This window comes from Hibiscus syriacus, unplaced genomic scaffold, assembly GCF_006381635.1.
Source record: "Hibiscus syriacus cultivar Baekdansim isolate YM2019G1 unplaced genomic scaffold, ASM638163v2 tig00000773_pilon, whole genome shotgun sequence".
Taxonomy (NCBI): domain Eukaryota; kingdom Viridiplantae; phylum Streptophyta; class Magnoliopsida; order Malvales; family Malvaceae; genus Hibiscus; species Hibiscus syriacus.
The window spans coordinates 456,742-528,830 of NW_024061823.1; the positions used below are offsets into that span (position 1 = coordinate 456,742).

General features: G+C 34.3%; 3 protein-coding genes and 1 pseudogene across 4 annotated transcripts; 1 reads left to right on the plus strand and 3 right to left on the minus strand.

Annotated features, from left to right (window-relative positions):
- Positions 1 to 828: 828 nt before the first annotated feature.
- LOC120217998 (ras-related protein RABA1c-like) lies at positions 829 to 18,421 on the minus strand. Of its 2 annotated transcripts, XM_039215019.1 has the most exons (3): positions 18,409 to 18,421; positions 2,355 to 2,620; positions 829 to 1,407 (listed from the first exon to the last, which is right to left on the minus strand). In XM_039215019.1, exons 2-3 carry the CDS (start codon positions 2,573 to 2,575, stop codon positions 972 to 974), a joined length of 657 nt encoding a protein of 218 aa, XP_039070950.1. In that variant the 5' UTR covers positions 2,576 to 2,620; positions 18,409 to 18,421; the 3' UTR covers positions 829 to 971. The 2 variants fall into 2 exon arrangements, with proteins under 2 accessions (XP_039070950.1, XP_039070943.1); XM_039215012.1 differs by lacking the exon at positions 18,409 to 18,421 and having other exon boundaries at positions 2,355 to 2,735.
- Positions 18,422 to 24,080: 5,659 nt separating this feature from the next.
- LOC120218016 lies at positions 24,081 to 25,712 on the plus strand (annotated as a pseudogene).
- Positions 25,713 to 26,715: 1,003 nt separating this feature from the next.
- LOC120218026 (heat stress transcription factor A-4c-like) lies at positions 26,716 to 28,861 on the minus strand. The gene is made up of 3 exons (XM_039215030.1): positions 28,425 to 28,861; positions 28,060 to 28,365; positions 26,716 to 27,950 (listed from the first exon to the last, which is right to left on the minus strand). Exons 2-3 carry the CDS (start codon positions 28,273 to 28,275, stop codon positions 26,955 to 26,957), a joined length of 1,212 nt encoding a protein of 403 aa, XP_039070961.1. The 5' UTR covers positions 28,276 to 28,365; positions 28,425 to 28,861; the 3' UTR covers positions 26,716 to 26,954.
- Positions 28,862 to 37,457: 8,596 nt separating this feature from the next.
- Positions 37,458 to 38,399, minus strand: LOC120217338 (CTD nuclear envelope phosphatase 1-like). The gene has a single exon (XM_039214485.1). The coding sequence runs from the start codon at positions 38,397 to 38,399 to the stop codon at positions 37,458 to 37,460; it is 942 nt and encodes a 313-aa protein (XP_039070416.1).
- Between the last annotated feature and the right edge of the window lie 33,690 nt (positions 38,400 to 72,089).

The following is a 72,089-nucleotide window of genomic DNA, read 5'->3' on the forward strand; positions in this document are numbered from 1 at the left end:
TTTTATCGAGTCTTTTAACTAAAAAAATTCAAATTGGTTATTTGACTTAAAAAATATAAAGTTGGTATTTTTCTTTTAAAAATGACTTATATCACAAATAAGTACTTAAAGTATACTTTATTTTTTGATTAAGTATCTAAAGTATTTTTTGTTAAAATAAATACCTAAAGTTATCTTTTTTTTAGTCAAAAAAAGTACTTAAAGTATTTTATGTCAAAGTATGTATCTAAACTATTCAAACTTTTTCATCTAATTTCTAAAAAAGTTGACATGTGACATTAATTAAAGAATACTTTAGGTACTTGGATGAAAAAATTGAATACTTTATGTATCTATTTTGATCAAAAGATAACTTTAGGTACTTATTTTGATCAAAAAAATACTTTAGGTACTAAAATGAAAATGATGGTATACTTTAGGTACTTATTTGTTACATAAGCCTTTAAAAATTAAATTTAGCCCTCAACTTTTAAGTTTTGTTTAATTAGATCCTAATTTTAAAAATTAAACTCAAATTTAAATATTATACAAATTTAATCCTCTTCCGTTTCCTAATCTCACTGCTCTTTTATTCTCTTTTGAGTCTCATATTGGTGTGTTTTATCAAGAATTTTACCCACATTGCTTCAATCATTTAGTAATAAAATCACCATTAAAATCATTCATTCACTTGGGATCCGCCTGAGAAGGAAAGAAACAACTAAATATAGTATTTGGGCATAATTAGTTCAGAAAACAGATACTCTAAGCACCTATTGAAATGCATAGTGTAAGACCCTGTTCTTCTTCACGTGCCTCTTGTCTTACTAAAAAAATTTGAATGAAAAATTAAATCAATCTCTGCTGATCTACTTTAGGCAACCTTGTAAGAAAATTGTACATAACCAAAGGTTTATGAGGAACTTGATGCAGCTGAATACACACCCTGCCCACATCCTTTATCAGACTTCCGATTGGTGGTCACCATAATCCTAGCTTGAGCAGCAACCTCCCTTCTTCATAGCCGACACATCTTTACCGACATCGATTTTCTCTCCCTTGGAGGGAACGGCTGAAGCATTGCCTTCTTCGCCTGTCTCCATAGCTTTCTTGCTCACTACATGGTAGATCTGTGTAAGAACTTCAGCGAATGCGTTTTCGACATTGGTAGCTTCCAGGGCAGAAGTTTCCATGAAGTAGAGGGATTCTTTCTCGGCAAGGGATTTCCCGTCCTCGGTCGAGACGGCCACAAGGTGACGGAGATCTGATTTATTACCGATGAGCATGACTACAATGTTGGGGTCTGTGTGATCCCGCAATTCTCTTAGCCACCTATCGACGTTTTCGAATGTGGAGTGTCGTGTAACATCATACACGAGAAGTGCACCAACGGCTCCTCGGTAATAGGCACTTGTGATGGCACGATACCTATCAGTGCAAAAGGAGCAGTTCAGATAACAATGATAAGGGCATTGAACAAAGCAATAGTACAATCTTTATCTAATGCAAACTCCAAACAGATGGTACATTTCAGCTAAAAGATTTGCAAAATAGGAGGTTTTCATCATTCTTATGGGCCTAGCCTCACTTCTTCCTTCCCCTTTCTTTCATTCAATCCAAGAATGATAGGATATAGCTTTATATTCCATCTTTCAAATCCAAGAATCACCTTAGAAGACATATGAGAACTTTGTAGCCTTACATCATATTCGATCAGGAAAAAAGAACCATATCGAGGCCATAACACGAACAGCCACTAACAGCTACATCGACGTTAGCTATGTAAGACGACTTTACACAGATCGGAAAGAGCTTAAAATCGAGCAGTAGCATCAATGCTTAATTAGCCGTGGCTTTAAGCATCTCAGCCATAGAAGAAATACATCAGTTACCCCACAATGACTCAAATGGTCCCTAGCTTTAGGGTTTACACCCACAATAGTAATATCCATAAGGAAGCATACATTTTAAGGCAAAGCATGAACATTTGTTACTCATTGTCAAGTCACTTAACTGCAGAAGAACGCACACGGCACATATAACAAAGATCACAAGATGAAGAAACATAAAGATCTACTAAATCTCGCTTTCAAATCTATGTTGGACATGTTTGCAACACAAGTCTATTAGGAAAAGAAAGCAAATCTAAACAACAGATTTGTAAGAAACAATCATAACACCATTTACTCGAATGTTGCTCACAGATCTAGATAAGCAAGACCCCCTTTTTTTCTAATATGCAGGTAAAAAAGGATTTATCAAATCCCATTTTAGATCAAAGCAAGACCTTTGTACGCAAAATCAGAAGAGAACTAAAAATACCAAGATGAAAAACAGGAAAGGAAGACAAGGAAGTGGTGAAAAAAAGGCAAGACCTTTCTTGGCCAGCCGTGTCCCAAATCTGGGCCTTGATAACCTTTCCGTCGACATTCAAGCTACGAGTAGCGAACTCAACGCCAATAGTGGACTTGGACTCGAGGCTAAACTCGTTCCTGGTGAACCTGGAGAGCAGATTCGACTTTCCCACACCTGAATCACCGATCAAAACCACCTTGAAAAGGTAGTCATAGTCATCCTCTGCTCTGTAACCAGCCATCTTTCACTCTCTCACACAACCACAGCTGTTACAGAGCTTTACCCTCTTTATTTGCGTCCAGTAATAAAAGATGGATGGCCTGTTTCTTCACGTATATTAAAGCCTCTTCTTTTAAAGATAAACAAGGTGTGTGTGGGGGAGGGGGGGAATCTAATTTTTCTTTATTTTGGAGATGGAAATGTAAAAGACTGATTGTGTGCTAGATTGAGAGATTTTGTTGTACGGAATCTTAATATACGTTTAAAAAAATATTTTATTGAAAATATTATTATTATTTTAATATTTTTAGTAAAAATTTATTTAAAATATTAATATTTTTTAATATTTTCGGTAAAATATTTAATATTAACATTTTCGATAAAAAAAATAATATTTTAGGTAGCCATTTATCGGATATATTAACAAACCCGATAAAGCGTCCAATAATAATATTTTCGGTAGAAATAATAATGTTTTAGGTAATTTTTTTACCGAAAATGTTAAAAAAATAATAACATTTCCGATAGCGTCTTTCTTTGGTCTTATATTAAGTTGTCGCACGTGATATTTACTGTTAAAAAAATAGGGGTTTATGGGTAATTAAAAGATATTATTTGTTGTGTTTTTGTCCCCTCTTTTGTTTCTTAACAAAAGGTTCCTTCGATTTGAATCATAGTGTTAAATTGCGGTTATGACTATCGTCGTGGTTGTAGCTATCGCGTCGCGGTTAAAGGTGTTGCGAACGTTATAGTGTGATTTTTTTCTTCTAAAAAATAACTATGTTTTATGTTATAGTTACGATTTGCAGTGTCGCAATGACCTTTAAAAACGTTTACGATGTGACTGTTACATTGCGTTGCGGCTGTAAGGTTTGAATGTGTCGAATGAATCACTGCTTACAGTGTCAATGTTCAAAAGTTTCGTGTAACATCCTTGTCCAGTACGACACACAGTCAATCGATTTAAGGTGCTACACGGAACAACCAAAGTGGTTGACCAATTTTTTTATTTATTTAAATATAAAACAATTGTAAAATAAACTAAAGAATAAATAAAATATTTACACTAAGGAGCTCAAAATTAAAATATTTACACTTTACAAAAATGATACAGACTTCTCTACTAAAACTACGACTCAACTTGAAAATAAAGTTTACAAATATACATGCCCTTTCAAAAAATGTTGAGACATACTCTGAATCTGCACTGGTCTGAAATGGTTTTTGGTATATCCACTGCTCCTCACCTGTTGGATCTACTGACCTATCCACGAAAACAATCCGAAGGTTGAGCTAACTAGCTCGGCGACATATTAATAGTTTAAACATACTAAGTGCATATCACTGAAATGCTAGCTATCAAGTCTACCGATTTGATCTGCTTAGTGAATATCCTTGCGATATTCACTCTCTACGCTACTACAAACATCATGGTGAGGCTAAGGGATTATTGCATCTCAGAGCTCATGCACCCCTCTAGCCTACTGAGATATGGTCCCCAAAATTCTGCATCGGACACCATACCCCTGACTAACCCACTTATTGTGAGTGTCAGGCCTTTGCCTTAGTTAGTCGGTTTTAAGTTGCGCCCTACCTTAGGATATATCCGGAGTACGTCTATACTTTCGACTCCACTAGTTTTTCTAAAGGAACTCGGGTGTCTGAATCGTTCCCCGAGCATCAAACAAGGCTAATCTTATTTATCCCTAATTATTTGGTTTCTATGTTTGATTTAAACATCAATTATGTTCTCACTTGTAGTCTTATTTGATTATATAATTAAGTTTAGATAAACTCCCTACAACTCAAACACTCTCCTAAAATGACTTAAAACATTTGATTTCTAAAAACCCATAAAAACTCATTTTTGAAAAACTAAGCCAAACCTTGAAATTAAGAGCTCTAATGGAAGCTTAAAATATGAATAATATATTTCTTACCTTGATTACTTCAATCTAAGCTTAGGTTTTCTAAGAGCTTGATCTTTACTAGGGAGAATGAAGGAATAAGACAATCTAGAGAAGAAGAAAATAAAGAGATATTTTTATAGAATGACTCATGTGAGATACTATAGGAGATGGGGGTTTTAATTTTTAAAAACAAGTTATGGGTAAACTACACTTTCAGTTCTTTTCCTTTATAACTTAAATTAAAAATATAATTTTCCTTGACTTTTAGGCCAACCTTAAGCCCAATACCATCTCTAAATGGTCCAAACTATCTTAGGAGGTCTAATGGGCTCTACTCACGAGATTTGGGTTGGCCGAAACTATGGACCCGGGTTCTGGGGCATTACAACTCTCCCCTATTAATAGGAAATTTCGATAGACATCTACTACTAATTTTAACTTTTAGTGCATCTAACTCTAAGGGTTGGTCACTAAGTCAACTGTGGTTGTTATTGGAATAGAAAATAGAGTAAGGTTACTTTAGTTCTCATCAAATGCACCCTTCTTCTCCTCCGCTTGAGCTCTAATCGCATATTGATGGGCTGTAACTCTAGGCTCCCCACTAACTCCTGACTAAATTACACCTCTACCAACCTGAACCGATGAACTTCCTCCTCTCTGAAATCTTCTGCCCCTCTGGACTGTCAGAGCTGATTGCTGAGTCGAAGCTGGAATTACATTCTGAGCTTCTGGGAAATCTCAGAGAAAATAATCTAAAGACCCACAGCAGTAACAATATTGGGCCAAAACCCTGTAAACTCCTAGGTACTTCTTACCACAACGTGAATAGGTAGGATGAGAAGACACTCTTGACGAATCCTTCAATACTAGCTACTATTGCAATAAACAATGGTCTATTGCACTAACTGATCATACTTCCTCCTCCGCTAGTACTCTACATTGATCGGTTAGACTGACCTATCATGGCTTTCTCATGCTCATGAGATTCTCTCAACCTCTTGGATGGTTGGACTGGTTCTACTGACTCTGTCATTTCTCTGCCCTGACCTGAAGTTGCACCTTATTTTGTTGCTCTCTTTACCATAACTCTCTCTACTACTTTTTCTTAGAGAACTAGCTCGATAAAGGCTTGTGGTGGATTAGAAGCTAGGTGAGTTAAGATATCTAGATGAAGACCCTCTCTGAATTTTCTGCAGTGGTGATACTCAGACGAAACCAACTCTGGGGCATATTTACTCAGCCTAAGGAACTCCACCTCATACTCTAATGTTAATATATTCCCTTGGGTTAACTGAGTAAATCTATCTCTCATTGCATCCATGTGAGTTTCTCCTATGTATTGTTTTTGGAAAAATTCCTCTAAAAACTGGTCTCAGGTGGGTCGTTCGAGCTCTAATGACATCTCCACTGTCTCTTACCAATCAATCGCGTCACCTTTCAGTAGCGAAATAACATACTCCAATATTCCCTCGAGAGTAAGATACAACCAATGAAGGGTTTTAAGGGTTTCTCTTAACCACTGGTCGATTATGATTGGATCATCATCCCTTAACCCAAAGAATCCAGTGGTCTGATACCTTCAAAGCCTTTCTACTAGGGCTTCCTAAGGTGCTACAACTATAGGAACAAGTTGGACTAGCTAGAAAGATGGGGTAGCAGGTATCTGAGGAATACTCAAACAATCCACTCTAAGATAGAGGTTGGATTACTAAACAAGGTAGCCTTACCAACTTCAGCGTCTCCAGGCTATCCATGCTCGGAGTCTGGGACAAACTCATATCTTGAATCACTGACTAAAGAATATCTACTCTCGTCTCTACCCTCTCTACTATGATATGGGACTTTGTCCAATTCTAAAATTAAGAGGAAACAAAGAATTACTATCACTATTGCAGATACATAAGTACGACTTAACTCTTTTAGAGCATGTATAGTTATAAACTCTTTACTAACATTGACTGACTCTGATTGACACTGACCATCAGTAACTCGTGGGTCCTAGGAACGTCAATCCTGATGCTTTGATACCACTAAATATAACCCCCTACACTATTACGACACATATTCGACCGATTTAAGGTGTTACACGGAACCACCAAAGTAGTTGACCAACCTTTTCTTATTTTCTTTAAATATAAAACAACTGTAAAATAAACTGAAGAATAAATAAAATCTTTAAACTAAGGAGCTCCAAATTAAAATATTTACACTTTACAAAAATGATACAGACTGCTCTACTGAAACTACGACTCAACTGGACAATAAAGTTTACAAATATATATGCCCTTTCAAAAAAAATACTGAGACGTTCTCTGAATCTGTACTGGTCTGAGCTGGTTTTTGGTATATCTACTGATCCTCACCTGCTATATCTATTGACCTGTCCACAGAAACAATCCGAAGATTGAGCTAACTAGCTCAGCGACACACTAATAGCTAAAACATACTAAGTGCATATCATTAAAATGCTAGCTATCAAGTCTACTGATATGATATGCTTAGTGAATATCCTTGAGATATTCAATCTCTATGATGTTGTAGACATCATGGGGATTCTGAGGGATTACTGCATCTCAAAGCTCATGCACCACTCTAGTTTACTGAGATATGGCCCCCGAAATTCTACATCATACCCCTTACTAACCCACCCCTTGTGAGTGTCAGGCCTCGACCTTAGTTAGTCAAATTTAAGGGCCTTGCGTCGCACCTAAGGATATATCCAGACTGCATCTATACTTTTGACTCCACTAGCTTTTCTAAAGGAACTCGGGTGTTTGAATCGTTCCCCGAGCATTAAACAAGGCTAGTCTTATTTGTCCCTAATTATTTGGTTTCTACATTTGAATTAAACATCAATTATGTTATCACTTGTAGTATTATTTGATGATATAATGAAGTGTTGGGGTACATAATGTCTAATCCCTCAAAAACTGACCTTTCTATCCAAAATAAACTGAAAATATCGATACTAGCCAAGAGTATCGATACTCCTGCAAAAATTCTGATACTTTATATAAGTACCGATACTTTTAAACATTATGTTATGCCTAGTTTCGGTATTTTCTGAGAATTTTGAAATTATGACCCAAGGTTTTGATACTCTTGAAAGAGTTTCGATACTCTTGGCTAGAAAACACGATTTTACTCATAAACAAAGAACAAGTATCGATACTAACCTTATAGTATCGATACTCTACCAGCATAAGTCATAAAACAAACACAAAAACTCTATTTTTGAATCCCAAAGACCCTAGTGAGGTCCCCAAACATTCTTAAGGTCTTATGTGATATAAAGGATGCATAAATAAGGCTTAGAAACATGTTGAAAACATTAAACATAAAATCTACCATGGAAAGATACTAAACATGCTTTATCTCCACTTTCTAGTAAAAACTCCTTTATAATGATTTTACAATTGCTATGGAAAAGCTAATAGTGTGTTAGTTGGATTATTTGGATTCGAGAACACTTCTAGAATCAACTAGGGATCCACTTTTCCTTTTCCCTTGGCTTGAACTCTCTTTTCAACCTCTTTAACTAATCAAGGTATAAAAATAAATTACTTACTTAACTAGGTGTTGTATAAAGCTTAGATACAATCCCTACAACTCAAAAACGTTTCTAAAATGACTTAAAACACTTGATTTCTAAAAACCTATAAAAACTCATTTTTGAAAAAATAAGCCAAACCTTGAAATTAAGGGATCTAATGGAAACTTAGAAGATGAAGAATATAATTTCTTACCTTGATTATTTCAATCTAGGCTTAGGTTTCCTTAGAGCTTGGTCCTTACTAGGGAGAATGAAGGAAGAAGAATAATCTAGAGAAGAAGAAAATGAAGAGATATTTTTGGAGAATGACTCAAGTGAGATACTATGGGAGATGAGGGTTTTTAACCTTTAAAAACAAGCTATGGGTATACTACACTTTTAGTCCTTTTCCTTTATAACTTAAATTAAAAGCATCACTTTCCTTGAGTTTTGGGCCAACCTTAAGCCGAATACCCTCTCTAAATGGTCCAAACTATCTTATGAGGTCTGATGGGCTCTATTGACGGGTTTCGGGTTGATTGAAACTACTAACCAGGGTTCTGGGGCGTTACATTTAGTAAAGAAAACCCTCTAGTGCTTCAAATACTTCGAAAATGCTTGTGTTTATCAGTTGGCCTATGAGATGAGACATTGGATCTCTTAACTAAGGTCAGAGGATTAAATCTTGACGTTTGTGAATGGAACAAAATGAGTTGGGAAAGTCACGCTCATCTTTACAGTACCCAATCTAGATTTATCCGTAGTTATAAAAAAAAGAGAAACCAAATATCAGATGAGCTAATTTTGATGAAAACCTTAAACTTATTCTCCATGAATGTTTATTCCATGTAATATATACAGATGAACACATGATTTTATATTAGGGGATGAATTTATAATATTTTAAAGAGTAAACTAATAGGAGAGTGAAATATTATAGTAATTTTGTCCTAATTCAAAATAATTTAATAATTTTTTTTTATACTTAAAAATGTTATCGATTTAGTTTTTTTTTTTTTGTGATATTGGAAAACCAAACAAATCCATTACATCAGGACAATAGCCGGATAATTACATTATATTAAAACATGTAAGAGATTATCTCTAAGTGTACAACAAAAAGGAGTTCCATAAGAAAATTTACGTCAACCCGTATCACACAAAATAATAAATAAAGAGCTCTATATAAGATATTGAGAATAATTCTAAACAACAAGAATGCAATATAACGTTTGTGGGAGAAAGGACGAACAATTTGAAAGAAGAACACCGACTAAATTGATGAAATTTTTAAATATGAAAGATTATATTTATTGAATTCATTGAATTGGTACAAAATTAATAGAATGTATAAATTCTAGAGACAAACTCTTATTGTACTAGATCACATTATTATTTCGTCAAATGTTTAACTATTTATTGACTCGTTTGTAATAATATTTTAATTGAACAACTAAATTATAACTTTTAGAAAAAAATAACATATTTGTAACCAAACCAATAATAGAGTGACTTGGAGGGTATTTTATCCACTGAAAAAAAACCCATCAAAAGGCTTCCCCCACCAAAGATTACAGTGCTTCAGGTGAATTTTGGAGTTAATCTCTGTAATTCTGAAGGAGAACCAAATGGAAATCATAAACAGAAACCACTAGTTTTTCATCTGCAACAACAGAATCTTCCCATGTGGGCCATGCCAGAATGATCAATATTATTTGTCTCAAAGCTGCTGTCCAACGGAACTCCACATGTCCGAAATTTAAATCTTAACATTTGCAACCGCTTACACAGTAAATGTTGCTAAACTGTGCTTCTTAGGTTCCATGGTTTACATGGATCTCCATTCTATCATGAACAGTACCCAAAATTAAAAGCATGTTTTTCTGAAGGATCGATCTTGGTTACCACTTACCAACCATGAGAATTGGCAACAAAACAAGATGAGAGGGTCCACAAGAAGAAGGAATATAACCCCGTGAGCCCATACCAAATCGAAATTTGAGAATCAACAAACGATATCGAAAGTAAAAAAAAAAAAGGAAAGAATATACGTTATTAATGACTAATTTTTTTATTAATCTGTGATAAGTACAAGATAGTATATGTTTAAAGAAAACTCTCAATCATTTGACATTAAACGCTCACACCCCTTACATTCCTAATGCTCGAATCAAAGACATCAAGGGGTAACAACAATTCCTTTAGTACTAAGGTCGCTTTGTTCGTGCAATTATTTGGATTATGAAAAAGAAAATTAAAAGTTGCAGTTCACAAAATAAGCTTTCCATTGCACAAATCATTGGTTAACCAAATGCAGGTTTCCTCTAAATTTCAAGCCTTTTAGTTATGCCTCCTCTCCATGATTGCATACTACCATACGTGTCTTTTTCGGTAAGGTTCCCACTATAACACCATTGTCTCCCTCTAACAACATTCATCACCACCCTTATCTTGTTGTTCTCAATGTCAAACTCTGAGTTTGAAGAGTCCACATCTCCATCTTCTGATTCGGCCGCCAAGTCGTGTCCTGTTAAGGTTCAAGTGGTTTCGAAATCGGTATCCGACCGCCTTCTCGACAAGTTCTTCGATGTGTCTGAATTCAACTTTGATTACTCCAAGAGTGGAATTTGGTCTCCCCCTGTCAAAAGAAGTGCCTTTCTAAGCTCCCCTGGAAGGATATTCAATGAACAAGAGATGCTCCAAAGGCTCAAAGTTGTAATGGGCAGACGCCGTGGGAGTAGTAGTAGAAAATTCAATGTCTGTTTCAACGTATGACGACTCTTTCATTCGTTTTCAACAACAAATGGGATTCGATTAAACTCGGATTCGATTCGAGTTCTGTTGAGCTTGTTCTTGTTGTTTTTGCAGGCATTTTGCTGTTCTTGACGCAACCATTGGAACTTTTCATGGGTTACCGTGTAAGTTCATTTTAACAACAAAAGGCCAACAAACAGAGAAAGGAAGTGATTCCTTTATGTAAATGTTATACTAATTTTCTTGGAGAAAAGGAAGCAATTCATCTGGTAATTTTCTTGGGAGTGTTTGTTTTCTAGGAAAATAGCAAAAACAAACCCACCATTGCAATCTGAACAACAGCTTCTGATTGTTGAACCGATGTCCAAAAACACCTAATTCTCGCAGTTGAGTATCATTCTGCAGTTTCTTTTACATTATTTTTATTTGCATGAACTTTAAGATTAATGGAAACAAGATAAAAAAGATGCTCATTTGGAATCACATGCTACTCATATGCTTCAGCAGCTTTTGATAGGTAAGCTATCCCCAACCATTTAAGACAAGAAAAGCTTAGGTGGGGTCCTATTAATTGTAAACATCTGCATGCAATTTACAAAGAGAACATAAAATTTGATAGGACAGCCAAGGAAATATCTTGTTTTTGCTCCCAAAAAGCCAGGCTGGTCCCCTCTTTTGTTTTTGCATTGCAAGAAAACAGACATTTTCATTTCTTTTGCAGAAACAAGATCTGCCCTCTTCAATCCTACATTTGGTAACAAGAAAGGTAAAAAATTGGAAAAGGGGCATCGAGAAAATTCAAAAGGAAAGAGCTTTGAGGGTTTCAAATTGTGTACTTTTACTGTTCTCCTTCAAGCAGTGAACTTTCACCAAGTCCCATGCAGCTATGGAAGTACCTGTCAAAGATTGAAAAATGTGTTGTATTTATGATCTTTGGGCAGACAGTGGGGCCCTGATGATGTGGACCAATGAATATGTTCTTGTAATAAAACAAAAGTTCAAGGATAAGTTTTTGCAAAGAGCTTAGGTGTAAGCAGTGTTTTGAAGTAAGTAGACAACAATAAGTGTAATGAATAGTGTTCTACTCAGTGTAGCTAAGTGGTTAGGCTTTGCTTGTGCTACACTAGTATTTTGTTATGTGGTTATGGATTTGTTAGAGCTGTTAGGGTTGTTAGATCATTGTTAATTGATCCATGACTGCTTTTCCTCTTGTATATGTTAGCTCGGTTCTCCTTAAGAATATTACATGTTTTCATCAATAAAATCAATGAGTGTTGCCTCTCTTTCCCTATCTCTAGCATGGTAACTTTCGCCTTTGATTCTTTTGGGATTCTCGCTTTGTATCTCTGATTAGGTGTGTTTTTCTTCGTTTGCTTTCATGGCTGATTCATCTTCTTCCTCAATGGTGGTCCAACAGTTACCTAAGTTGGATACTGTGAAACTTTCAGAAAATAATTTCATACTCCGGAAGCCAAGTCTTGTTGATCATTGAAGGTTTTGGGTTATTGAAATATGTTTCCGATGATTTGCAGTCTCTTGAGGAGTTTATCAACACGGATGAAGGGTTGTTGGTTGAAAGCCCTCAGTTTCTTGTTCAGCAACAGCAGGACAAGCTATTAGACACATGGCTAATTTTGACTGTTTCATCAGAGGTTCTTCCGCATCTGATTTGCCTCAAGACTACTGGTGATATTTGGAAGGCAGTCTCTAGGCTGTTTAGAGCTTACTTGAGTGCCAAGATCACTTCCTTAAGGCATTCTCCACTCTCAAAATAAGCGTGACAAGTTATTCGTTGTCGCAGATCATAAATATGTATGTGTCATTCTTGCGGGACTTTCTGTTGATTTTGAGTCTGTGATTGCTATTACTTCGAAGGAGACAGTGACCTTGTCCACTATGACGGACATGCTTCTCGATTGTGAAACAAGGAATAAGGAGTTCTTTAATAATAGTGCGTTGATTCAGGCAAATGTTGCCTCGCATAATGAGAATGGTGCTTATGTTGGGAAGAATTCGTCTGGATTTCATTTTTCCTCTGAAACGTTAGACACGTCTCAAGGCAATCGTGGTGGTGGTGGCCGTGGTGGTAACCGTGGACAGTTTAATAATCGACCACAGTGTCAGTTGTGTGGAAAATATGGGCATCTGCTGCCTCGTATAATGAGAATGGTGCTTATGCTGGGAAGAATTCGTCTGGATTTCATCTTTCCTCTGGAACATCGGACACGTCTCAAGGCAATCGTCGTGGTGGTGGCCATAGTCGCGGCCGCGGACAATTTAATAATCGACCACAGTGTCAGTTGTGTGGAAAATATGGGCATCTGGTTCAGAAGTGTTACTATTGCTTTGATCATACGTTTCAGGGGCATTCCTCAAGAAACTCGCTATGATGGGAGTAAGAGTGATGATCGGCAGACTTTGTTCACGACAGCTCCCACGGTTCCTGCTCAAGTGTTGATTCATGTGCTTGATCTAACTGGATCAGTTGGGACTGGTGGTTTGAGTGCACACGGGCCCCTGATATCTTTATGAGGTCGTATTACGCAAAAATATGTATAACTATATACAATCGAACAAGTAATATGGTAGTGTGTGAGTAACATCTCCATATGGATTGGAGGGATCTTGAGTAAAGTTTATGCTCTATTCTAAAATAACTAAGTATAGTTAATGTGGTATGAACAAGTGAGATGGAAATGCTGGGGCAAAATGAACTGTACACGGATGAAGATGCAATGGCAATATGGAAAGGTAGCAAATGGAAATGTTGTGACAAAATGAAATGTATGCAGGTGGAATTTCAATGGTAGAGTGGATGGGTGGCAGATGGAAATGTTACGGCAAATCTAGATGTTTAAAGTGTAACCAATTAAAAATGTTAAAGCAAAATATATTGAGGATTCGGGGATAAGTAAGATAACTTGACAATCCTCACACAAACAAGCTACAATGGGAATGATTGGTGGGGTCACTAATGAATCCTAAGCCTTGTCTATTAGAATGGTTCAAGCTTCTATGACCTATTTGCTTGACAGAGTTTACCAAAAGTGTCTCTACGCTATCTCTAGTCATGGGACCTGACAGACAATAATGCCACGGCAAATCATCTCGACCTGAGCAGCAACATCTAACCTGTCAAATAAACTCAACTCCTATTAGTCGTTGAAATCCTACCTTAGTTTCTCTCAAACATTAATGTTGGATTAGGCTCTAGTTATTAACTAAAACCCATTGCTCACGTTGATCCTCCCTTAGTTTGTCTCGAACACTAATAATCTTTCACTTAATTTCTTTCAAACACTAAGCATTTTACCTAAGAAATGGCTACTCTCATAGCTCTTACAATCCTAAGTAGTTAAACACAATAAGTAAAACAAATAGATGAACATAAAAGCTCAAATCATTCATTAAAACAAACACTTAATCATCCATAAAAACCCACACCAAATAAGGTTTTGTTCATAGTGGGGTAAAAATCATCCGTAAAAATAGCAGCATTTTTAATAAAAATTATAAACTTACTAAAAACTAACAAACATATCGGTAAAAATTAATAAATTTCTTATTAGTGTATTGAATTAATCGTTTATAAAACAAATGCTTAAAACCTATTGCATTTAAAATTGTATTGTAAAATTAGTAATTAATTTCAATTTCATCCTGTTTATAATTGAATATGATACTACAAAATATAACAAAACTATAGCATATAGTGTTTATGAACTCAAGTATACATGTTCACACCGGTTTTGACGAGGACTAAATGCTGTTGTTTTATGACCATTTTTGGGCACTTGACAGCAAAATTGTCCGTGTTACAAATGGAGCAGTCGTTTTATATACTAATCTTTTTTTTTAATTAATCACTTGTATCTAATTTATTGATCGACTAATTCAGATCTGATATTGTAGAGGCGAGGACGACTCTCCCAACCCGTTTTCAAACTCCATAATTCGAACCCTATTTAATCTACGTTAGGACATTTTCAAAACTAATCTGTTCTAAGCTTGAAATACATGAATGACACCTTCACATGGAACCCCCAAGAATGGAAACAATAAACAACATTTTAGCCAACCTAAACATCAAGCTTGCTTCAACAAGCGATTATCAATATTGTAACCCCCTAGACCCGGCCTATGCGTTTTGACTAAGTCTAGTGGATCACAAAGATATTTTCCAAAACCGTTATCCAATCAATGTAAAACCACATTATTCATGACATGAAATTATAATAAATTATACTATTAAAACTCAACTCTTAAATATAAAACTAATCAGTAATAAATTAATTTAAAACATATCTTAAAAATCAAAACCACGATAAACTGAATAGTAATAGCAAAAGTATCATCATTATAAAATCCAATACTTTAAAATAGGTCCATGTCACCAGAATAAAGTCAACTTGCAAGTTTAAAATATTACAATCAGATATACTTCAAGAGATATGTTGATCCTCCAAGTGCTCGAACCGAGGTATCTAACCAACAATATCTGAAAGGGGAAAAACATTTTCGAAAGGTGAGCTAGGCTCAGTGTGGCCCAACATTACCATAAAATCACAATAGGTAAATTAAACAATCATAGTCCAGTAAATCTCACAAATTCGTAAAAGAGTTTAACTTTTGAAAATCATAGTTTAAACCCTTTTCTGGTACACCATCAGTAGTTCCAAATTTTTTTTTCCATATAGCTTACTTTATGCACATAGCAAAAAGAAAGGCGACTTAAGGATAGGCTATGAAGCTTGTATCCTTAAGCCCAAGTCAATAAGTCCATATAGCTTACCCTAAGCACACAGCAAAGGAAAGTCGACCTAATGAAACATCTTGGGGCCCTCAAGAGTCACATTAGGCCCGTTTATTAGGTTGATCAGAGTTATACAATTGTAGTTCAATCTATCCCAAAATCAATATCCATATACCAGTCATCAAAGTCCATAAATCATCAACAATAAATCGGTATACCAACAATAATAATCCATAGATTTCAATGTACCATATTTCAAAACATATAAAACCATTATGTAGTAAACAGGAACACACCTCGATAATGGGTTCAGATAGTAGATCTACTGATTGCTGGTTTCACCACGCTCTGCTACAGTTTTCGAACGGGTGAATACTGGTATACGTGGTTTAACTGATCTAGAAGAGCTGGGTCGAGCTGTCGAATGATCCGGAGAGTCTCTTGAACCTTCAAATAATAATAATTAATCAGCCCCAAATCTTACTTAATTGTTCAAAGCTAAAATTCTCAAGTATATAAGCATTTTTCGGGTTTGACTATCATTTTGGGGTATTTCGAGTCTGAATTTGGCCAAACGGATTGCGGAATCGGAATCAGGACGTCGAAAAACATAAAGTATGAATTTTTGAAAATTCAGATTCTTGGTCAAAGTCAAAGTCAACCACTTTGACCGTCAATTTGGAAGCCTTCAGGTTCGAATTTGGCGAAACGGACTGCGGAAATGGATTCGGCACGTCGAAAACTATCAGGATAGGTATACTCGGAAAATATTAACGGTCGTTTAAGGGTCGGTCAATGCCATTTTAAGTTTTGGTCAAAGAAAGTCAACGGTCAACGGTCACGATCAACGGTTGGGTCGGGTCGGGTCGGGTCAGATCGGTCAAACCGGTTTGAACCGGTCAAAATCGGTCAAACCGGTCAAAACTGGTTGAAAACCGATTAGGCCGGTTTTCTAGCCCTCCACTCTCCCTGCGGCGGCGCGTGGGGCGTCCTCCGGGGCCCTAAAAATTACGAAAAAATTTCTAAAAATTATTTTGAGCGATTTCGAGATACTTACAACAATCGGTTCAAATTTTTGAACGGTGGAGAGCTCGATTTTAACTCGGCCGAATCTATGACTGCTCCACCTCCTCACGCACCGCCGTCGACGGCGAACAAGGTTGACACCGGCGGACTCGAAACGGCACAAGGAACACGATGGTGCAGGAGGTGTCGTAAACGGAGCAACGATCGGTGGTGAATTTGAGATTTTCCCGGCAATAGAGCTAAAAAAAACGTCGATGCTTTGACTTGAAATTCTCGACGTTTGGCAGCGTTTTACTTCAATTAATTTAAGGGGATTGTTCCTGACTCAATAACGAACACGATGGTGATTTCAAAACGACGATCAGAATTCGGACGGCGTCGAGATCTAAGTCGGAAACCGACGTAGGGGGAAGGGGATTTGGGGAGTGGTTTTCTATTTTGAAACAGAAAACCACCCCATGTATATATCATCTAAAACTAAACTTACCTAATTTTATTGGGTAAATTCAGGGCTTAGTCCCTGAATTTCCTTTAACTCTAAAACAAGCTCCAAATTTTAAAATCTTTCAATTTAGTCCCCAATTTTCACCAATTTTAACAATTAACCTCCAATTTCAATTAAATATTATTTTGTAAATATTCGGGTTGTTACAATTCTCTCCCTCTACAAGAAATTGCGTATTCGAAATTTACCTTATGAGAATAGTTGAGGAAACTGAGCCTCCATTGACTCCAATGTCTCCCAAGTAGCTTCTGAGGGGCCTCGATTACTCCATTGAACTTTGACCATTGGAATATGCCTATTCCGAAGAACTCGCTCATCTCTTTCTAAGATCTGGATGTGCTCATCCTCATATCAAAAATCAGGTCTCAGCTCTACCTCATCAACTTGAATGATGTGATCTGGATCTGGACGGTATCGCCTTAAAATAGACACATGAAAAACATCATGAATACGACTAAGATGGGAAGGCAACTCAAGCTGATAAGCAACAGGTCCAACTTTCTTCAGAATACGATACGGCCCAATAAATCGCGGACTCAGTTTACCCTTACGTCCAAATCTCAATACTTTCTTCCATGGAGATACCTTGAGAAAAACCTGATCTTGAACGTCAAACTGTATATCCTTCCTCCTTTGATCTGCATAAGATTTCTGCCTATCAAATGCCTCTTTCAGACGGTCACGGATCAATCTGACTATGTCCTCTGTCTCCCGCACTAACTCAGGTCCCAAAGTCTTCCTATCACGCAACTCAGTCCAACAAATCGGGGTGCGACACCTACGCCCATAGAGTGCTTCATAGGGTGCCATACGAATGCTGGTCTGGTAACTGTTATTATAAGCGAATTCAGCCAAAGGCAAAAAGTTCTCCCAGCTACCATGAAAATCAATTACACAACCCCGTAACATATCCTCCAGAATCTGAATTACTCTCTCAGATTGACCATCAGTTTGTGGGTGGAATGAGGTACTATAATCCAATCTCGTACCCAAAGCCGTATGTAGCGCCTTCCAAAATCTCGAAGTAAATCTCGGATCTCGATCTGAAATGATAGATAACGGAACACCATGCAATCTAACAATCTCTGAAATATACAACCTCGCCAACTTGTCCAACGTATAATTTACCCGTACATGAATGAAGTGAGCTGACTTTGTAAGTCTGTCAACAATCACCCAAATTGAGTCCTTTTTCGAAGGAGTCATAGGTAAACCAGTAACAAAATCCATAGTAATACGCTCCCATTTCCATTCAGGAATCTTGATAGGTTGTAACAAACCTGATGGATGTTGATGTTCTGCCTTAACTTGCTGACAAGTCAAACACCTCGCCACAAAATTTGAGATGTCCTTCTTCATGCCGACCCAATGATACCTCTCTCTCAAATTCCGATACATCTTATCTCCACCGGGGTGCATAGCACATTGACTACTATGAGCCTCCGTAAGGATAGTCTGCCTCAACTCAGCATCATCCGGCACACAATACCGACCTTTGAAGCATAAAACTTCATCCTGATCAAGGGCGTAATCTGAGCTTGTCCCTTGCTCTACTTGCTCAAAGATGGAAAGCAAGGAGCTATCAAGGGCTGCTTAGCTTTGATCTCATCAACAAAGGTCGGCTTAACTTGTAATTCTGCTAACAGAGTGCCATCGTCATATAAATTCATCCTGGCCATTAAAGATCTCAACTCTGTTACCGTCTTTCGACTCAAAGCATCCGCTACAATATTAGCTTTACCAGGGTGATAATCAATCACGCAATCATAATCCTTTAGAAGCTCTAGCCAGCGTCGCTGTCTCAAATTAAGCTCCTTCTGGGTCAGAAGATACTTTAAACTCTTATGATCCGTGAAAATGTAACACTTCTCTCCATAAAGATAGTGTCTCCAAATCTTCAAGGCAAAAATCACTGCTACTAACTCCAAATCATGAGTAGGATAATTACCCTCATGCGGTCGCAGCTGACGGGATACATAAGCCACTACCTTACCTTCCTGCATTAGAACACAGCCGAGTCCTGAGTGTGACGCATCACTATACACTGTAAAATCCTTCCCGGACTCTGGTTGAATCAACTAAGTATAGTTAATATGGTATGAACAAGTGAGATGAAAATGCTGGGGCAAAATGAACTGTACACGGATGAAGATGCAATGGCAATATGGAAAGGTAGCAAATGGAAATGTTGTGACAAAATGAAATGTATGCAGGTGGAATTTCAATGGTAGAGTGGATGGGTGGCAGATGGAAATGTTACGGCAAATCTAGATGTTTAAAGTGTAACCAATTAAAAATGTTAAAGCAAAATATATTGAGGATTCAGGGATAAGTAAGATAACTTGACAATCCTCACACAAACAAGCTACAATGGGAATGATTGGTGGGGTCACTAATGAATCCTAAGCCTTGTCTATTAGAATGGTTCAAGCTTCTATGACCTATTTGCTCGACAGAGTTTACCAAAAGTGTCTCTACGCTATCTCTAGTCATGGGACCTGACAGACAATAATGCCACGACAAATCATCTCGACCTGAGCAGCAACATCTAACCTGTCAAATAAGCTCAACTTCTATTAGTCGTTGAAATCCTACCTTAGTTTCTCTCAAACATTAATGTTGGATTAGGCTCTAGTTATTAACTAAAACCCATTGCTCACGTTGATCCTCCCTTAGTTTGTCTCGAACACTAATAATCTTTCACTTAATTTCTTTCAAACACTAAGCATTTTACCTAAGAAATGGCTACTCTCATAGCTCTTACAATCCTAAGTAATTAAACACAATAAGTAAAACAAATAGATGAACATAAAAGCTCAAATCATTCATTAAAACAAACACTTAATCATCCATAAAAACCCACACCAAATAAGGTTTTGTTCATAGTGGGGTAAAAATCATCCGTAAAAATAGCAGCATTTTTAATAAAAATTATAAACTTACTAAAAACTAACAAACATATCGGTAAAAATTAATAAATTTCTTATTAGTGTATTGAATTAATCGTTTATAAAACAAATGCTTAAAAACTATTGCATTTAAAATTGTATTGTAAAATTAGTAATTAATTTCAATTTCATCCTGTGTATAATTGAATATGATACTACAAAATATAACAAAACTATAGCATATAGTGTTTATGAACTCAAGTATACATGTTCACACCGGTTTTGACGAGGACTAAATGCTGTTGTTTTATGACCATTTTTGGGCACTTGACAGCAAAATTGTCCGTGTTACAAATGGAGCAGTCGTTTTATATACTAATCTTTTTTTTTAATTAATCACTTGTATCTAATTTATTGATCGACTAATTCAGATACGATATTGTAGAGGCGAGGACGACTCTCCCAACCCGTTTTCAAACTCCATAATTCGAACCCTATTTAATCTACGTTAGGACATTTTCAAAACTAATCTGTTCTAAGCTTGAAATACATGAATGACACCTTCACATGGAAGAAATCCAGTTCTTACATGTGCATAGCAGTGATAACAACCTTCATAAATACCAAAGTTATGCAACTTTTGTTTTTTCATTACAAAACCAAAACTAGGTATCTTGGTTTAGTTTGTCTGAAAGTAAGACAGAAGTAAAAATACCACAGCTTTCATCTGTCGGTGGAACCCCCAAGAATGGAAACAATAAACAACATTTTAGCCAACCTAAACATCAAGCTTGCTTCAATAAGCGATTATCAATATTGTATCCCCTAGACCCGGCCTATGCGTTTCGACTAAGTCTAGTGGATCACAAAGACATTTTCCAAAACCGTTATCCAATCAATGTAAAACCACATTATTCATGACATGAAATTATAATAAATTATACTATTAAAACTCAACTCTTAAATATAAAACTAATCAGTAATAAATTAATTTAAAACATATCTTAAAAATCAAAACCACGATAAACTGAATAGTAATAGCAAAAGTATCATCATTATAAAATCCAATACTTTAAAATAGGTCCATGTCACCAGAATAAAGTCAACTTGCAAGTTTAAAATATTACAATCAGATATACTTCAAGAGATATGTTGATCCTCCAAGTGCTCGAACCGAGGTATCTAACCAACAATATTTGAAAGGGGAAAAACATTTTCGAAAGGTGAGCTAGGCTCAGTGTGGCCCAACATTACCATAAAATCACAATATGTAAATTAAACAATCATAGTCCAGTAAATCTCACAAATTCGTAAAAGAGTTTAACTTTTGAAAATCATAGTTTAAACCCTTTTCTGGTACACCATCAGTAGTTCCAAAATTTTTTTCCATATAGCTTACTTTATGCACATAGCAAAAAGAAAGGCGACTTAAGGATAGGCTATGAAGCTTGTATCCTTAAGCCCAAGTCAATAAGTCCATATAGCTTACCCTAAGCACACAGCAAAGGAAAGCCGACCTAATGAAACATCTTGGGGCCCTCAAGAGTCACATTAGGCCCGTTTATTTGCTTGATCAGAGCTATACAATTGTAGTTCAATCCATCCCAAAATCAATATCCATATATCAGTCATCAAAGTCCATAAATCATCAACAATAAATCGGTGTACCAACAATAATAATCCATAGATTTCAATGTACCATATTTCAAAACATATAAAACCATTATGTAGTAAACAGGAACACACCTCGATAATGGGTTCAGATAGTAGATCTACTGATTGCTGGTTTCACCACGCTCTGCTACAGTTTTCGAACGGGTGAATACTGGTATACGTGGTTTAACTGATCTAGAAGAGCTGGGTCGAGCTGTCGAATGATCCGGAGAGTCTCTTGAACCTTCAAATAATAATAATTAATCAGCCCCAAATCTTACTTAATTGTTCAAAGCTAAAATTCTCAAGTATATAAGCATTTTTCGGGTTTGACTATCATTTTGGGGTATTTCGAGTCTGAATTTGGCCAAACGGATTGCGGAATCGGAATCAGGACGTCGAAAAACATATAGTATGAATTTTTGAAAATTCAGATTCTTGGTCAAAGTCAAAGTCAACCACTTTGACCATCAATTTGGAGGCCTTTGGATTCGAATTTGGCAAAACGGACTGCGGAAATGGATTCGGCACGACGAAAACTATCAGGATAGGTATACTCGGAAAATATTTACGGTCGTTTAAGGGTCGGTCAATGCCATTTTAAGTTTTGGTCAAAAAAAGTCAACGGTCAACGGTCAACGGTCGGGTCGGGTCAGCGGTTGGGTCGGGTCGGGTCGGGTCAGACCGGTTCAGACCGGTCAAAACCGGTCAAACCAGTCAAAACCGGTTGAAAACCGGTCAGACCGGTTTTCTAGCCCTCCACTCTCCCTGCGACGGCGCGTGGGACGTCCTCCGGGGCCCTAAAAATTACGGAAAAATTTCTAAAAATTATTTTGAGCGATTTCGAGATACTTACAACAATCGGTTCAAATTTTGAACGGTGGAGAGCTCGATTTTAACTCGGTCGAATCTATGACTGCTCCACCTCCTCATGCGCCGCCGTCGACGGCGAACAAGGTTGACACCGGCGGACTCGAAACGACACAAGGAACACGATGGTGCAGGAGGTGTCGTAAACGGAGCAACGATCGACGGTGAATTTGAGATTTTCCCGGCGATAGAGCTAAAAAAAACGTCGATGCTTTGACTTGAAATTCCCGACGTTTGGCAGCGTTTCACTTCAATTAATTTAAGGGGATTGTTCCTGACTCAATAACGAACACGATGATAATTTCAAAACGATGATCGGAATTCGGACGGCGTCGGGATCTAAATCGGAAACCGACGTAGGGGAAGGGGATTTGGGGAGTGGTTTTCTGTTTTGAAACAGAAAACCACCCCACGTATATATCATCTAAAACTAAACTTACCTAATTTTATTGGGTAAATTCAGGGCTTAGTCCCTGAATTCCTTTAACTCTAAAAGAAGCTCTAAATTTTAAAATCTTTCAATTTAGTCCCCAATTTTCACCAATTTTCACAATTAACCTCCAATTTCAATTAAATATTATTTTGTAAATATTCGGGTTGTTACAAATATAATTGCCAACAGGTCCTTGTAAGAAAATCACATGGGGGTCGGTGCTGGATGAACGAAAGCCATTAAAAGCATTGACTTAATCGATTAAGAAAACTGGTTTTGTTTAATCCGAGTAACATTTTTAACAAATTGGTCTCAGTTTTGGGGAAAAGCAAGGAAAAATTTTGAATGCATTCCTCCTTGCAATAATTGATTGATGTTATAAGGGGACAATGATGGTTAAAGAGAGGGAAAGGAGAAAGAAAACAGCTGCCATATGCTGTCTTATTTATGGTAAACTCAAAGACTTTGTAGCTAGAGGATTCGATTCAGGAAATTCAATGACAAAAGGAGGCTGCAGTTGATGAAGTATATATATATATATATATATATATATATTCAATGCATTGGCAAAGGATGCATGGTTCTTATTTTCCTTTGTTACAAATAAGGAAACCCAAGCAGCTCCTTTTAATTTCCCATATTTTCTTTTTCTGTCAAATGAATCAATTTTTTTGTGCAACGGAGCTAACTAGGACATTAGTTTGTTCTTGTCGTGTTTGTATAGCATAAGCATGTCGTGTTCAGGGATGGACCGAGGGGGACGGCCAGACCATTTGAAAGCATTGTACAAAGTTAGACCATCAAAGTTGGGGGAAGCAAAAACTAAAGCCTACAAAAGCTAAAGAGAGGGGAACAGCCAACAGCATTTTGCTTACTAAAGTGAGGAAAAAGGACTAAAGAGATAAGTCCAAAATTCACCAAAGATCATAGCAGTATGTCAAATATCAGATTATTACAAAGCAAAAAAGAATTACCCAGATCACAAAAACTTGTCTGCAGCCCAACAAAGGTCTCTAAGAAGCTGTATGCAATTGTAGGTACTAATTATGTAACCTCAAGTTGATGGTGGGTTGTTTTCTCATAAATGAACTTGATTTGTTCCCACAGGTAGGGGACCCCTCAAGAGGGTTTCCATAGGGTTCCATACTGAAAATAAATTTCTCATCAAGTATAAAGCATAAGCATCATAAAGTGGAAAAAAAAGGTTAGCAAAGTGGTCACATGATTTAGGGTAAGGGCGGGCCTTTCTTCTGAAAAGAGAACCCCACAAAAACTGGCACTAAAACCAGTATGAAACCCACGTTCCTATTTAACAGTCTAACTGTCCACTAACTGCTTGAACCTTCCATTATCAATGGAATTTCAGTTTTCTCATCAGTTTCGCCTTCTTTCTGCCTCTTAAACCTTCAGAGAATCAAATAGTTGTTGTTCAAAGGCACAGGTTCCAGGAATCTTCTTGGGGTTTTTTAACATGAAGTGGAGAAAAAGCAAACCTTCTTCATCCTCATCCTCCTCATCTCGTTTTCCTTCGCTTTCTCGTGTGCTCCCCACCGCGTGGCTTTCATCATTCAAGCGGATGAGCATCGATTCCCAAGCAAAACATGCAAAGGAGAAGCAGAAAGAGATGAAGAATTCTATGTCAGTGAGCTCGTCAAAGTTTGCTTCTGGTGGTGATGCTGAGGCCTTTTGGAGGTTTTCATTTGGAGAAGATAGTGCTGATGGCAAGACTAGTAAGATGGTGTCGCGATCGGCTTGGTGTGATTCAGACGATGATCTCGATTTTGCACCCCCGAATTGTCGAACCTGTGGATCGAATGCTACAAGGAAAAAGGAAAAAGAGGAAGCTAAGACATTCAACAACATGGCTTGCAATGCAATGAAAGTGAAAGAGTTTCGTAGGAATATGCAGATTTTACCTGATGATATCAAGATATACAGACGAGAGAATTCGACAGTACTGAAGACACCGAGGAGAAGGAATACAATGGAGAAAGACTCGAATTTGGAGAAGACAAATGGAAGAGTAAGAACCATGGAAGAGAAAAGGTTGAATGGGCAATACAAATCAGGTGAAGCACAGCATAGATCAGCAAGATCAGTGGAAAATAACACCTTGGAAAAGGGCGAGTATCAGAGAAAACATCAATATCCTTGTACAATGAATCTAAGAGCCTCTAAGTTAACAACAATCAATGAAGACTACACCTTTAAAGCTCAGAAATTGGTGGAGACTGATGTATTTTCTCCAGAAGAGAAAATTGAAAAGCTGAAACAGACGAAATCTGTTTACATGAGCAGAGAATTACCAAGGAGGAGGATGAAGCATAACAACAAGGTAAGGGTTTTCTCTCCAAGAATAGCTTCCAAAATAAAAGCTCTTGAAGACACGAAGAAGGCCAAATTGAAGATGAAGGCAGAAAAACAGAACAGAATTAGCCAAAGAACAGACTTGGAGAGCTTTGCCATGGTGAAATGCTCGTTCGATCCGGAGAAAGATTTTCGAGACTCGATGATGGAGATGGTCAGGGAGAACAGGATCAGTCAACCAGAAGAACTAGAGGAACTTTTGGCTTGTTATCTGACACTGAATTCTGATGCATACCATAATCTCATCATCAAAGTATTTCAGCAGGTATGGTTTGACATGGGTCTGGCCAGTTCTGAAATAGACTTGCAGAATGAACAAAGTTCATTTTGATCAACAACTTTCTCAAGTGATGATGACCAAAATTGTAAATGTCTTCCTAGTTTCTAATGTTATACCTGCAAAAGATGTTTTTAATTTCCATCAATTCACAGTTTTAGTTTTAAATCCATAGTTTATGACCTTTACTTACATACATATAAAGTTATTGGACAAATTTTCCTTTACTTTCCTCATGTTATAATGCTACTTCATTTTGCACCATCATTATAAAGCAAAATTCACGGATACCCTTATAATCTAAGGAAAATAAACAGAAGGAAAATAATAGAAGAGATAATGATTCAGAGAAATATAATTATTGAATTTAAGAGATTATTCAAAACCAAGAGGAATTATATGGCTACTAATGGGGATGTAGTTAAAGAAATGTTTTGAGGAACAAGTCATATAACTAATGACGCTGGAATCTATTATCCATGTGAGAGAGATGCTCTTTCAAAGACAATAGGATAAGAGGAAGATGAAATATTTGAACAAGTCAATGATGAAGTACCCGTCGAAGATGATTTTTCAAGAGAATTCCGTAAGCTTTTTAATTTCTCAATTTCTTCAATATTAGACTTGGGAAAAGATATATTTTCTTAGCAAGCTGAAAGACGACTTACCAGAAATGTCTGTCAGTTGACTTGTCATGAAGTTTTTAACACTTCTTTCTTGCTACGGTAGAATTACGACAGGTCAGATTAATGTTCTACAAATCATCTACTATAACAGCAACACTCTAAACATCAGAGAGATGTGTTACAAGACTCATAATCATGATCAAACCAAATGAGATTGTTGTAATAATAACATTGCCAATGGCGGATTTATGTACGAGGGTTGGTTATCTCGACTGAACCAGTAGAATTTACTGTCATGTTTAATGAGTGAAAAAATTCATAATCAAGACCAAATCCTAAGTTGATACTATGTTATAATCTAAAGAAATAAATCGATGTAGAGGAAAAGAATACAAGAGGTAATATAAAAAGGAAGATGATACTGAATTTGGTAGAATACAGTAGTTTAAATAAAAAGATAAAATTCTATTTAGAAATAAAGATTCCTCAGATTTATTTTTCACTATCATAAAAGATTCCTAAACAAGCAAGCCTTCTGCACGATTGATACGGTTTGATTCTAACAGATACACTGAAACTGGCGTTTATTTCTGAAGAATATGTAAAACAATAAACAAAAATGCCATGTCAATCAGAATAGCTACATAGCAACTAAAGACTACTGAACAAGGGAGGTGAGCATATGAGCGAGATGAAGTCGAGCATAAATTATCTATTAATTCCTATATCAAACCAATCATACCTAAATATGTTACATCTGAATTATTGGAGGCATCGAAAGCAAGAAGAAGAAAAAATCAATAAATATCAAGTTCTCTCCGCAGGTGTAAGATGCCCCATCTGTTCTGGAAGGTTATTCACATTCTTCATATTCAACCAAAATCGGTTATGATCACCAAGTTTGCTCTCGTTCTTTCTGTTATCGGAGTCTTTTCTATCCAACTGGACTTCCTGAGTATCAGTGGAACCAGGATTTTCAGTCAAAAATTGTTCCCAGAATACATCATTAACACCAGCTGCCGCAGGTACAGTGGTACCCACAGCTTGTTCCTTTCTTGCAACCGGCTCGGAAGTAAGAACAGTGGTAGGCTCAGAGTTCATGTCAATCCTTGGGGATTTAGGCCAAGAATCAACGTTAAGCTGTATGCAAGATATTGCAGGACTCTGTGCACAACTTGTCAATGCATCCAATTCTAGGTTTGAATTAAGTTGAATGCTAGTTTGACCGAAACTGTGTACAACATTCTCCCAAAACACCATGGATGACTCTAATTGTTCATATGGCTCTGTGTTGGACAATGACGCGCTATCTGCATTTTCTCTAGAAGTTAGGGAACCGTCTGTCTGATTATCTTCAATCCCAAATTCTTCATATAAGTAAGCAATTCTAGGCAATCTTCTCTTTCTGTCATTGGCCTCAAATTGTGGTGTCAGCTCTATGGCAACACCTGGTTTTTGCAGGACTTGAGCCACGGAAGACAACATTTTTCGCTGGTGCCGTTCCATATTTAGCAAACGCTCCCTCAAAAGCCGCATTTGAATCTCAAATCCTTTCCGGTCCTGTTCATACCTCTTTAACTCTAAAAGAAGCGACTCCTTTTCATTCTCAAGTCCCTCAATCTCATCCCTAAATTTCTGCCTCTCTGATTCTGTTAACGGAGAAGCTCCTTGACCTAGGAGATTCTGCATGGAATGACTATGAACTGGTTTGCGTCTGTGTATGTTTTTCAAAAGAAGAGGCTGACCTCTTATAAAATCCTCATTTGCGAATTCCCACTGTTCTGGATCAATTTTCCTGAAACCCTGCAAAAATATGGAACTTGTTCAATTAAGGTAACAATAAGAAATTTGTTTTTTTTTTTTCAAAGTAACTAATCAGAAATAAGACAAAACACAAAAACAAGTGGCTCACATATGTATTAAGCTGTCTGATAAAGCTAGAAAAGTTGTTGTGCTTGAAGAATCTTGGAAGTAATTCTTTTGCAAACTCTGGCGGATTCCATACAATGAAACTCTTATTACTTGCACTCCATGACACAATAGAATCGCTAGAAGGATCATCCACCATCTCGTATGTCTTCGTAAGGAAAGGAGGGAGCGAACTCGAGCTTCCCTGAGCATCATCCATACCAAAAATTCCAGTATATGTAATCACAAACCCCTTAATGTCCGTTCCAATGGCCGAATATCAACCAACACCAACAATTTTCACATATACCGGTCTCTCACTCGTTACAAACCAACATCATCATTCCAAACATCACGCTCAATCAAAATATAAAAATTTGACAACCTCTCTGTTATATGCAACCAAAGATTAGTATCCCTTATCAAACAGAACCCCTAAGCTTCGAGATGACTCTCAACTTCACAAGTCTACAAATTTCAATGAAGAGAAGAACCTTAATAATGAAAAGCAACAGATCTATTCACCACTTAAGAAATTAAACCTTTCACTCTAAATTCTCAAAACCCAGATCAAGAACCCTTTAGTAATGGAGAGCAAGATGTATGCTGTTTCAATCTAGCCAACAAAAATTCCCTAAAACCCTATTCAAATCCCTAAATTCTTATCCAAAATACAATGAAACCAAAACCCTTCCTCCTCCAATCACAAAATACAATGAAACCAAAATCCTTTCTCCTCCAATCACAAACTACAATATCATTCAAGTTTTTCCAGAGAATTGAGAAGCCAAAACCCAACAAGTTTCTGAACCCGAAACCGCTATCATAAAGCCCCTGTATTCAAACCAAAGCCAAAATTAATATAAGAAATTATTATAATTCTGTTACTAGTTTGAAACTATCAACCATTTGAAAGTCATTAAGTTGAAGAATCATAATTACATTATTTTTTTTCCTTTCATTATCATACAAAAGATGAGATAAAGAAGAAAAAAAAGAAAAAGAAATAAACAACTTGAAGCAAAAGCAGCAAGGAAAAAATAATTAAAAAAAATGGTGAATGATTCACGAGAATTAATTGAGTTGCTATTACCAGAGCCCCAGTATATAAGGAAAAAAAAAGGCGAAGTTGCAGACAAGAAGACGATGACGAAGACGATAACGATGATAAAAACCACCCAAAATTCGAAATTTAGTAACGGGTTATTCCAGAAATTCGAGGGCTTTATTCTTCTACTTCGAGAATAATTGGGGATTGCGCAGAGTAGAAAAGCTGACTTTGACCACGATGCTTTTTTTTTTTTTTTTGGGTACAACTTTCACCATGATACCATTATTAGGGAGGCCGGACGGGCTAGTTTGGTGCAGACCTTATTTCTATATTCATTTAATATTTTTAAATTTATCATCCGTATATGAGTAAATTTTTTTAAATCTACATCTATTTATATGAGTATATTTTTAAATTCATCCTCGTACTCACTGTCCAATGGAGACGTATTCGACTAGATCCGTCTGACAACATATATTTTATACAATATTAAAATTTATAAATTAGTCTCAAAGATTATATCTAAATTCATAATGGTCCAAAATTTAATAGGTATTTAATAGACAGGCGGATGTGGGACGGGTGTATGCGGGACGGGTAAGATCTCAAACTCATCACTTGCCCACTACCCGCGACGGGCATCACTTTCTAAATCCATACCCGCCCACTACCAACTAAAGTTATACTCATTCCCGCTCTAATTAAAGTGGGTACAATATAAAATCTACGAAATTATACCGGTTCGTCATCCTTATATACCATACTATTTTGCATTTGTTTTTTAAATAATTTTTTACAGTATTTATTATTATTATTATTAGTATGTGTATTATTATTGTTGAAATTTAAAAATGGGCATTGACTTGAGGGTGGGGATGACTGCCGGGGGGCCTAAACTTGTCTATTTGTAAGTGTAGCATGTTACAATGTTCTAAAATTTGAGTTTCGTACTTTGAAAAATAATTTGTTAACTTAGAAATAATTATTTCTTTTAGGTAAAATTTAACAAAAATCTTCTAATTTTCTTCTTTGTTATCTCATGAATTCAATTTTAATTAGTTCTTTTTAAAATAATCATTGAATTTATGGTGTTTAATGGACAAATTTTTTTTATTCATGCCCATCCAGTTTAAATCTTCTTAAATTTTGATATTTTATAATTTCATCTTATTATAAAATATTTTAAGGGACTCATTTTAAAAAGTAGCAATATATCCACATATTTATTGGGATTGTCCTAGCGGGGAGGGGGCTGCGAATACCTTTATTTCATCATCGTACTCACCTAATATTTTTATATCTATCACCTACCCACTATCTACGATGAGTAAAATATTTAAACCAATGTCATCTACGTGAGTACATCCTCAAATTCACCCCACACACACTACCAAACTGGATACATATCACTCGTCTCGCGCTCATTTGTACCCGCATGACAACAACCTTATAGATTAAATAAACAACAAGACATAAAATAAACACGTCCAATAAAAAACATAATAAAAAAGACTAACATAGATTTTAAAATAAATCAAAGTCTTAATACACAAAATAAAATAATAAAAAGCATAATTAAAGTCTAGAAATATAAATGACAAACACATACTATATTTGTTCATTGACACAATATTTCAGGCAATATCTATCACATTAGTTACTTTAGTATTTACCACATCAGTTCTAAAAATATTTATATCATAACATTTTGTTAAATTATAAGTCATATCCAATAAAATCTTAAGATTTATATAATAATTTTTAAATTATACGTAAGTCCATAATGGTCCAAAATTTATATGGTGGGTAGTTAGTGGGAAGGCGGATATGGGGCAAGCGGATACAGGATGGGTAAGGTCTCAAACTCATCACCTACCCATTACTCACGACGGGTATGACTTTTTATATTCACACCCGCCTACTACCCACTAAACTTATACTTTTCCTCGTCCCAATTAACAGGAGTATAGTGTGAAATTCACGAAATTATACTCGTTTACCATCTCTACTTAGAGGTAGGTGATGATGATATACTGGATTAAAAAAAATATGACGATGATGTATTTTTTATTATTTGTATAAGTATAAATAAAATAAAATAATATTTGAAATGTATTGGAATTCTTTTAGCCAATATTTAATATATTAGATGTACTACTCGTATTTATTTATGTTTATATTTATTAAATATATCATATTTTAAATGTCGTTGATCCAAAATGCATGGTATGTAGACTGTTTTAATTATCAGCTTGAATCATATATCTAAACAACTTGTAACGGTTACAATAAGTGTATGGTTTGTATGAGTTTCATTCCTATTGTTTTAAATATGAATGTTCAATATAGTTTAACACTCACTGTTAAAAGATTTTTCTAAGGTAAGTATATGATAATATATATTTAAAGATAATTTTTTTATCATTCGACATTGAATTTTAATACCCTTAATATTCAAGATGTTCGAACTTGAAACATTAAAAAATAACAATAATTCTTTTACCACTGATATTGTTTGAGTTATACTTTTTTAACACTTAAATTATATTCATTAATGATTTTTTGTGCATTCTTTTTCTCGTTTTATTATCTAAAATCAAACTCAAAATGAATCTAAATAAATATAAAACATTTCACAAAATATAATTTCATAACATATAACGTTAAGAATAACTTATTAAAAGTAAAAAGAAACAATTAACATACAAGACTTTATTAAAAGCGTTGCCAAAGTTTCGTAAGTTATCGTATATTCAGAATCCATCAAATAATTTCAATAATTAAAGGAAGTGTTTTTCTCTAAAGATCTTGAGTTTTAATTACATTTGTAAGATTTATGCATTTTCAATGACTAAAAATATTTTAAAAGAAAAATACTACATTCATCACCTCTAGGGATGGGCATGGGTCGGGTTTCGGTCAACCCGACCCGACTTGACTCAAAAAATATATACCCTCCACCGATTCGATTTTTGAGATAAAATCCAAACCCGAACCGACCCAACCCGAAATAAAAAATATTAATATATAGAGAGTATAATTGTAATTATTTCTAAATATATAAGATAAAATTATATTTTTTCGGGTCGGGTTGGGTCGGGTTTTTCACCCTAAACTCGAATCCAACTGACCCAAACATCACCTTTAAAAAAACTCGATCCGACCCTAATTTAAAAAAAAACCTATCCGATCAGATCGGGTCGAGTCGGAACCCGTCGAGTTTGGGTTTCATGCCCGTCCCTAATCACCTCATGCTAATAAAAGAAGTTAACATATATTTAAAATTATTAAAAATAAGTAGGTCAATTGAATTTAATTCAATTAACTTTATTGTTAGCTCAATATATAAAAGAATGTGAGATTGAATAATGTTTATCCGTTATCTTTTTCATTAACTTAGGGTGTTTTCAAGCTGTAGTATATGTTCTAAAAACTCTGAAGCATTTGACAATAAGACTCAAATACATTGTAATCTCTTATATTCCAACCTAAAATCTTTAAGAATAACAATTATTCCTTTAATCATTGAGCTAGCTTAGTTCGTACTTCATTGTCTTTTGATTTATAAGTAAAAATATATTTGAATAATACAAATATCGTATCATATTATAAAAAAATAGTAATATAAATGGTTCTACATTTTCTAATTGATATACTTTATTTTATTAGGGGAGGAGGTCTAGACAAAGACATGGAGATATGTATGGATTTACCGTATTTAATGCTTGGGTGCGTGCCTGCTTGGGTGAGAAAATCTCTAGAATTAAAGAGATCTGATGTTTTTGGATAATATTGTATGGGATCTGCAAGATTTTCATACATAAATTATGCTTTTGATCATCTGTCATCTTAACCATCGGCGACAATTAGTGTGGGGGCTCCGGTTTTGTTGACAAAACAAGGTTGACTTTGGTGCATAGTTGTAAATCATTGGCGTTGACCTTTTAGGCTTTTTGTCCACGTCAACGACACCATTGTCATAAACCTTTTCTTGGGTTCATGGGGTAATATCATAATTACTATTGGTGAATCCAGAAATATATTTTAGGATAAATATATATATATTAACAATATAAAATTTTATGGTGAAAATCATCAATAAAATTGGTCAGTAATAGAAGAAAATTCAGATTTCAGGTAGATATCATTAATAAAACAAGTGACTAATTGAAGAAAATCAGAATTTCAGAGCGGACACATGTCCACTCTCAGCCATGAGTGCATCCGCCACTGATTATGACCCCATTGCTACACCAACTTTGAATTATGTGCTAGTTTTTCATCATCACCCATGTTCTGGGTTTGTAATTTATATGTTGGTCATCATTAAACCCTTAATGTAAACGAAACAACCGTCCTACTATTCCTCATTTACCATCCACGTACCAATTCTACAACAAAGATCAACATAACTTTTGGGTAGTCCTACCGAAAAGAATTTGATTGAACTATTACCCTCAGTGAATTCACATAGTAAAAGTTAGTTGATTCTTTTATAAACAACTTGGTTAATTCATCGTTCCCTAAAATAGATAGGATGAGTTTATTAAAACATTTTAATGAGTTTATAGTCCTTGTTCAGATGATCTATATTGAAATAAACTCGATGAAATCATCTACTATAGTGTAAACAATTAGTTACCTTTTATGAAACACATTAGGCTGGTTTTCTAGAGCATTTACCATCATCTTGAAGTGTATTGACTAAGTTGCCGATTTAATTGGATGAATAAAATTAATAGTGTTATGAGTTTATTCATATTTTAATAAATTTCAAATTTATTCACTTGTTTGTAGAAGAATTAATCATTTATACTACATATTAATTCTAAATATGTTCATTAATATTTAAACAACTAATTTCATTATTAGTCTTCTTAAAAAGTACAGAAACATACTTACACTAATATAATTGTGTGTTTATGTTTATGTATCAAGATATTAGATATACATACTTATAACGGTATAAATATATGTAAAGCTATACATGTTGACTATCTCATGTACACAAAAAATTATCAAAGTCAAAAGTTGCTTAACATAATGACATATACTTTGTAAAGGTAGACAAAAAAGTTGACATCATATTCTTTAGCTAAATTCAAAAGGAGATTTACACATTTCTAGGACTAAAGTAAAAGATGGTCGATGGAAATGATATTCAGTTAGTTCCTTAACCACATAATCTTTTTAAATATATTTGAAAAAGAAAACAAGAAATTTACCCTGTGTTCATCTTGCTAATATCCTCTCCTGCAGTTCAGTATGCATCTAAATAAATAAAATAAATAAATAAAATGAATTAATCATAAAAAAATCTATAGTTCTGAACAATTTATTGTTTTTTAGATGAATTTCTACATATATTTTAACTAAAAATCCAAAGAAATTCAATACCAAGACACATCTACTAACTTATATCAACTCAAAGATAAACGAGGAAAAATAAGCAACAAATTTGTTCCTCCCTATATGGTCAAACCATCAAGACACCAAGCTGCACAAATCATTCTAGTAAAAGATCCCAAGCTTGCACGATTCATTATGTTTTGTAATCAAATTTTTAAAATAATATGCATTTCATTAGGTTTTCTATTCGGAATAATTTATGGTTTCATTGTAACACTCTAATTCTCAGGTTAGTAATTTCGGGTGGAACCCGAATGGTTTTAAATAAGTTAAGGAAACTATTTAAGAGTTTTGGTTAATGCCTAGTTATTTTGGTTTGGGCTTGAGTTCAAGAAGGCATAAAAAGGGCATTTTTAAAGTGTGCATTAAATGAGGAGGACTAGGAGTGCAATTTCCCTTAAAATGATTCAAAGGTTGATTTTCCTTAATTGAGGATGAATTCATGGCAGAGAGAGGAAGCATAAGAATAGGAAAGAAGCTCTCCATCTCTCTTTCCTCGCCATTCTCTTGTCTTATTCTTCTCTTTTGGTTAGTAAAATCCTAAAGGTGGGAATTTGTTAGTGTTCAATCCTAGTCCGAATTTGAGGAGGGAGAAAAGTGGGAGAAAACTCTAAGGACCAAGGCAAATGAAATGAGACCCTTAGTTGAGCTTGAGGTCATTTTTTTCAACTGTTAGGTGAAAGGTAACACTTCTCTAACCTTCCTTTAATGTTTGTAATTCAAATGTGAAGTTTTGATGTGTATTGTGTGTAAGAACCTTTGTGTAAACTTGGGTGAAGATTCAAAGCATGAAAATGGATTGTTTGTTAAGTTCTTGTGTAGAGTGGAAGTCTTTTTATGCCCCTTATGGATTGAATAATCATTAATCATCAATTGAGGACCCTTCTAGGTGTTTTGGGATGGAAAGTTAGGCTTTTTCGTGATAAAATAGTGGCTTCGGCAGGTTCGGTCTCGATACTGAAAGAGCAGTATCAAGATTGTTCTTCATTCTAGGCATAAATTCATGTTTTCTTGAGAACGAAATCGATACCCATTTAGGGGTATCAATATCAGGGCCACGGTCTCGAGACAAACTAGCTTGGTATCGAGACCAAGATTTCAGTAGTCATTTTTGATTTCGAGACCGGGTCATGGGTATCGATATTAAAGCATCAGTATCGATATCAACGAGCAAATTTGAGGTGGGTAGGACTAAAATTTATGGAAATTGACTTGGGAAACCCAATGGAAGCTAAGTGTCATTCTTGTATAAGATTTCAAGAGAAAACCATAATCAAATGTGTGATAACATAAAATCTTAATGAGGTAAAATTCCATAAGACTCATGGCTTTGTTTGATGCTCGGGAAAATGATGAGGACACCCAAATTACTTAATAATGTTAGTATGAATGTGTAAAGATTATCCGAATAATTCCAAATTAATGCTTAGGCACTCTAATTGCTAGTTGGATGTTGTGTCGATGTTATGTGACCACGTCCCGAGTACTCTAGAGGAGTAGACTAGCCAGGCAAGTCCCGACGCTTTGTGACCCGGACTTAACCCGATTTTAAGGAGACATTGATGCTATATGACCCAAGTCTTCCTTAAGTGTGATAGTAAGTAAAGAAAGGTGTGAGTTCCGTGATACTAAATGACCACGAACTACACCATAATACTTGCTTGTCTACTTGAGTGTTTGCAATTATTCATTACTATATTGTATCATGTTTATATGTTGGATGCATGTAGTATAGTAGGGTTATTTATGTGACACTGAGCTTGTGAGCTCAGCGTAGGAATATGTTTTTTGTGTGCAGGTCCTTAGGTGCCGGTTCGAGGAGCACGTCGTCGATTTCAAAGCTTTCTAGACTTGATCACTATCAGAGTATGTCTCGAGTGTTTTAGAGGGCATGTACTGTCATAGACCCTTATATGTATTTGATTCGTAAACTCTGTGTTTTGTCATTATCGAATTATGGAGATTTATGTCGGGAGCTCCCCATATTTAAACTACTATTATTTTGTCGGCATGTGATACTTGGGATTGACACATATATATTTTATTATGCTTTTGATGAAATATTTAAAAAAGGTTGACCACTTGGGTGGTTTCGTGTGACATCATGGTCCGTCGGCTTTCGGGTCTGATCGGATTAGGGTGTTACATTCATCATCATATTTATGTATATTTTACATATAATTTTTCAGAAAAATAAAAGCAACCTAAATCAAAAGGTTTTTAATCCAAGTAAAATCAACCTATCAAAAGGCCATTAATTAAAATAAAGGTAAAAGGTTACCGGAAGAAATACAATTTTATTAATTGAAAATAACTAAGAAAATAGGAGGGGAAAACTTTCTTTGAAGAGAAAATCGGAGAAGACAATTGAATTTTCTTTTCAACCTATCAAGAGGTCATTAATCGAAACAAAGGCAAACTGTTATAAGAAGAAACAAAATTTTGAGAACTTCTCACCTCTAATTCAACTATTACCACCACCGTGATATTGGCTGTGACACACCAGTACCAGAGCAGTGACCTCCAACACGCGCATTTATGTTCTTGAACTCCTCATCTTTGGTCCAAGTATAGGGATTGAGCCCGTTGGCTTTTCAGAATCATGCTTAACTAATTATTATTATTATTTTATATTTTAAATTCAAACATCGTGTGTGTATATATATATATATATACGTTTAAACATTTCATGTCAAATAGTTGAGAGTTTTAAAGCGAATATTATCTTATATTCATCTCATAGTAATAAAAAAAACTTTTTAATAGAAACAAAAAGAATCCATGTCATTTCATCATTAAAAATAGGGGGAAATTGTGCACATGGAGTTATTCTTCACAGTTTTTGACTATTGCAGAGGAAAAAACAATCTGCAATTTTTTTCTGCAAAGCTTGGAAAACAAAAACAAAAAAAAGCTCATATATATATATATATATATATGCTTTATTGTAAGGTTATTGATGATCTCTGAGTTTGCGTCAACATTGTATGACCACCACAATACTGCATAACTGCATCTCTCATGTCCTTAAAACCATCGCAATGTGTTTCGAAAAACATCCTCAGCTTCTCCAATTCCCTGTCTTCCATGTCACCTTCAAATCGTTTTATGGGGATGCCATTTGCGGGTTGCAAAGAATATGATTTAGGGTTATCGTCAACAATCACTACTTTTTCAAGGTCTATGCCTAGCGTTGACAAGTCCTTAACGTATCTTCCTTTGCATATCTGCTTGCATGAATCTCTGTATAAATGGTGAGATAGCAGGCCCTTGGGGTCTAAAACATCGAGCAACGATGACGCGTATGGCTCGAGCCCGGCGGTGAACACCACCACCTCGTATTTCTTACTGATTGCTTCCAGGAATTCATTGACACCGGGTCTTTTCGAAACGTAGAAGCTCATTTCTAGACCGTAAATGCTTGGTTTAATCACAAAATCATACGTTTTTGGTGGCGGGTCTGGTCTTGAATGAACCAGGGTCTCGTCCAAATCGAGAACGATGGTCTTCAATTTGTCGGGAGCTAATGGAGGCAACCGGTTCCTGTTGTATTTTCTCAATACAAGAAGTGACGTCAAATCGGAATCGGCCTCGAATTCGAGTTGCAGTCTAGGACTGTTACTGCTCTTGAAGCCGAAACCGCCGGCTTCTTCCGCTTGAAGGATTAAGAAGCCTTGGCCACGGCGACTTGCTCCTTCGATTTTGGAGAAAAACTCGACCAGGCGACGGTGGCATTTTTGGATGTACTTCCTCATGGAGGAAATGACGGAGAAATATTTGGCTTTTAATATAGATGAACTCTTACGATAATGAATACGGTGGTCGTACTTGCCGCCGATCACGACGGACTTTGGTTGCACCTTTTTTAACATCTTCAGTGTCATCTCCTGCTCTCGGTATTAAATACAAAAACACAAACACACAAAAAAACAATCCATGATTTTAGAATGTATGAGTTGAGATTCGAGGGGAACGAGAGACGAAGCTTTTGAAGCAATGTTCGGTACAACAGTGATCCGAGTTGCGTCGTAGGTTAAAGGCTGGATTTCCAACGAATTTAGGCAATTATTTAATATTTAAATTTATTTTCTTACACCACATTCTTTAAATATTCCATTTTTAGAGTAAAAAAAATCAACCATAATACTAATAATAATACTAACGTCCTGAACACAAGGCAGTTCTATTTGTTAAGGTTGTCACCATACTGGAAACAATAGTGCAGGAGTTGAATAATAATGCATGGCAGCAAAGGATTAGTTTTCTATGCCTTAACAAAACAGGTAAATGTTTATGTATATAAATTTTTAGTTTGTTTAAATAAATAATTTCATACTTCCTACTTTTGTGCAATAAGAATTTCACAATTCCTAGCATGTTTAAACTAAGGTGATTATAAAGTAGTATATTCTAAACACTCTCAACTATTTGATAGTGAACGCTCAATTACTCTGCTACAACCGTTGGTGCTCGAACTCGTGATCTTTAAGAACAACAACAATTTCTTTATCAACCGAAGTAAGTTGGTTTGTGCTCCTTAAAACATTTTTAAAAGTTTTAAAAGTAGATAAATATTACATTTGTCCTTTTCTTGATATATTAATTAAAGTTTTAAATTTTAAGTTAATTAACCCCCTTCAATGAATGTTGGTGATCAACCAATGAAGAAAAAACTCATAATCTTTTACAATAAGACTATTTCACCAACATGAAAGTTGGTGAATGGTGATCAACCAATTTGCTAGTATATAGCAAAATGGATAAATAAATAATGGAATTTGGAGCCCTTAATGGACTATTTCAGGGGCTATACTATTGCCACATGCACCTTCGAGTGTTCATGTTATATAAGAAGATTTATAGGGATGCTTGAATGGATATAAGAAAACGTGTTGCACAATGAACTCATGGATTTAAATATATCATTCAATGATCTTGTACAATGATTTGATTTCTCTTTTTTTGGGCCTCATATCATATTATGGTATACTATAATTTTATAATGTATTTAATTGCTTGAGGCATGATCTATGTTACCTGTATGTTCATGATGATACGATGTCAGGTACGGAGTCAGGATTCCAACTCAATGAGGGTAAAGTATAATTAATCATAAATAATAAGGGGATAAAATATAATTAACCACAGAAAATGAGAACAGAATTGAACTAAACTAAAATTTAGAGTCCTAATCTAATATTTTTACACATATTTTAGTAATAGAAACATGGGGGCAGTGGACCACGGTACAAAGGGTAGTTTCGTCCCTGTATGATGTTATGACTTATTTAGCTCAACACACTATAAGAAGATGCACTTTTAGTGACGTTAAAAGTAGTCACTAAAAGTATCAAATTTAATCAATAAAATTTACAGTAATTATTTTGAAGATGTCATTAATATATCTGTCACTATTATATTAATTACAAATATTTTATGAAAATTATATATTTACATTAAATATAAAATAAATCATAATAATTTTAGATTTTTAGTTGTAATAATCTTAATTATTTAGGGATCACTTTTTTTTAATAGTTGTAGGTGCTCAAAAGTTACGCCATTATAATCTCTTACATCATATATTTATTCGTTAACGATGGTTGTTGACTCCTTAAAAAAATTTATTTATTTTATAAATTAATACAGTGAATGACTTCTAGAAGGATCAAACTTGAGATCTTTATGGAAGAGTGCACTGCCTAACCATTAGGCTAAGTAAGAAATTTTTATTTTTTTACAAAATAAAATTTAGGTTAAATTGTGATTAAAATTAAATAAATTTATTACAAAATTATATTATTATTATTTAAGTAATTTTATGATTTCTCTTGCAATAGTACGCTTATAGGAAAAATATAAAAGATAATTAAATTAATTTTAAAATATAAATATATAAATATTAAGATTTAAACCTAAAATATTTACTATTATATTTTAAAAAATTATATAAATTAATTTTATTAAATTCAAATTAACAATAGAATGATTTTTTATATAATAATTACTTGTCATACTAATATGGTAAACTCATCGTATTGTCATTGTACTTTTTGAATTATGAATAAAATTTAAAGTTTTAAAAAGTATATGGACTAAAATAGATCAAGTTAGAGTATAATGAGTAAAATCATAATTTCACATAGTATAGAGACTAAAAATTATTTTTATTTTGGCAACCTAGTTTATGGTAACTACAATTTTTAATTGCTATTATTATAATGATTATAAAAATAAATAAAAATATTTGTGTCAAAATTTATTATAACAAAAAGTAAAATTTTAAGTGATAAGAAACTTTATTGGCATAACAAATAGCAAATGATAATAACCATTTTATATGGTGTCACTATCATATCATTTTTCGTTAAGAAAACAATTGACGCCAATTTGTATATTTTAATAGTGTCAAAGTTTTAGTGAAAGTGAAATTTGTATCACTATTATATAATTATAGTGATAAGTGAAGAAATTTAATCGTCCCAATTATTACTATAATAGTGACGAAATAAAAATACATCACAATTATTTTTAGTATTAGTGTCGTACACAAATTTTGTCACAAGAGCCTAATATTTGTGACAAAATTACTAATAGTCACTACTAATTTGTCTCTAACACCCTAAACCAGTACAACACACAATCGACCGATTAGAATACCACACGAAACCACCATAGTGGCTAACCCAATTTTTTTCCTTAAATTCTTAATTAAAAATGACCATTTTCATAAAGAAATTCATCCATGAAATATAAGTAAAGTTTTTAATATCAGGGAGCTCCCAAAAATATATACATCAAAATATACAAACCAACTTTTCAAAATAAAGTTACGACTTGAATATACGACCAGGGTCTATAAATATACATGCCCTCTAAGAAATACTCGAGACGTACCCTGCTCTGCACTCGGTCTGGAAACTTAGTTGCTCAAAAAGCTCCTCGAATTCTCCACCTAATCTCCATAAGGAAACAAATTCCAAACGCTGAGCTCACTAGCCCATTATCACACTAACAACTAAATCATACTAGAAGTGTTCAATAAATGCTAAAGCTATCAAGTCTAAATACATCAGTGAGTATACTCATATACCCACTCTCTATCTATGGTAGACATCATGGTGAGACTGAGAGTTCTTCATCTCGGAGCTTACGCATCCCGGAACTGTTCATCGGACACAACACCCTCGACAAACCCACCCCTCACGAGTGTCAGGCCTCGGCCTTAGTTAGTTAGTTTAAAGTGCCTCGCGCACTACCTGTGGATATTTGGATTGATACTAAACATCGATACTAGTATCACTTACTAAAGTAACCCAGGTGTCTTGATCGTTTCTCGAGTATTCAATTAAGGCTAGTTTTATGTTGACCTAATTTATATTGTTTCTAATTGTAGTTAACAATATTCTTGTTCTCACTTGTAGTCTTATTTGAGAGAAATTAAAGCTTTTGAGTAACCTCATATCTCTTTAAAGTCCCTTAACATTCATGCCCAAAATGTACTCGAGTATCGATACTAAGCCTCTCGGTATTGATAATGCCTTTCAAGTATCGATACTCCCCTCAGGGTATCGATATTTACAGCTAAATTCTATTAAAGCAAAAAAGTAGTACCAATACTCCTATAAGGAGTATTGATACTCTATTGAGTACCGATACCGAAAATGGACACTAGAAAATGGGTCTCGATATCAACTCCTCAAAATCAAGACCCTAGTATTGATACTCCTTCAAGGGGTATCGATACTGAAGGAGTATCGATACTGCCCTCATGAAACTTTTTTATTTTTTCTTTAAATAAGAACATTATCGATATTGTTCTTACAGTATCGATACTCACCCTCAAAATTCCCTATTTGGGCACGAATTGGCCACTCAAACTCTCCAAATTTGTTATCTTTAGGTTCCCAATTACTGTTTTAAGTCTTATGTGAATAAAAAGGGTCATAAATAAAGCTTTGAAACATGCTAAAACACCATTACAAAGAATCTGCCATGGAAATTTACTTAACATGTTTCAATCTCAACTCTTAAACTAGAATGCATTTTTATTGACCCAGAATTGGTATAAAGGATTTGTAAATGTGTTACCTTCATTCCTTTACTGCTAAAGCCTCTACCAAATCAACTAGGAGTCACCTTTTATTTCCCCTTGCTTTTGAACTCTCTCATACCTTTTTCACTAAACAAGGTGAAAAAATTGATTACTAACTCAACTAGGTGCTGGATATAAAATAAATACACTCTATATAACTCAAATCCACAAAAGATGACTAGAATCACTTGATTCCCTTAAAACTCCTTAAAACCCATTTTTGGAAACTAGGACCAAAACTTGCAATTAGGGGCTTAAACTGAAGCTTGAAGGTAGGAATTAATATTCTTACATTGGTTAACTCAAACTAAACTTGAAATTCCAAAAGCTTCCACATTTTGCTTACTGTTGGGAATGAAGAAGAAGATGGAAAATAAGAAAGAAATGGAAGAGTATTTGGGTGGGTTAGAACACGTGAAAATTAATTAAAATATGGGGTTTTCATCCTTTAATTAAAAATGGGTAAATTGCAATTTTGGTCCCTCTTCCCTTGACTCCTATTAAAACATCTCACATATTTAACTCTTGGGCCCAACTTAAACCCAATCCCAACTCAAATTGGTTCAAACTATTTTTAAAAGGTCTATTGTCACAACTTATGAGCCTCAGGTTGACCTGAACTACTGACCCGTGATTCATGGTGTTACATTGTCACTAAAAACATTTATTCTTATAGTGCAAGTGTTTCCATACGATACTTCAAAAGTATATATTTTATTAACTTTCAATCTAGAGTGGCATGCACATTGGTCATAAAGTGTAGTACCCTTTTTTAAAAGTGAAATAGTAAATGGTATGCTAATGTGGTATTGTAAGAGCCTTCATATAAAACTTATGGTATGTAATGCATGAAAACATGTACTAAGTATGTGCTTACATGATAAAAATAGATATTTGCATAAATATGCCTCGGAGGGTCATGTAATGCTCATAGAGACCTTAAACCATATTTGAAACTTGCTCATAATGTTAGTTTATATTTTAGAAGGGGTTGGCACCCTTAGATAGTGTCGCAACAGACCCCTCGGGGGGGGGGAACGGTCGACGAGTTGTAACAATAAGGGTTTTGAAGTGTTTTAAAAATGATTTTGTGAAATGTTGGGAGTCACCACCAACCATTTTAAAGTGCGATTGGAACACTATAAAAATTAGACAATTTAATAAAACATATTATTTTTAATCAAAATATCAAGTTTGGGGGTCTACGAATACCAGAAAATAGGTTCGGAAGTCGATTACGCGTGGGGAAGGGTTAACACTCCCACAATGTCCAGAAATTGGTATCTAGTTGATTACCCTATTTTAAAATTTGGAAATTTGGATTTTAAAGTTTATTTAATTTAGAAATCAATATAGATGCGAAGTTGAATAGGGTGTTTCATTTATCAAAGCCAATAACATTCACCCCTAACATTAATATGGGAGATCAATTATTGTGCCCAATAACCGAACATTGCCTCAATATAAAAAAACATGATGATGGGTTTTGAAAAAGATGCCCATACTTCAGGAATTAGCAACAATCACCCCCGAGCATAATGCGGATACACCATTAACTCCTTGGTAAATGAACATTGCCTTGTTTTTTAAATCCAAATGAAAACAAACAAATTTGTATTATACCTATTCTAGGTGAGTTAATTAAGGCTTCCCCTAACTTAAAGTGTCAATTCATGTGATTAAAGAACCTAAGGGACTAAACCTAGAAATAGAGGTTTTAATATAACATATTTAATTTTAACTAGTTATTGAACGTATAATTGATTGAGAAATTAGTCATTTTCATATGAAATCCCAAATCAATCATCCCCTATTGTTAGGGGCTAAAGTGAAATTAAACCTAGGGTGAAGGTTCTAATTGTTAACCTAATCAATCATGACAAATTAGAATTCTAATTAAAGTTAGGGACTAAAAAGTGAAAGTTTAAAGCTAAGGGACTAAGTATACTAAAGAACTAGTTTTAACCTGGTTAATTATTTTAATCGAAAATTCAATTTTAATCCTTGGGCATGAAAACAAGGACCAAATTGAAAGTTCCCCTAATTAAGAAGACTAAAGTGTGAGAAGTCTAAATCTAGAGGTTGAACTTGAGATCTAATTATTAACATGCTAAGATAAAATAAATAAATTAAATTAAATTAACATGAAAAATTACCTTAGGGAATATACTTGAAAGGAAAATATAGAGAATTAGAACACTAGCTAAATATTCTAATAAAAAATAACTAAATAAAAACAAAAAGAATTAAATAACTGAATTAAAATAAACAAATATAATGTCATAATTTTTTTTATTCGAACAACCTGAAAGGAAATAAAATTGAAAATTTAGTAAGATAATTTAAAAACAGGAACTAAATTGAAATTGTCGAGACGTTTCTTGTCCGGCGACGGAGAGTGCAAATAGTACACCTAAGTGTAAACTAGTCTCGAAAAAGTCAGTGTTTATCTTCCTTGAATCAGATGAAAAATTAAATTGTAGAGTTCCACCAATCTTTTAATGTGGTGAGATTGGTCACCAAAATATTATATTATTCTAATAAAATTCCTGAGAATAATATTAAAATAATACAACAAAGGGTGCTTACCAGAAAAATAAGTTCGGGAGTCGGTTACGTGTAGGGAATGATTAGCACCCCCACAACGCCCAAAATTAATACCGATGTTTATTAGTTAATCTGTCTTTGCAATAAATCAAAAAATTTGTATTTAATTTTAATTTATGATCCCATAAAATAAGAACATTATTTCACACCAATTATCATTTTAAAATACCTTCCTAATTGATTAAGAAGATATTTAATTATTGTATGAAATAGTATAACTTAATGCATATATATAAAATAATGATTAAAATGTAAAAATATTAAAATACTAGGTTAATACTGAGAATATTACATATTCATGGTACTGAAAGTGTAAATAAAATGATAATAATATTAAAAATTAAAGATATCAAAATATGGTGGTTAAATTGTAAAATAACAAAAGTAATAATACTAATTCAAAATATTATAAAATTGGGTACTAATAGTATAATTTAACCATATATAATAATGTGGTATTAAAATATAAATTAAAAATAAATAGGGACTAAATATATAATTTTACCATAATATATATAAACATAGGCAAGGACTAAAATATAAATTAATTAAAATTAAAGGACGTAAAAACTACTTTAGTGACTAAATTAAAAGCTTACAAAACTGGAAGGACCTCACGTGTAATTTACCTATGCAAAAAATTACAAAGATACCCTCCCCTAAAACGACGCCGTACAGGGAGGGTATTTAAACCCAAAGAGGGCCCAAAGAGGGCCATTTCCTTCATTTCTCTCTTTGATCTCTCTCTAAGGAGATAGAAGCTCTCTTTCTCTAAACTCCCTCACCAGAGGGAGAGTCGACCACTGGTCGACCGTCGTTCACCGGCGACAGTCACCACCCACGGTGGCCGAAAAATACTAAACTACCCCAAAATGAAGATTCGAACACCCTTAACCCGAATATACCCTCCTTTTTCTATAAAAATCCCCGAATCAGCCTAGATCCAAGTTTTTACCTTCGGTAAAATGTTTTCTCCGATGGCGTTTGGACTTCGACGGTTGGGTAAGTTCCCTCTGCTTTTTTTTTCTGCTTTCGACTGGATGCTGCTGTTTGTGGATCGCTGTGGTAGCCTATGCTTTTCGTATTTTTCTCTTGGTCTCTCGTCGTGTTCCCTCTCTTTTCATTGTAGGTTCGGCTTTATATAGGCCTCAAATATCAGCCGTAATGATGATGAAATCCGATGAGTCACCGGACCTATGGTGGTGACTCACCATAGACCGATGTGCTGTATAGTCGAGATGTTTCTTCTGGAGCCTTCAGGAGAGCTCTACTGGATTATGGAGAGGCGGTGGAGGCGTGGCTTCCCTTGGTTGGAACAGCTGGGGGTGGCGGCCGGAATAGGCCCTAGTGTATAATGAAACCCTAGGGCTTTTGTTGGATGATTGTGGACCATTGGATCTCCTTTGATCGTTCAGTAGTGAGCAGCTGGCGGCGCTGGAGCTGTGTGGAAACCCTAGCAGCATGTGTGGGCTTTCTCGAGCCTACTGGGTTATTGGGCCTAGATGGTTCTAGGCTTGAGTCTAGACCTAGCTCAGGTTTGGTTGTAACCGGGCCTGGATTTGCTTTGTAATTTGGGCCTTCGGGTCTTTGTAAATAATAATATAATAATATTATATAATATTTATAATAATAATAACACTCGGACGAAAACTACTGTCGATAACTGCCCCTCTTTGCTTATTTTTATGTTAACAAGAATAAAGCAAAGATAAAAAGACAAAAAGATTTTGTCGAGTGAACTCATGCTTTTTTGTTCCACTACTATCTATGGAGAGCGAATTTTGATCTGTTTCTGCTTCACTACTCTTTTGTGAAGGTTGAATGACTTGAAAAGAATCTGTTTCACTACTCTTCCATGAGATATTCGAAGTTGGATTACTTCACTCTTCTGTGAAGGTTGAAAATGATTGACTTGAGAAGAATCGTTTCACTATTTCGTGAAGATCAGACACGAAGTTGATACTTCACTATCTTCTGTGAAGGTTGAATTTGATTACTTCACTACTGTTCGTGAAGTTGATCTTGAATAAGAAGAATCTGTTTCACTACACTTTCATGAAGATCAAACTCGAAGTTGGAATACTTCATACTATTTTGTGAAGGTTGTTTGATTTACTTCACTACTCTTCCGTGAATGTTTGATTGTTTTCTTCAATCTTTTGTGAAGACTGGTAACTTAAAAGAATATTGTTGAGTTAATAAAAATAATGCACAGCGATTTAGAGTGGTCGACTTTCTCAACCAAATTCTATGTCCACTACTTAGTTACCAATCCACACTAAGGATTTTCCACAAATTCACAAATTTGTATTTCTTTTGAGGACAAAGAGTAACCTTATAAATCCCTCAAGAATTATACCCCAAATTATTGAGAACACTCTCTCCCAAAGAGAACAATAAAAATTTCACAAACTTAGAAAAACCTCACAAGATAAATTGTTTGCACAATTCTAGAACAAAGAAAAAACACTCAAGAATGAATTCAATTGAGTACAAATGGTGTTCTTGAAAAAAATGAATATTGAATGAAAAATAGGCTTGAATAGCTCAAACTTGATGTTTTAAAGCTTTCTCTTTGATTCTCTCTCAATTGTTGTTTCTTGTAGTTGATCAATGGCTCCTAAGCTTGTTTAAATACCCCTTGGATCTTGTGAACATTGGGGATCATTGGTGAAGTCAATAGAGCCGTTATAGTGTAATTGTCAATTAATAAAACAGTGGAGCATGTGTGCATCGATGCATACCAAGGTGCATCGGTATACTATATATAAAATTCAATATTTTGACCATTATAAGACTTAGTGCATCGGTACAGGGGTGCATCAATGCATTAATTACATTCGATGTTTCACAAGCCAATAGTGCATTGATGCATGGTCTGTGCATCGATGCATAAAATGCATTCGATGTTTCAATAAAATCCTGAGTGCATCGATGCATGTACATCGGTGCATAAAATGCATTCAAAATGGGGTATGCATCGATGCATCAATGAGTGCATCGGTACATCCCTTATAAAATTGATTTTTGCCTCATTTTTGGTTGAAATACTTTGTGAAATTTGTTTCAAAAATACTTTAAGTTTAAAACACAATTTTAAACTTTAGTAAGGATTGAAATTGATCTTGAGAGACTTGGAGTAAATTTTGATATTTGAATAATTGTACAAATATACTTAGAAATCATTTGTAAAATCTTAAATCATTTATCTTAATTTGTTATATCGAAACATCAAAAATGTTTTCAACAATCTCCCCTTTTTGATATAACAAAACATTTGAGTAATTTTAAGATTTTCTTTGAAAATAATTTTAAATCCATTACTCCCCTTACTCTATTCTCCCTTTTTTTTAAATCAAAAAGACTCTAAAAACGTTTTAAACAAGTCTTGAATAAATTAGCCAATTGGTTTTAATAAATATAGTTTAAGTTGCTAAAATCACAAAAGGAGAATGTTAGCCATTAGTTTCATAATTCAATATCATAAACAATGGTAAATTGGTCATATTGCAACTAATATGTAAATGATGCAAAATATTAATCTGAAGTTCAATTCAAGCAAACTAAAGCAGAGCAAGGCAAGGTCTAATCCATAGGAGGATCGGGTGGAGGAGGGTATCGTGCTCACATCTCGGTGTGAGCAAATCTAAACGACGTTCATCTCCGTTGTCTAGCCTCTATAGCTGTGAGATGGGACTCCATGGATGCAAACCTCAAATTAAACGTCTCTAAGAATATCAAAAATATGGAGGCGTTTGATCCTCTTGTTGTGCCGGCGCGTCCTTGGGTGCTTATCTTCATATCGTCGATACGTTCATCTCCCGTTGTCTAGCCTCTATAGCTGTGAGATGGACTCCATGGATGCAAACCTCAAATTAAACGTCTCTAAGAATTATCAAAAATGGAGGCGTTTGATCCTCTTGTTGTGCCGGCGCGTCCTTGGGTGCTTCATCTTCATATCGTCGATATCTTTTATTAGTTGCTGAAGCTTCGGATCATCGTCCACTGTCGATGCCGGTGGAGGAGGAGTTCATGGTTCTGAATAGGGATAGGAATATCTGTAAACTAAAGTTTCAACATTTTTAGAAGGAATGACATTTACGGTATCAACAAGCTCACCAAAATAATTTGTGGCAAATTAATTTTCTTATTATGTTGTATACAATGTATCCACCATAAATCTATGACCCTAAGGGATGAGTACTTACCTCCGGATGGTCTAAACCACCAAGAGATCATTAAACGAAGGAATCGCTCGTGGTGAGTTTGTAAGGTATTAACACTACCCTTATATTGATAGGGAGTTGCCACAATATCTCTTTCATTATCTATCCCATCATTATCTAAAACAAATACATTAGCGATTGTGTCCGAGTTGATATAAATTGTTTGACCTAAAAGGTAGGATCTAATTGCTATAGTTTTGGGTTGACGCATTTTGGACACATACCACATTGGAGTAGAAAATACGGACTAATTGTTGATAAACAATTGCTCTAATTTGACACAATTTATCAAACTTCCAAGATCGAAGGATAAGAAGATATTTGAAGTTAATATCCTCCATTGCTTGAATAGAAGGGATACGTTCGATTCTAACGAACTATCATAATTCATCTCGACACGACCGGGTTGGTTGAAGCAAGAAATAAGAATGGTTAATTCGGGTTCGTTTGGGTTTGGATTTTGTAGTGGAGGAGGAATGAGAGGTCGGTTTTGACTCGAGCGACTCGAAGACGACCTAGGACGTTTAGGATTTGATATGGTTTAAGAAATTGGAATAGGTAACCTGTAAATTTGAACACATGTATGAAATATAATCAATCCCAAAACTCAAAAGAGTTCGCAATATTCAAGGTTCTCTAAACCGAATCCTAATGGGCATAGTTTTGAAAACTATTTATAAAACAATGTTTGAAAAATTATTTTTGAAAACAATGTTCCAACAATAACATGTAATTTGTAAAACAATCAAAAACTTCAATCAAAATAACAAGTTTCGAAAAAATTTTATTTCAAAATTCAAAGAAAATTTTGAGAATTATGTATTTGACGAAATTTATTGTAGAATCTAGTTTAGAATCATCATTTAATCAATGCCCGATGTAATGTTTATCCTAGAATTAATCAAAACTAGTACTAAGTTTAAAATTGATAAAAAAAAGTAGTTTTAGAAAATACCTTGAAGATTTTCGGATTTGAGTGAGATTGTTGTTGATTGCACGAATTTAATGAATGTAGCAGGATTTGGAGTTGAAATGCAATAGAATTTCGACTTAAAAATGTTGGTTATGAGTGATTTAGAGAGTAGGGGTTGAGAGAGGCTTGAACGGTGGCAAAGAGAGTTTTTAAGGGTTTTGACAAAATATGAAATTTCAGGAAATTTAAACCTAAAACCTGCATCTTCATGATGTATCGATGCACATTCAAGGGATGCATCGATGCACTGTCTAGTGTATCGATGCATAAAGCACAAAAATGTCAAAAATCCGTTTTAAGCATTCAAAATGCTAAATTAATTAGCTCTAGTGGTATTGGCAACTCATATATTGAAAATTAACTATGATCAATTAATCAAATCAAATCCTTAAACTTCATTTGAACATATAATTAATTCTCACTAAGAATCATAAACTCCTCCTAACTAATAGTAAAGAATACAATCAAAAGAGTTATTTTTATAAGCATTTTTCAATCCTAATTAAAAATGCTAAAATTATTTTAAACACTAAGTGAAGTTAGATCAGTTAAACCTAATTCTCTCCTAAGTGTCCAAAATCTTTCTTTATCTAAAGGTTTTGTAAAAATATCAGCTAATTGATTCAAAGTATCAATATATTCTAGAACTATATCTTCTTAGCGACATGATCTCTAATGAAGTGATGTCTAATTTCAATATGCTTAGTTCTATAGTGTTGGATGGGATTTTTAGTGAGACAAATAACACTAGTATTGTCACACTTGATAGGTATGGTACCTACTTCAATCTCATAATCTAAAAGTTGTTGTTTCATCCATAAAACTTGTGTAAAACAACTACCAGCTGAAATGTATTTTGTTTCAGTGGTAGATAATGCAACACAATGTTGTTTCTTTGAAAACCATGAAATTAGCATATTTCATAGGAATTGGCAAGTACGGAGGTGCTTTTCCTATCTATTTTGTATCCTCTAATCCGCATCAGAGAAGGCATGCAAGGTAAATCTAGAGTCTCTAGGATACCAAATCCTAAACTATGAGTGTCCTTAAGGTATCTAAAGATTCTCTTAACAGCTAGTAAATGGGATTCCTTAGGGCATGATTGAAATCTAGCACATAAGCAAACACTAAACATAATGTCCGATCTACTTGCGATTAGATAAATTAAAGAGCCAATCATTGACCTATACAATTTAACATCCACACATTTACCTCATTCATCTTTGTCAAGCTTTGTAGAAGAACTTATTGGAGTGGCATGAGGTTTCCCATTTTCCTGTCCAAAATATCCTTGGCGTACTTAGCTTGATTAATGAAGATGCTATCTTTTATTTGCTTGATTTAGAGTCCCAAGAAATATGAGAGCTCCCCCATCATGCTCATTTCAAATTCACTCTGCATTAGCTTAGAAAATTCTTGGCAAAGACATCATTAGTAGAACCAAATATTATATCATCAACATAAATTTGAACTACTAATAAATATTTACCTTTTCTTTTTAAAAATAATGTAGTGTCAACCTTCTCTTTTGAGAAACCTTTTTGATTAGAAAATTTGACAATCTTTCATACCAAGCTCTTGGAGTTTTTTAAACCATAAAGTGCTTTTGTCAATTTAAAAACATGATATGGAAATTTTGAATCTTCAAAGCGAGGAGGTTGTTCCACATACACTTCTTTTATAAAACCATTTAAAAATGCACTTTAACATCCATTTGATATAATTTAAATTCATTGAAACATACAAATGCTAATAACATTCTAATTGCTTCCATCCTAGCTATGAGAGCGTATGTCTCATCAAAATCTATGCCCTCTTCTTGAGTATAGCCTTGAGCAACAAGTCTAGCCTTGTTCCTCACTATATTACCACTTTCATCGAGCTTATTGCTAAACACCCATATAGTATCTACAGTAGATTTATTACTAGGCCTTTCAACTAATGTCCATAATCTACTTCTCTCAAATTGATTTAACTCTTCTTGCATAGCCATAATCCAATGTTCATCATTTAATGCTTCTCTAATATTCTTAGGTTCTATGCATAAGATAAATGCAACATAATTACATATATTTCTAAGAGAAGATCGAGTTGTTATCCCTTTGGATGGATCACCTATGATTTCACCATCCTTGACATAGATATATTCTCTTGGGTAAGAGACTTCCCTTTCTTCAATGGTTGGATTCTCGAGAACATCATGAGTTTCCTCATCTTTCGTTTCTTCCTTTGATGATGGTTCTCCAACGTCATGTCTAACGTCATTTGTGTTTACAATACCTACATCATCATTCACACAAGAATCCTTCCTCAGAAGGGGATTATCATCGAAAACAACATGTATAGACTCTTCTACTACAAAAATTCTTTTATTAAATACTCGATAAGCTTTAGAATTTAAGAAAAAACCCAGAAAAATTCCTTCATCACTTTTAGCATCAAATTTGCCAAGATTTTCTTTACCGTTGTTTAAAACAAAACATTTACATCCAAAAGGATAAAAATAGCTAATGTTAGGCTTTTTATTTTTTAAAAGTTCATATGGAGTTTTCTTCAAAATTGGCCTAATCATTACTCGATTAATAACATAACAAGCGATATTTGTGGCTTCCGCCCAAAAATATTTTGGCAAATTATTTTCACAAAGCATGGTTCTAACCATTTCTTCCAAAGTTTGATTTTTCCTCTCAACAACTCCATTTTGTTGAGGGGTTCTTGGAGCTGAAAAATTATGGCTAATTCCATTATAGTTACAAAAATCCGTAAATCCAATATTTTCAAATTCAATACCATGATCACTCCTAACGCTAGTTATGGAGTAACCTTTTTCGTTTTGGATTACTTTTGAAAATGTGATGAACTTTTCTAATGCTTCATCTTTAGTACTTAAAAATAGAACTCATGTATATCTAGAATAGTCATATACCAATACAAGCAATATTATTTTCCACCCAAGCTAATAGTTCTAATTGGCCCAAAAAGATCTATATAGATCAATTGTAATACTCTACTAGTTGATACATCATTAATGGATTTAAAGGAAGCTCTTTGATGTTTTCCTTTAGCACATGCATCACATATTTTATCTTTATCAAATTTTAGCTTTGGCAACCTTCTTACTAAATCTCCTTGAATTATTCATTGTAAAACACTCATGCTTGTATGTCCTAGTCTCCTATGCCATAACCAACTATCATGCTCATCCTTAGCAACTAGGCATAAATTAGTCATATTAATTGAATCTAAATGCACCATGTAAATGTTTCCTATTCTATGACCAACAAGCATAATCTGATTAGATGCAATGTCAATGACTTTACAACCATTTGTTACAAATAAGACATTGTATCCTTTATCACAAATTAACTAATGGTTAATAGATTATGCTTTAACCCATTCACATATAAAACATTTTGAATTTGTATAGAAGAGGTATTACCTATAGTACCTATTCATTCAATGTGACCTTTTGAATTATCACCAAAAGTCAATCTCCTCCATTTTTGGCGTTAAGCTCTATAAACTGTCTCTTGTCTCCGGTCATGTGTCTTGAGCATCCACTATCAAGGTACCATGAGTTTGAATTTTTTTCTCGTGCCTTGTAGCAATGCTCCTTTTCCTACAAACATAGATTAATTTTTTATTTTTGGTACCCAATTTCTTTTGGGTCCATATTCATTAGTCTCCAAAATCCTAGTCCCCTTAGGTATCAATTTGTAGGATGTCCTTATCTTTAGTAGTAATGAGTTCTTTAGGAACCTATATACTTATAACGATTTTTCCATTAGAGGTTCTTCGGGGACCTCTATGATTGTAGTTTTAAAACTTTTTCTAACAAAGTTGGATTTTAAACTTTCTTAGTTTTCAAAACGTTTTGTTCTAACTTTATCAAAAGAATTTTTAAGATCATCAATTTTGTTTTGATGATCATTGTTGACCTTTGAAAGTAAATTATGCAAATCAGAAATTTTCTTTTCAAACTCATTTAGTCTAATTTGCAAATCTTTAATTTTACTTTCAAGATCATTGTTGGTATTGGATATGAGATTATTTTCGTTTTTCAATTTTGAAATATCATTTTTGTATTTTAAAAATAATTTCTCATAATCCGAAGCCAACCTAATATATCTTCTACTAACTCATCAAAGAGTAATCTTCAAAATTAGATGAGTTAGAGGTTACCTGAGAGTTTTCCCTGATGGCCATCAAGCACAAGTTTGCTACTTCTTGTTCCTCTTCATCGGGCCTTCATCATCGCTCCATGTAGCCACATGAGCCTTGTGCTTCTTCTTGGATTGACCATTTTTCTTTAATTGTGGGAAATCTATTTGACATGACCCGACTTTTTGTATTTGTAGCAAATAATAGGGTCTTTCTCCTTCGGTTTGTTTTTAAAGCCTTCATTTCATTTGAATTTTCTTCCTCGATTGGGCTTCATTAATTTTCTGAATTGTTTGGCAAATAATGCCATCTCCTCGTCATCGTCATCTTCATCCGAATCACTCTCATCTCTTGTGGACTTGAGTGCAACTCCCGAGTTCTTCTTTTTCTCCATGTCATTCTTTGGCTCGTTAATCTTCTCGAGGTCTACCTCATCTTGAAGTATCATTTCATGAGTGAGGAGTGAACCAATTAACTCTTCGAGAGTTAAAGACTTTAAGTTCTTGGCCTCGATGATTATCGTTTTCTTTGATTGTCAAGCTTTCGGAAGAGAGTAAACTAACTTTCTCACAAGCTTCTCGTTCGGAATATCTCTCCATATGATTTGAGACCATTGACAATCGTTGAAAATCTATCCGTCATAGCTTTGATATCTTCATCCGGTTTCATCCTGAAATTTTCATAGATATGAGTTAGGAGACTAATTTTAGATTCTTTTACCTTGTCTGTGCCTTCATGAGTGACTTGTAGTTTATCCCATATTTCCTTGGCGGTTGTACAAGATGAAACTCTCCCGTTTCTTCCGGTCCAAGAGCACAAAATATGATATGAATGGCCTTTGAGTTGAGCTGGAACATTCTTGTCTCTCATTCACTCCACAATCTTGGATGAGTGGAAGGTTTGATGTATCCATCTTCTATGACATTCCATGCTCCAATCTCACTTGCTTGAATGAAGTACATCATTCTATTCTTTCAATAAGAATAATTAGCTCCATTGAAGAAAGGAGGCTTGTTGACAAGCATTGAATCGAGAACAATGTCGAAGTTTAAAGTATCAGCCATTGATGACTTGGATATCGATGTAACTCTTCCCGAATCAACTCAAGAGGCGATTAAACCTTCAAATGAGTGAGACTCTGATACCAATTATTGAGTTAATCGATCAACGGATCGGCCAAGAGGGGGTGAATTGGCAATAAAATTTTTGGTGGAAGCTTTTGTAGAAAATGGAAAATTATAGCACAACGATTTATAGTGGTTCGACTTTCTCAACCAAAGTCTACGTCCACTACCCTAACTATCCACACTAAGGATTTTCCACAAATTCACTAATTTATCTTTCTTTTGAGGACAAAGAGTAACCTTACAAATCCCTCAAGAATTATACCCCAAATTCTTGAGAACACTCTCTCCCAAAGAGAACGATACAAATTTCGTAAAATTACAGAAAAACCTCACAAGGTAAATTGTTTGCACAATTCTAGAACAAAGAAAGAACATTCGAGAATGAATACAATTAAGTAAAAATGGTGTTCTTGAAAGAAAAATGAATATTGAATGAAAAAATAGGCTTGAATAGCTCAAACTTGATGTTTTAAAGCTTTCTCTTTGATTCTCTCTCTCTCTCAATTGTTGTTTCTTGTAGTTGATCAATGGCTCCTAAGCTTGTTTAAATACACCTTGGATCACTTCTGAACGTTGCGGATCATTAGTGAAGTCAATAGAGCCGTTATAGTGTAATTATCAATTAATAAAACAGTTGGGAGCGTGTGCATCGATGCATACACAAGGTGCATCGGTACACTATGTATAAAGTTCAAATATTTTGACCGTTATAAGACTTGGTGCATTGGTACACTAGGGGTGCATCGATGCATTAATTACATTCAATGTTTCTAAAAAGCCAAGAGTGCATCGATGCATGGTCTGTGCATCGATGCATAAAATGCATTCGATGTTTCAATAAAATCATGAGTGCATCGATGCATGGCTGTGCATCGGTGCATAAAATTCATTCGAAATGGGGTATGCATCGATGCATCAATGAGTGCATCGATACATCCTTTTATAAAATTGATTTTTGGCTCATTTTTTGTTCGAAATACTTTGTGAAATTTGTTTCAAAAATACTTTAAGTTTAAAACACAAATTTTCACTTTAGTAAGGATTGAAATTGATCTTTGAGAGACTTGGAGTAATATTTTCATATTCGAATAATTGTATCGAATATACTTAGAAAATCATTTGTAAAATCTTAAAATTCATTTATCTTAATTTGTTATATCGAAACATCAAAAATGTTTTCAACAAATATGTTTCACTACTCTTTCGTGAAGATCAGATTCGAAGTTGGATTACTTCACTACTCTTCTATGAAGGTTGAATTTGATTTACTTCACTACTCTTCCGTAGAGGTTTGATTGCATTGCTTCACTACTTTTTTGTGAAGCCTGGATTGCATTTCTTTACTACTCTTTTGTGAAGGCTTAATTGACTTGAAAAGAACTATCTTGCTCGAAAGACTGACAGATGACCCAAAAGATTCACAAATTACCCAAAGGTTTTACAAATGACCTGGAGGCTTTACAAATTACCCGGAGGCTTTACAAATGACCCGGAGGCTTTACAAATGACCCGAAGGCTTTATAAATTACTCGGAGGATTTACAAATGACCCGGAGGCTTTACAAATTACCTGGTGGCTTTACAAATTACCTGGAGGCTTTACAAATTACCCGGAGGCTTTACAAATTACCCAGAGGCTTTACAAATTACTCGGAGGCTTTACAAATTTAAGGAAAATAATTTACTAGGTAAGAAACTTCTTACTTTTCAACAATTTCATCTTCTTGAAAATTATTAAATGAGAAACTTTGAAAATCGTTTTCACATTTTCAAAACAACTTGTTGGTTGGGCATGCCCCAAAAATAATGCTTCTTCTGTATAGATTGCGTTAATCTATTCTTTAGATTTTGCCTCTCCTAACGTGATTCCTTCATTTGGGATTTGGATTTTACCTTCCATAAGGTATTTTATCCCTGGATCTTCATGTGAGAAATGTATTTATGCAAATGCAATCAGATGTATCAATGTAATGCATGATCTTTTATGCAAATGATGTCCTTATGAATGCAAAATGTTGATTCAATCTTCTTTTGACTTCAAAGCTTGATCTTCTTCCATTTGATCATTCATTTCCAGTGTTCACTTCAGTCATCAATACAATAACTTATACTATCAAACTTGTATTTCCAAAGAATCATCTGATCAACTTGTATCTTGGTATCTTTTTTTCCTTCGGAAGAATTGTTTCATTTATAAAACTCTTACCATATTCAGAATTATGACCTTGTTGCCCCATTTTGTCCTTGATAAAACTAGTTGTCTTAATCTGAACTTGTGTAGAAATTTGATAAATCTTTCGTCTTTGAAAAGAGAATATGTCATCCGTTGCAGAATGTAGATGTAAATATACTAAACTCAATAGAGATTAATCATGATATCAGCCACGTCTATTCTGATTTGACTATTAAAACATAATCAAAAGGAAAATCTATCCTAATTCCTTTCATGTCTCCACATCTAATCAGATATCGAATAAGTTTTTTCAAATCATATCATGTTGAGATGTTTAACAACAACCTATTGTTCAACCTTAGTTGGCTCCACTAGTTTCTTGTTGTTAAAGTTTTAACGCTCATTCGTGGAAAGAAATCTTCATCATTTCTCATTTATGAATCTTGGAGTTGAAGAAAAACTTCATCTTATGTCAACCACATGATTGTAACATTGGTTCAGCACCATAATTATTGGTTCGTAAAATATTTGACAACACATTCATCCTTTCCTGTGACTTCTGCCTAGATTTCTCAATCAGCGAATTCTTTGCATGTTGTTCAGAGCTTTTGTATTACATTATAATGACACTTCAATAAGAATACAAGTGGGATAATTTAACTTGTCAGTATCATATCAGGGAACATTTGACAACATATTTATCCTTTCTTGGGGCTTCTGCCGAGATAATGTAATCGCATGGTGGACAAAACAGTTATGTATGGTCAACTCTAGTGTCATTATTTCACCATTTTCATTCTTTATTCCTTTATGTTTCCTTGGAAATATTTATTCAAATCAAAGATCTTATACTCTTGGACGATATGGGCCCTCAGCATTCCCCTTTCATTTTCTTCTTGTTGATGCGGGTTTTCAAAATGTGTTCAACATTGCTTCTTGTGATATGAGCCTTCAAAAATGCTCCAACATTAATGTGATCGTTCAAAATATCCTACTTGGATCATTTTTTTCTGAAATGGGCCTCAAAATGCCCCACATGGATTATTTCTGTTTGATATGAGTTTTCAGCATGCTCTAACATTAAAATGCCCCAACATTATTTCATGATGATGTGAGCCTTCAAGATTTCCAACATCCTAAGTTGTAAGGTTCACTCTCAATATCCATTTGATTTGAATCTCATGATCCTTACAAGGTCCAATTTTGATAATTCCCCATCGTGGATACTCTTGGCTATATTCATGTCCAAATCTGCCTACTTTGAATGCTCTCATTCTGGTGTTACTAAACAACAATGTTGTCAAGTAACTTAAGGGATTCTCTTATTGTTGTCATAAACTTAAGAAATGTTCAATTCTTCTGACATAAATGTTTGAGATATGTGCATCTTCTGAATGAAGTAATCATCTTTTCCTTGACTGATCACACAGGGAATATTTTTGGTTTCTCGAGCCACTTTATTTCAAGAATGTGAAATGCTTTCTCATTCTGGCCTTATTTATTCCTTTTTTCCAATAGGGATAGAATAGGCATCAACTTGATTCAAGGAATTTTCTCATCTGAGACTGTCCTATTAAAAAATGTTTTTTCTCCTTTCTTTATCAAAGAATGAAAGAAGTTTTGTAAAATATTGCACCTTACAGGTTCACAATAGAATCAAATCATAAGCATGAGTTCAAAGAATATCAAAAGAATCAATAACTTTTACTATTTCAAAGTTATAGTTTTTTGACAAATATTAAGATTGAGAGGTTAGTTTCAGGTTGGCTTCTCTATCTTTTATGGTTACATCTATTGAAGATGTCACTCCTCTCTCACTCTTTTGTGAACATTGTCACATGCCTCACTTTCTTGACTTGGTATTTTTAACCGGATGCGTACAAAATAACACAACTAGTATAACCAATTACTAAACCTTCTAGAATACCTTTATTTTAATTCTCTGAAATCTTCAATTCTACCCAAAACAGTGTAAAAACATCGGTCTAACAATGAAATTTCTGTGTGCATATGTGTGAAGTAGACTATAACAAGTATTATTTAACTCCCTTACCATAACTTCTTCTTTTGCCATTTTGGCTAGCTTAATTCAGCTTTATTAAAATTAACCTTCATTGGGCTAATTGAAACTTATCCATAAAGCTGGGGCTATTAACCAATTGCTCTAGAGGGATAACTTTATTGCATATATGGCTATTACTTTTTAAAGAGAACCTGTTATAGTCTATGTGTTTGGTGGAAGTCAGAAAATCTCATTACTAGATTTCAATTCCCAAGCAACTAAATTAGACTAAATTTGTAAAAGTTTCATCGTAAAATATCATCAATAGAAAAATAATCTAGTTAGTTTCACAATGTCACAAACGATGCCCCACGTTGTACAATTCTTTATATAAATATCAAGCTTTTTGGTCTAATTCCTTACACTGGAGAAGGTTTTCTCATATTTGTAAGAGGGTAGTGTTTGGGTATATTTCATCTAAGGTAAGGTCAAGGTCCCTTTTATACTGGTTTTCAATCTTGATACTTTGTCAAAGATATATAACTCTAACCATAAAGAACTTTTAATCTAGTGATATTCAAAGAACTGCAAGATTGCAAAATTGATTCAATGCTCATATCCTTAAAATCAACAGAAATTTATTTATTACCAAAAAGACGGAAAAATAAACAAAAACATGTTCAATCAATATTGCTACAAAATGAAAGGTACAATAGTGGTAGATAATTTCCAGTTATTTATCTAACTGTCTCATTACTCATTGAATATTGGATGTATAATCAGACCAAGGTCTTTGTCTATATTTTTCCCCATTTCTTGATCATTTCTTTTGTATCTTATTTGGATAAACCTTTGGATATGCAAATTTTTGCTTTCTCCTGAACAATTTCTTGGTCAAATCCTATCATCATCTTTTCTTTCCCTGACTGAAAATTGGCCTTAAAGTTAGTTTCAAAACAAATTCCTTTGGTGATGATAGTTATGTTCTGGTCTGGATGCTCCTTGCAGCTGTGATTGAAGTAGTATTCACTAGACTCTTTAAATTGCCCCATGTTTCCCTTGATTTTAAAAATTTTGATATAGGTGTTTGAGGTGTTTTCAGGGTTGTATATGCTCTATTTCTTCTTAAACCTGTAGGCCAATAGTCTCGTATTATCTTTCCTTTCACTTTTGTATTTCTTATTTCTTTCTCATTCTTTAGCATCAGAGAAGTATCAAGAGTTAAATCTGCCATACATATTTCATCTTCCTTGGCTTTGACTTGTCATCTTTTAATGCCTTCCGCTATATGAACTTCACCTATTTTGACACTATCAACTTTGTTATGAGGGTTGACTCTCAAATGTTTGATCAAAATGGACAGATTGTTAGCATCAACCTTTATGATTCCATGAACCAAAAGATCTTGTACCCTTTACTTGAAGTTACCCCAATTCTCAATGGAATGTCCTTAGATTCTAGCATGATACTCACAAAAGACTTTTTCATTATACTATCTTGGGTAAGGAGGTATCAAAGGTTTAGCCAGACATGGGGCAATAAGTTGGGCTTTGTGTAACTCAGAATATAACTTGCTAGTTGCTGCATGAAACTGAAGGAAAACATGATAGAAACTCTCTCAACATCACTGTCTCTTTACTATTATTTTCCTAAAGACCTTATAACGATAATCAAAACATTTACTTTGAATGTTTTGACTTTTGACCAATATCGTGAGAGTGACGATGATTTGAAGATTTCTCTTTTTCAACCAGCTTTGAGTTTCTGATGAGCTTAGGTTTCCATCTTCGAAACATAACAACCCTTCTAATATAAGGTCTTGGACTTTTAATTTCAAAATTATGCAATTTTCTGTAGAGTGGTTGAAATCTCCAAAATGATAATTGCATGAATTCTTGACATTTTGCCAATTTGGATGCAAATAAGTACTAGGAGGAATCTGTGTTACAAGACCACTTTCAAAGAGAAAGGGTAACAAGTCTGAATACGAGATTGGAATTGGAATGAGATGTGTCATCCTCTTTTCCTTCTAGCTCTTTTTAGCCCTTTTTAAAGGGACTTGGTCTTCTTCCATGCTTCTTTTCTTTGAACCAACTTCAATTTCCATGTCCTCTGTCATATTTCTTGATCTTTGAAGCTGAGTTGAATTTTTGAGTTCAATAACAGGTTCTTGGTCATAAATTATCCCAACATTTCCTGTATCATTAAGATTCAGACTTTTTCCAAAGGTTTTCATCTTTTCGTGCTCAATAGGGTCTTCTAACATTTTCTCCCCATATAATATAGTAACCATCATACTCATTAGCTTGGACATTTATTCCCTAGACTCAGCTTGGAACATTCTTGTTTCTTTAAACATTTCTCGTTGAATTTCTACAAGCTTCTCTTGGATTCTCTCAATCTTTCCAACTCGAGCTAATATTCTATTCATTGCTTTCAATATTTCCTTTAGAGACCTGTCCCGATTCTTGAATGTACTTTCAGAACTCCTGCTTCCAAAATCCTTCACTGATTACTCCCATGTTTTCATTATTGACACATGTTATCATGTTATGCAGAACATGAATGTAAATACAAAAATAAAAATAAAAATGCATATGCATGTATGAAAAATGTGAAACTCAAGAGTGATAATCTTAAAACAACTTTCATTAAACACAAAAGGTTTTCAGTACAGCCAAAAGATCATTACATATAAGGGATATCTTTCCCTCCTAATTTCTCTATCTCCTTAAAGAGCCAATTTAATTTCCATTTATGCTCAAGAATCGAGTCATCATTCTGCTTCAATTCCCTTGTAAAACCATCTAAGTCCACCAGCTTGTGGGCTACATTGCTTGCTTGAGCAGCAGCTTTCTTCATGTCATTATCTTTCTCTTAAATCTTACCTGTCATCTCTTGAAGTTGTAGACAATATTGCTCATTTTCCCTTATAAGAGAGCACTTGTGTTCAAGAATTTCTTGTACAAGATCTCCATAATCATCTACCATCCTCATCAATGTGTGATTCTTGGCTCTATTGGCTTTTAATTTAGTAGCCATCTCAAACTGACAGAATTGATATGATGCTTCTATATTGACTATAGTCTTCTTGAAGATCTGATTTTCATCTCGACATTTTCACAAATTGATGACAATTGTATTGTACATTTCTTCAGCAATCTGTAAATCACAGGAGAATTTCTTTGCTAAATCCTCATGTATCTCTTTGTTCCTTTTCCAGTACTCAGCATCATTTTTTAGTTTAATGATTTCTGTTACCCATTCTTCTGGGGTATTTCCTAGACCATCATTTTCAATTGCTTGAATGATTTTTCGACAATCATTAAGCAAGGCTTCATAAAATCTCTCTCCTTTCTGACTCATTCTATTGATGCTCTTTCCTTAAAATACTTTTTGTACCAATCTAACAGGATCTTTGGGTACACAACTTTTAACTTTTTTTAGAGTTTCTTCAAGATACCAGTCCTTGGCATCGTTATAGTTCACTTGATCATAAAACCCTTTGTCCATAATGAAAACCTTTGATTTTGATAATAACTCTTGAATCAACACTCTTGATTATGCCATGATTATGAAAATGCAAGAAGAAAAATTAATATGTGTAACTTTAGAATTGAAAATGATAAGAAAACTGGTTAGTACCAATTAATGGAAAGAAAAGATCCTATCTATTATATATACATCATGACATCATGATTTCTAGTTCCATGCTTTGTTTTGAAAAAATAACCTAACTTTATGATTTCTATTTCACATGCATTTATTCAGAAAATAAAATAATACTAAATAAATTAAAAGACTCAACATGCTTTTCCTTGTGTGCTAACCTTACGATATTCATTTGAGGTTAAGCTCTAACTAGACTCAAGTCCTAGGTTTACTATATGTTGGGTTTAGGCTCTAAGGTAACAGGGTCAACGAATTTTCCTTTGTTGGTGCCCCTTGGACTGTCAAGCCCTTAATCCTGGGTCATTACAGACTTTTGGATCAAGTTCAATTCGAAGGAACACACTTCCTTATGTCCATACAAAGGTGAAAACCACACGAGGAACATAAGGTGTGAGCTCAAAGAATGGTCTCCTATCCTATACGGAGGTGAAACCCACACGAGGGAGTAGTTTCTCATTCAAACTAAATAGGATAAGAGCGGGGTTTTAGCTCATGTCATGAACGCAGTGCACAGTGGGTGAGGAAAAGCATAACAAGAAAAACAATGTACAACCTATTATTCAATTCTAAAGACTTTAATTAAATTTGTACACATAAAAAAAAGTTAGTATGATTAATAAAATTATTAAGGAAAAAAACTAAATTTAAAACAAATATAATTTTATTGCAAAGACAATCATTAATAAACTGGTGGCTTGACTCTCTTTTTTAGAATGTTCCCAGCGGAGTTACCAAGCTGTCGAGACATTTCTCTGCCCGGCGACGGAGAGTGCAAATAATACACCTAAGTGTAACTAGTCTCGCAAAAGTGAGTTTTATCTTCGTTGAATAAGATGAAACACTAAATTATAGAGTCACCACCAATCTTTTAATGCGGTGAGATTGGTCACCAAAATGTTATATTATTCTAATAAAATTCCTGATAATAATATTAAAATAATAAAAAAAGGGTCTGCTTACCAGAAAAAATAAGTTCGGGAGTCGGTTACGTGTAGGGAAGGATTAGCACACCCATAACGCCCAAAATTGGTACATGTGTTTATTAATTAATTTGTCTTTGCAATAAATCAACAAATTTGTATTTAATTTTAATTTATAAACCCATAAAAATAAGAACATTATTTCACACCAATTATCATTTTAAAATACATTCTTAATTAGTTAAGAAGATATTTAATGATCTATTGTATGAAATAATATAACTTAAATACATATATAAAATAATGTGTAAAAATATTAAAATACTAGGTTAATACTGAAAATATTACATATTCATGGTACTGAAAGTGTAAATAAAATGATAATAATATTAAAAATTAAAGATATCAAAATATAGTGGTTAAATTGTAAAATAACAAAAGTAATAATACTAATTCAAAATATTTTCAAAATTGGGTACTAGTAATATAATTTAACCATATATAATAATGCGATATTAAAATATAAATTAAAAAATAAATATGGACTAAATATATAATTTTACCCTATATATATAAACATAGGCAAGGACTAAAATATAAATTAATTAAAATTAGAAGACTAAATTAAAAGACGTAAAAATCTACTTTAGTGAGCAAATTGGAAGCTTACAAAACTAGAAGGACCTCACGTGTAATTTACCCGTGTAAAAAATTAAAAAGACACCCTCCCCCAAAATGACGGGGAAGGGTATTTAAACCTAAATTCGGCCTAAAGAGGGTCATTTCCCATATTTCTCTCTTTTGCTTCTCTCTCTAAGGAGAAAGAAGCTCTCTCTTCTCTCTAAACTCCCTCACCGGAGGGAAAGCCGACCATCAGTCGGCCGTCATTCGCAGCGACAGCCACCGCCACCGGCCACCACCCACGGTGGCTAAAAAATACAAAACTACCCCAAAATGAAGATCCGAACACCCTTAACCCTAACCTACCCTCATTTTTCTATAAAAATCTCTGAATCAGCCTAGATCTAGGTTTTTACCTTCGGTAAAATGTCTCCGATGCCATTTGGATTTCGAAGGTTGGGTAAGTTCCCCTCTGTTTTCTTTTTCTTGCTTTCAACTGGATGATGTTGTTTGTGGATTGCTATGGTAGCCTCATCTTTTCATATTTTTCTCTTGGTCTCTCGTCGCGTGCTCTCTCTTTTCATTGTAGGTTCGACTTTATATAGGCCTCAAAGATCGACCGTAATGATGATGAAATCCGGTGAGTCACCGGACCTTTTTTTCACTTAGATTGTCCTATTTGAAAATATATTTTTTTCCTTTTTTAATTTTAAAATGTGAAAAAGTTTGATGACTAAGTTTTAAAAATGATGTCATTTTTTTCAGGCTCACAATCAAAACAAATTACGAAACAAGAGTTCATTGAATATAAAATAAGTCAACTTCTCTTTTAATCCTTCAAAAAGTATATCCATTTGACAAGTGTAAAGATTAATGTTGATTTAAGGCTTAGGTTAACTTGGGAATGTGGAGTATTTCAGGTTGATTTGGGGAGGTAGAGTGTTTCAGGTTGGGTTATTTGGTTAAGTTCTTGCGTCCTTGATTCTGGTATTCATTGATCTGATGAAGTAGTCATTATGGTTATCTTCTGAAAATGTTCATTAAATCTCAACACTCATGAGTATATTCAGGTTGTTCGGTGCTTTATCAAGAGACGTATAAGATCTCTTATTATGCAACAGCTGTGCACTCTTCATATTCAAGCCATCTTTTTAGGGTTTTAACTCGAATCCTCATTTGGTTTCAAGACGTTATTACATCTTGAACCTCCTTTGTTATTTTTCCCTATCATGCATTAAATAATTTAGAAAAACATTTTTTTGAAAATAAAAAATTAATCCTAAGGGGAGAAATGAAATCTAAAGATAGTCTCTCTCACTTAGAAATCTATGTATGATTAGGAGGGATTTTTCAGGCACGTAGCGTAGGTCAGGGCTCATGGTTATAAAATAAATGGATAAATAAGCTCAAATATGTGTTTAAGGGTGATAGAACCAATGATTAACTTTTATTGACGTCTTCAATCTTGACTTGCCTAATTTGAATCTGCTTGCAACTCTTTTATTTTCTTTCTTTTTCTGGATCCCTCTATACTTTCTTTTTCCATTCTTCTATACCTTTGGCATTTCTTGTTCTTCTTGTTGAATCTGGACCTTTGAACCAGTTTTACTTGATCATCCTGAGGATCATTGAATAATTTTATTTGAGGGACTCTTTGTTTGTACTTCTCGTTCTCTTTATTGTTAAATCTTGAACTTCACTTTGATTTGAATACATTATTTGTTCTCTTTCTTTAGAGAATTATAAATTTCTATTTGAACTTCATTTATTTCTTGTACTTGAATATATTTTTCTTTATGTTCTTAGCTTGATTTGATCTTTGAACATTTTATTTGATCCACTTTGCAATACCTCATTATTTTTACTTTATTCCACTTGTCCTTGTGGTAGAATCTGGATTGATGACCTTTACTCTTGCAATTAGCTTTTCTTCATCTTACCCCCCCAGTGTAGAGGGTGGTCCTTGGTTAGGGTTAAATAAGAAGAAAATATTCTAGGCTCAAGTGGGGACAATAAGGTATATATTTTCTCTTTTTCGGGGAGGAATAATGAAACAAATGCAAAAGAGGTATCCCCAGGGGGATGAGTATTCATGATTAATTTTATTCACATGAAAATAATATAATTAATGCATGACATAATTATTTTAATTATTCCCTTTATTTATACTTCTTCTTGCTACAAGTATGCCCCAATTATTCGAGCTCTTCTTCAAATATTTGGTCCAAAATGCCCAATCTCGTTTTCTTGTACTTAATACCTCCAGGTTTTATTAAGGTTGGAAATAAATGTTGTTTCTACGTCTAGGAAGAGAAATGTGTGGCTTTAAGGAGGTAAGAGTATGGATTCAGTGCCTCGTAGAGGATAAGGGTATGGCTTTATTGTTCCAAATGGATGTGATGTCAAGGTTCAATCTTTTGGTAACGAGCATACATTATATCATGTAAGAAATCAAGTAATGGCACATTCAGCTTTGGACGGGATACAGAAGGTCTAATCTTGTCACTTTTCAAAAATCTATAATTTATGAAGAAGTGAAAGAACTTTTAATTCATTGTATATTCAAAGAACTACAAGATTGAAACTTGATTTATTGAGCACAACCTTAGAAAATGACATAAGTTCAAGCATCAAACTATTTATAAAGTATTTAAGAAAACAAAGAAAGAACGAAAACACGTTCAAATAGGACAATGCCAGTGCAATAAGGTTTCACGGTGGATGTAAGAACTTTTTCTTAATTCGCGTTAGAATGACTCATTACGCGTAAAAGGTAAATGCCCCTAGGTCAATCAAATTCTGGTCTTTGCTCTTTGGTGCCCCACGAGTCTCAATGGTATGTCCTAAACTTCATATATGGCGTTAACATCACATACATGGCTCTCAATTCTTCTTTAGGTACGAACGGGGTGACTTCAATTTATCTTTAAAATAGGAATCTCCATGAGGTACTTCCAGGCTCCAAGATCAATGCATGTTGAGATGTTAAAATATCATGCAATGTATGGTATAAAGATGTAAATATGCAAATGTGAATGCTAATGTAAAAATGAGAGTGCAAAAATGCAATATGCAAATGCAACAAAGGGGTTGATCCCACAAATAACTGCTCCTAGAATAATTCTTGAAGAACTGACAATATATGGTCTATCTTCTAATGGTCCTCATATGAGTACCTGAATATTGCATCGTCTTTTGTCAAATTCTGGCACTTGAAGAGCCTTTAAAGCCTTTACTTCTTCTCGTATAATGACAATTTGTCAAGGCGATTTGTGACCTCCAACTACTATCTTCAATGTTAAATCTTCTTGAGTCCAGATTGTCTTCTCAATAGGTAGACTGTCTCTTTATACTACTTGGTCTACGGGAAGAATCTCTGAAATTCTATCTAACCCAACGAAAGCCATTATTGTAGGTGTTATTTTTTAAGAATCTTCTAAATGACCAGTTATTTAAGGGATCAGTACCTTTGAATGATATATCATGTCTATGCAAAAATAAAAACCTAAAATAAGACAAAAAGTAACCAGGTTAGTAGAATTATAATTAAAAAATGTCAGCCAACAAAAATAATTAGATACAACTCATATATGAGACTGAAAAATAAAACACATGAAGAAAATTCAAGTTCTGACCACATGCGTTCTAGTTCTCTTAGATTACCCACATGGCTCTAGAGAGGTGGGCTTGCTAAATTCTCTATATGACAGCTTGGTTCTAGAAAAGGTTCCCAAATTGTCCTTACAAACTGTTAAGGTTAATAAAGACTCCAATTCTGGACCATTATAGACTTGTGACTCGGATTCAGCTTAGGGGATCACACCATTAAATGCATATCTCGAAACTGAAACCCGGACAGGCAACTTAGAATGCTTTCTAGATGTAATTTTTCAAACCCACATGAGGAAGCCCAATGCTCCCGTGAGGTGTGACGTTTCCCCCTACATAATTGAAACGGGACGAAGCTCGGGTACAGAGCTATGATATGCAATTGTTCTAAATATTCACATAAATGTAAGCATTAACTAGAGAGAAAATATTTTTCAAGTTTTAAAATTACATAATGAAATGTAAATTAAATAAATTCAAACTCAAAGTTTCCAAATTCCAAATGTAAGGTAATCAACTTGTGGCTCGACTCTCAATTTGTTTTAGAAAACAAAATATCCCTAGCAGAATCGCCAAGCTATAGCAACCAGCCCATCGGGGGGAAAGGTCGACGAGTTGCAACGATGGGGGTTTGAAGTGTTTTTGAAATGATTTTGTGAAATGTTGGGAGTCGCCACCAACCATTTTAAGGTGTGATTGAAACACCATAAAAATTGAGTAATTTAATAAAATATTTTATTTTATCAAAATACCAAGTTTGGGGTCTGTGAAAACCAAAAAATAGGTTTGGGAGTCGGTTACGCGTGTGGAAGGGTTAGCACCCCCACAGCGCCCAAAAATTGTTACCTAGTTGATTACCCTATTTTAAAATTTGGAAATTTGGAGTTTGAAGTTTTATTTAATTTAGAAATCATTATGGATGCGAAGTTGAAGAGTGTGTTCATTTATCAAACACAATAATATTCACCCTATAGCATGAATGTGAGAGATCAATTATTGTGCCCAATATCTGGACATTTCCTCGAGATAAAAAAACATGATGAGGGGTTTTGAAAAGGATGTTCATCTGCTTCGGAAATTACCAACAGTCACCCCCTGAGCATAATACGGAGGGTACACCATTAACTCCTTGGTAAATGAACATTGCCTTGTTTTTTGAATCCAAATGCAAGCAAACAACTTTTTATTATACCTAATTATGCTAGGTGAGTTAATTAAGGATTCCCCTAACCTAAAGTGTCAATTTATGTGATTTAAAGAACCAAAGGGACTAAACCTAGAAATAGAGGTTCTAATATTAATCCTATTTTAGTTTAACCAGTTATTGAATGGATAATTAATTTGAGCAATCAGGCTTTCATGCGAAAGCCTAAATCAAATCATCCCCTAATGTTAGGGACTAAAGTGAAATTAAACCTAGGGTGAATTGTTAACCTAATCAATCATGACAAATCGGAATTCTAATTTAAGTTTAGGGACTAAAGAATGAAAAGTCTAACACTAAGGGACTAAGTCTAAACTAAAGCTCTAGTTATTAGCCTGATTAATTATTTTAATCGGAAAGTCAATTTTAATCCTTGGGCATGAAAGCAAGGACCAAATTGAAAATTCCCCTAATTAAGAAGACTAAAGTGTGACAAGTCTAAATCTAAAGGCTGAACTTGAGATCCAATTATTGACATGCTAAGATAAAATAAAATAAATTAAAATTAAATTAACATGAAAAATTACCTTAAGGAATGTACTTGAAAAGAAAATAAAGAAATATTAGAACAATAGCTAAATATTCTAATAAAAAATAACTAAATAAAAATACTAAAGAATTAAATAAAAACAAATATAATGTCAGAAGTTTGATTCGAACAACCTGAAAAAGAAATAAAATTGAAAAGTTAGTAAGATAATTCAAAGACATGAACTAAATTGAAATAAAATAAAATAAAATAAAAACAAGGGTTGTATTCTAATTAAATAAACCAACTAAGATTGAGGACCAAATTAGAATTTATAGGAATTTTTAGGGGTTAAAACCTAATAAAACATACAAATTAATATTGTGACTAAATTGAAATAGAAATAAAATTAAATATGAGATGTTGTAATTTAATCGGTGACAAAAGTGTAAAAGAGCGGTTAAACTATAAGGACTTGAAAGAAAATAAACCAAAATATTATTATTTAAATATAAAAACGGTAAATAACATAAAAAGTACATAAATTCAAATTAATTAAATAATTAATAAGAAGCAGGTGACCAAAATGAAATATATGAAACTCATGGGGGCCGAAGAGAGGGTTAGTTCTTCAACTATCAAAAAGCGCATATGGGCAAAACGGTGTCGTTTAGCTTAATTTATAAAGTCCTTTTTCCTTTTTTTTTTCCTCATTTTCATTTCTCCTCTCTTTCTCCTCCCTTCAAACTCTTTCCACTCTCTCTAAGCTTTCCCAGAGTCCAGCGATGAGCGCCACCGTCAGTCGTCGTCTCCGGTGATCGTTCAGATCCAAATTTCACGGAGATGTTTCAAGGATAATGGTTTCAAACCTGATTTGAACTCAATTAAGCAAAGGCTCCAAATCCATCTTCAATGCTCCTATTAATTACATAATTCCATGAACCATTTTCACAAATGCCATCATCATCGGTTCAATTTATCTAGTCCGGACAAAATTAGGTTACAACAGATAGTATTTTGGCCTAACAGTTGGAAACTAGTTCATTAGTTTAAAGGTCACTTGGACATGTTTTGAAGCTCCCTAAATTAGCTAAATTATTCCAAATAAGGCATATTAATTACATGTATCGATATCTTAGACAAGGGTATCAATACGTTTTCAAATAAAAAATTCTAAATTTTCAGTATGCTCGAATGGTATCTATAACTGCATGGGATATTAATATCAAACATCTAATATCGATACCAAATGAAAAGGTACAGATACTTCAGCCTTTAATTTGTTTATTTGATGTTGTATTGTTTGTATATTAGTCGGAATTAGTTAAGGGTCCTTGTATCTTTACAACATTGGTAATTTGGTCATTACGATCTAGAGTGAAATCTTTTAAATGACTATCAAAGTTTAAGGCTGTTTCGATGTTAGTTCGTGACATCATCTGCTGGTCATATCCGATTAAAAGGTGTTACATTTATTGGTATCATAGTATATGTTTAGTCTATTCTATAACTAAATCGAATCTGAATTACGAGTCTAGACTATGTGCATGTCACTGGGGTTATTGAACTGCCATTTGAACTACTTTGTGACAATGTTGGGGCTGCTCATAGATTGAGAGATGCCTGGGGAAGTGAACTCAGGGATGACCGTAGATGAGGTCTTCTCGAGTCAAAATTGGGAACAGATTGACTAGGTCAATCCTAACCATGTTCTAA

Coding starts and splice junctions, on each gene's coding strand:
- LOC120217998 (XM_039215019.1), bottom strand. CDS start 2,575: ATGGCTGGTTACAGAGCAGAGGATGACTATGACTACCTTTTCAAGGTG. Junction 1,408..2,354: donor GACACGGCTGGCCAAGAAAG/GTCTTGCCTTTT, acceptor TTGCACTGATAG/GTATCGTGCCATCACAAGTG.
- LOC120218026 (XM_039215030.1), bottom strand. CDS start 28,275: ATGGATGATGCTCAGGGAAGCTCGAGTTCGCTCCCTCCTTTCCTTACG. Junction 27,951..28,059: donor TCAGACAGCTTAATACATAT/GTGAGCCACTTG, acceptor ATATTTTTGCAG/GGTTTCAGGAAAATTGATCC.
- LOC120217338 (XM_039214485.1), bottom strand. CDS start 38,399: ATGACACTGAAGATGTTAAAAAAGGTGCAACCAAAGTCCGTCGTGATC.